This window comes from Castor canadensis, chromosome 4 (genome assembly GCF_047511655.1).
Source record: "Castor canadensis chromosome 4, mCasCan1.hap1v2, whole genome shotgun sequence".
Taxonomy (NCBI): domain Eukaryota; kingdom Metazoa; phylum Chordata; class Mammalia; order Rodentia; family Castoridae; genus Castor; species Castor canadensis.
In genome coordinates, this window is record NC_133389.1 from 45,494,841 (window position 1) to 45,566,929 (window position 72,089).

Genomic DNA, 72,089 nt, shown 5'->3' on the forward strand with positions numbered 1-72,089 from the left:
CCTCTTCAACAAAAACTGCCGGGAAAACAGGTTAGTAGTCTGCAAAAAACTGAAACTAGATCTATGTATATGACCCTAAACCAATATTAACTCAAAATGGATCAAGGATCTTAATATCAGACCACAAACTCAAAGTTGATACAGGAAAGAGTAGGAAATATTCTGGAGTTAGTAGGTATAGGTAACAACTTTCTCAATGGAACCCCAGCAGCACAGCAACTAAGAGATAGCATAGATAAATGGGAACTCATAAAACTAAAAAGCTTCTGTTCATCAAAAGAAATGGTCTCTAAACTGAAGAGAATACCCACAGAGTGGGAGAAAATATTTGCCAGCTACACATCAGACAAAGGACTGATAACCAGAGTATATATAGGGAAAAACCTAAATTCTCCCAAAACTAATGAACCAATAAATAAATGGACAAGTGAACTAAACAGAACTTTCTCAAAAGAAGAAATTCAAATGGCCAAAAAACACATGAAAAAATGCTCACCATCTCTAACAATAAATGAAATGCAAATTAAAACCACACTAAGATCCACCTCACCCCTGTTAGAATAGCCATCATTAGCAACACCAACAACAACAGGTGTTGGCGAGGATGCGGGGAAAAAGGAACCCTCTTACACTACTGGTGGGAATGTAAACTAGTACAACCACTGTGAAAAAAACTTTGGAGACTACTTAAAAAGCTAGACATTGATCTACCATTTGATCCAGCAATACCACTCTTGGGGATATACCCAAAAGACTGTGACACAGGTTACTCCAGAGACACCTGCACACCCATGTTTATTGTAGCACTATTCACAATAGCCAAGTTATGGAAACAGCCAAGATGCCCCACTACTGATGAATGGATCAAGAAAATGTGGTATCTATACACAATGGAATTTTATGCAGCCATGAAGAAGAACGAAATGTTATCATTTGCTGGTAAATGGATGGAATTGGAGAACATCATTCTGAGTGAGGTGAGCCTGGCCCAAAGACCAAAAATCATATGTTCTCCCTCATATGTAGACATTAGATCAAGGGCAAACACAGCAAGGGGATCTTGTGATCTTTGATCACAAGATAAAAACAAGTGCACACAAGGGAGATATGAAGATAGGTAAGACACCTAAAAAATTAGCTAGCATTTTTTTCCTTCAATGCAGAGAAACTAAAGCAGATACCTTAAAAGCAACTGAGGCAAATAGGAGAAGGGGACCAGGAATTAGAGAAAAGGTTAGATCAAAAAGAATTAACCTAGAAGGTAACACACATGCATAGGAAACTAATGTGAGTCAACTCCCTGTATAGCTATCCTTATCTCAACCAGCAAAAACCCTTGTTCTTCCTATTATTGCTTATACTCTCTCTTCAACAAAATTAGAGATAAGGGCAAAATAGTTTCTGCCGGGTATCGAGAGGGTAGGGGGGAGAGGGAGGGGGCGGAGTGGGTGGTAAGGGAGGGGGTGGGGGCAGGGGGGAGAAATGACCCAAGCATTGTATGCACATGCAAATAATAAAAAAAAAATTAAATAAATAAATAAATAAACAAAACCCCAGTAATTTCACCTCTTACAACTTCTATCTCTGTCTCTAAAGTTAAAATTTGTCTAGTTTTCACAAACATCCTATTTCAATAATTGCGTCCATTGCCCTCCTAAGTACTAATGTGCTCTAAAGAAATGGCTCTAAGTTGTTTAATTTCAAACCTTAAATATTATCTGGTAGCTGGGCATGGTGATGCATTCTATAATCCCAGCAGGAGGATTGTGAGTTTGACACCAGTTCATGCAAAAGTAGAGGTGACACCCTGTATCAAAACCCAAAGACAAACAGAAAGGCTGGAGTGTAACTCGAGTGTTAGAGCACTAGTCTAGCATGCATAAAACTCTGTATTCAACATTCAGAAAAGTGAAAAAAACAAGCAAAATAAGTCTCTTATGGCTATGCAAATGCAAACTTTTCCCTACATTTGGGAAACTGCTAAGAACTCTCTGTTTCTAATTAGCTGCTCTGTATTCTGATGCATGGTTTCTTGACCATTGTCTAAGAAACTCTACCATAAGCATCTATCTCAATAGGCCACTATTTTCAAGTTTCTTCCACTTGCAACTTTTTTTGGTCTCACATCTCTCTCTCCAAAGTTTGCCCATCCTTCAAAGATTTTTCTCAACTCCAAACTATCTACCTAAAAGCAGAGAGATAATTGTCAAATACTTAATAGCTAGTGAATCCTCTGTCAACCAGAAGAGAGACTACCTGAGACAAAATAGATGCTAGCAGCAAACAAGAGTGCAGTTGTGCCTGTGCATAATAGCAAGGAGCAGCCTTTAAGCTGCACCTGAGCAGTATTGATTCTGTAAATACCACATTATATCGTGACCTAATTCAAAAATAATAAACTTTACCCATTCATAATATCTAATTTCACACATTCCCTGCCCTTTGAAGGTTTTACTAATTTGTGAATGTGTATTGTTTTTACTAAAATATGATTTTAATTTCTTTAAAAAGGGTGTCTTCTTATTGTATATTTTGCACAGTTACATCCCTATATCCCTCCATCAAATAGATATTCAGTAAACAAGTTTTATAGATGGAAATGATATGGATTGATCAATATTCCCAATCTACTTGACTGCATAGATATGTTTCAATAACTGCAATGTTCAGGGGTCTGAAAACATGGAAAAGGAACAACTACAATGGTCTTTTAAAAAACTACTTTGATTAACAACCTTGTAGATGCAGTTGTATAAAGGTTTGAATGAACTTGGAAGCAAGAATATTACCATTCCCATAAAAAAAAACAAAAATTCAAAATAAACCATTTAAAATATATGCATATATTACATGTAGTATATAAAAAGTTTATAAAATATTTTTTGCCAACTGAGAATTCAACTAAGGAAGCCATATACTCTTCTAGTCTGTGTCTAAAATACACAAACTCATTTTAGACATTTTTATATTTCACAAATATTCTGTAAATGTCATTATTCTAACATAAACATTCTCAAGAATGACATTTTGTTATAATGCCCACACAATATTCAAAAATATATGTACCACAATGAGCAGCACTGAGAGCAAAGATAGTATACTTTGTAGTTTTACACGTTATTTTCTTTGTACCACCAATTCTCTAGGGAATTATGAGATTGAACTATTAGGTGTACATGTTTCTAAATCTAGGACACAAGCCTAATCTCCTTAAGTCTGTGTTTCCCAGTCCTTCTAGTTATAACTCTGCTGTCAAGTATACTTTATTCCACTGGGACTGAAATTCTTTACACAATCTGTGTTAAAAATATTCACAAATCATCTAAAACACAGCTGCCTGTATTTTCAGTCAGGCATGGCAAAAAATACTCCAGACATGACTTATATTTTTGTCTCTCCCATGTTAAAAGAAAATAGGGTTAATCAAAGCCGTGAGTAACGTTTGTCTTCTGTGTTACCAGATCCTCATGTCTCTTAATATTTCCTTCTGTCAGTATTTATAACTCTCTATCATTCAAGTCTTCAATTTTATTCATCCTTTATCATATCCCATTTATAATACCTGGTAGGGATATAATATCAATTATTTAGGTGATATAGAAAATTAGTTTCAAATGAAGATCATTATTTCCCTTTTGGTTATGTGGACTTTGCTGAATTCATACCTGGCAAGTACAACCTGAAGACAGATGTTTTAATCCTGTTAGAGCTATGTACAGCAGTAGTGTAGGAATTTCCATCAAAGGCAAAATTCAGGAGGATGAACTTTAGAGTTGTTGGAATTTGGCTTATTATTGAATGCTGCCAAGAGATAGAAAAGAGCCCTATGTCATTTTTCATACTTTTTTCAAGCTTGGAAACATGTCACTTTGTAATTTAACAAATATTGTGTCAAGCACTGTACCTCCATTAAGAATGCAGCAGTGACTATGACAGACAAGTTCTCTACTGTCATTTGGTTTTCAAGGGTGTAAAGGAAATACATCTTACACAAGCAAATGAATGCAGACAGTAATTTCACATATGGATGTGGAGTATTTTGACACCACTCTCCTGGTTTCTACCACCAGATTAATGTAGCAAACCACCTTTCAAAAGACCTAGGGAAGAAGCATGGCCATTTTACAGGGAGTGGTCAAGAAAGTTTTTTCTACAGTGACTCTGACAATAAGTTTGCATAATGAGAGAGAGCCAAGTAGTCCAAGAGAAGGAAACCTTCCTTCCTAAAGTTCTGTCTCAAGGAATAGTTAAACTGACTTTTCAGAGGAATAAACTGAATACATTTGTGAAATTTTGAACTAGGATGATAAGTGGTGAGGGAGAAAAACAAGTGAGAAGATCTTGCAGGATCACATAAATTAAGATTAGAAATTTGGATTTTTATTATCCTTATAGGATAACAAACCATTGAAAAGTATTTTGTTTACATTTTAAAATGTTCAGATTACTTTATGTAATATATATACATATATATTGCATTATTGTATATATACATATATATATATATATATATATATATATATATATATAGTTTACAGTAAAATGAGCCCAATAGCTTTGGAATCAAACTTGTCTAGCTGGAATCATTCTCTGTATCTGACAAGGTGAGGGACTCTGATCAAGTTGCTCAATTTTATGACATTCTATTTACCAAAATGCTCATTCCTACATAGCACCAACATATGGTACATTGTAAATATCATGATAATTTCTTTTCATTCTTACTTTAGTGTTCTTATAGGTCTTTGTACAAAGAGGTAGAGCCGGTTTCTTCACTTTTTGCATCTCGATTGGGCCCATAAAATATTATTAGTATTATAATAAAATAGTCTTACATGTTATTGTGCAATTATGTTTCCTGCTACTTAAGTTCATGGGGTTCCTGCTACTACAACCATGTGACAAAACCATAGCTAGCCTGCGGTTTAATGGAGACATGTGGCCTGATCTCCTCTGCTATTACAGCATACAAAACCCAGTAGCAAAAATTCCAACTGACTTATGGATAACCATAAGCACATGAATGTGCTTAGTTGAGAGCAAAAGAACCGTTCAGCTGAGTCTAGCCAACATTGCTAACCTATAGAATCATGGGCAACATATATGGTTATTTCAAGCTACCAGGTTAGGGTGGCTTATATTAAAGTAATAGATAACTCATACATAGTCAGAATTAAGTTAGGAGATAATTTCAACACTAATTAGAATTTGCAAATAGAAACAATGGAAGTGTAAAATTCACTATGGCAATTTATAGTCTTTGTTAGATGACAATAAAACATTATATTGATTGACAGTCAAAGAAAATAGCTAATCTAGACCAAGACAGTATCAAACACCATTCCTTTTTAAAATCACAAAGAAATCTATCTGACATGCTAAGCATCTTGAAATATATAGGTTGGGGTCCAGTGATTGATAAAGATTTAGTCACGTCAACTAGAGTTTCTTCAAACACAATTACAAACTCTATTTCACAGTAACTTTGAAATGTTGGGGTACTGAGAAATATGGGCACAGTCTACAGAATGTGAATTGAAAAAAAATCAACCTACTTTTAAATGTATAATAAAGCACTTCAGATTTCAAATTTTTCTTCTTAAAGTTACATGAGTCAAATTTTTCACTACTCTTTTTAACTACAAAAGGAAAAATGGGTTTTGAACATTTTTATGAACAGCTGTCCAGAGATGGGAAATTTCTAATTTCCCAGAAATTCTGTTTTTGGGAAAATAGAATTAAGTCCCAGAAAACTAGCTCACAAAATATCTTTTCAATAGAAACATTATAGTAATTTTATATGGACATATGGGTAATGCCAAGACATTGAAAATATATATGAGGGGCAGAAAGAATACCTTTCTGGACTCAGATCTAGGTATTACCTATTGTTTTTGTTTGGGTATATCACTTATCAATTTATGATTTTCTTTCCACATTTATACAATGAAAACATTGAATTATATGGTACATTTGTTTGAGAAAGAGTCTCAACATGTAGCCCAGGCTACCCTTAAACTCTCAATTGTCCAGCCTTCATGTCCTAAGGGCTAGGATTATAGGTATGCACCACCATGCTGACTTCTGAGGTAACTTTTATGATAAGGATTCTATGATTTATGACATGGGCATCTATTTTCAATTTCATATCATCCAGCATAGGCTAACAATTTAACTTAGCTATTCCACTCCAGTCACATGGATTTTTTTTGTTTACTTATGTAACTATTTGCATGTAAGGAAACTAATTCATTAAGTTCCAGTCTTCTTTGTGGCTATAAGCAGTGAATGACCCAAACATCAGCTTATCCCATTTATGCAATATAAGCTGCTTCCCATTCAATATTATGTGGTTACTTGTCAGAAAAGTGCAACCAAGACAGATCACCACAAGGGCACCTTCGACCTTGATATTGATTTTCCATCTTTGATTTATAAAATATATCATGATTTCCAATTAATAGTATTCAGCTGTGCTTGATTGCTTCAGTGTTTGAAGAGTTCCATTATTGACTTGTTTTAATGGCAATCCCATTAAGCACCCAATCTATTTTCTACAATTTTTATAACTTATGAATATTTTTTGCATTGGCTTTTTTTTAAAGTAAAACTACTTTCATGATGGAAGAAAATCTATAAAACTTCAAAAAAGTCAAAACTTTTTGACTCTTGTGTTGCTTACTGAAAAAATGTAGAGCTTAAATTATATTGGAGGGAGGAGAAATGTAGTAGTGGGTAATTAAGGTAGAATTATTAAATAATATGTTTACTAAAAGTGATAATATATTTACTGTGGACCAAAACAGACCAACAAAACAATTGCTGAGTCAGTTAAGAAGGACTCCAAAACATGAATCAAGGCAAAGGACGAAATTAACATTCTAGTTCACATTCTGGAATTCTCTTTATTAAGGTAATCTTTTTTAATTCATTTATTCATATGTGCATACACTGTTTGGGCCATTTCTGCCCCCTGCCCCCTGCCCCTTGCCTCTCCTCCACACTTACCCCTCACTTCCAGGAAGAACCTGCTCTGCCCTTTTCTCTAGTTTTTTTGAGAAGTCATAAGCAATAATAAGAAAGACAAAGAGTTTTTGCTAGTTGAGATAAGGATAGGTATACAGAGAGATTCCTAGCATTGCTTCCATGTACAAGTGTGTCACAACCTAAATTGATTCATCTCTACCTGACCTTTTCAATAGTTCCAGATCACCTTCCCATATTGACCTCTGTCACTTTAAGGTTTCTGTATTAGCTACTCTGCAGTGAGGACATCAAACACTTTCACATTTTGGGTTTCCTACCTATCCACATACCTCCCATGTGTGTTCTCCCCTTATCATGTGACCCAAGTCCAACAACATTGCTGCATTTGTCCTAGATCTAAAGTCCGCATATGAGGGAGAAGATATGATTTTTGGTCTTCTGAGCCTGGGCTAACATCACTGAGAATGATATTCTCTAGTTCTATCCATTTATTAGAGAATGATAGGATTTCATTCTTCTTCATGGCTGAGTAAAACTCCATTGTGTCTAAATACCATGTTTCTTTTTTTTTTTAATCTCTTTTATTCAAATGTGCATACAATGTTTGGATCATTTCTTCCCCCTTCCCCTAGCCCCCCTCCCTTTCTCCTCTCTGTACCCACCTGCTCCTCACTTCCGATCAAGAACTGCTTTTGCCCTTATCTCTAATTTTGTTGAAGAGAGAGTATAAACATTAATAAGGAGGACAAAGGGATTTTGCTAATTGAGATAAGGATAGCTATACAGGGAGATTCCTCACATTGCTTTCCTGTGCATATGTGTTCCATTCTAAATTGATTTTTCTCGAACTAACCTTTACTTTAGTTCCTGGTCCCCTTCTCCTATTGGCCTCTGTTGTTTTAAAGTTTCTGCATTAGTTCCTTTGCATTGAGGACATCAGATGCTATCTAGTTTTTGAGTTTCTTACCTATCTTCATACCTCCCTTGTGTGCTCTCTCCTTGTCATGTGATCAAAGTCCAATCCCCTTGTAGTGTTTACCCTTGAGCTGAAGTCTGCATATGAGAGAGAACATATGATTTTTGGTCTTCTGGGCCTGGCTAACCTCGATAAGGATGATGTTCTCCAGTTCCATCCATTTACTTGCAAATGATAGGATTTCATTCTTCTTCATGGCTGCGTAAAATTCCATTGTGTATAAATACCACATTTTCTTAATCCATTCGTCAGTAGAAGGGCATCTTGGCTGTTTCCATAACTTGGCTATTATGAATAGTGCTGCAATAAACATGGGTGTGCAGGTGCCTCTGGAGTAACCTGTGTCACACTCTTTTGGCTATATCCCCAAGAGTGGTATTGCTGGATCATATGACAGATATATGTTTAGATTTTTAAGAAGCCTCCAAATTTTTTTCCACAGAGGTTGCACTAGCTTGCATTCCTACCAGCAGTGTATGAGGGTTCCTTTTTCCCCACATCCTGATCAACACCTATTAGTGGTGGTGTTTTTGATTATAGCTAATCTAACAGGGGTGAGGTGGAATCTTAGTGTGGTTTTGATTTGCATTTCCTTTATGGCCAGAGATGGTGAGCATTTTTTCATGTGTGGTTTGGCCATTTGAATTTCTTCTTTTGAGAAAGTTCTGTTTAGTTCAGTTGCCTTTTTCTTTATTGGTTCATTGATTTTGGGAGAGTTTAGTTTTTTAAGTTCCCTGTATATTCTGGTTATCAGTCCTTTGTCTGACGTATAGCTGGCAAGTATTTTCTCCCACTCTGTGGGTGTTCTCTTCAGTTTAAAGACCATTTCTTTTGTTGTGCAGAAACTTTTTACTTTTATGAAGTCCCATTTGTCCATTCTTTCTCTTAGTTGCTGAACTGCTGGGGTTCTTTTGAGGAACTCCTTGTGTATACTTGTTACTGTCAGAGTATTCCTTGCTCTTTCCTGTACTAACTTCAGACTTTGGGGACTGCTATTAAGGTCCTTGATCCATTTTGAGTTGATACTAGTACAGGGTGATAAACATGGATCTAGTTTCAGTTTTTTGCAGATGGATAACCACTTTTCCCAGCAATATTTGTTGATGAGGCTGTCTTTTGTACATCTTATGTCTTTGGAACCTTGTTAAAAATAAGGTGTGCATAGCTGTGTGGATTCATGTCCATGTCCTCTATTCTGTTGCACTAGTCTTTATGTGTATTTTTATGCCAGTACCATGCTGTTTTTATTGCTATTGCTTTGTAATATAGTTTGTGGTAATTCCAGCATTACCCTTTTTGCTGAGTATTGCCTTGGCTATTCGTGTTCTCTTGTGTTTCCAAAATGAGCTTTAGGGTAGATTTTTCAATCTCTGTGATGAATGCCATTGGGATTTTGATGAGAATTGCATTAAACATGTAGATTGCTTTTGGTAGTATAGCCATTTTTACTATGTTGATTCTACCAATCCATAGGCATGGGAGATCTTTCCACCTTCTGTAGTCTTCCTTGATCTCTTTCTTCAGGGGTTTGTAATTCTCCTCATAGAGGTCATTCACATCCTTTATTAAGTTTACTCCTAGGTATTTGATTTCTTTGAGGCAATTATAAATGGAATTGTTTCCATATATTCTTTCTCAATTTGTTCATTGTTGGTGTACAGAAATGCTAATGATTTTTATAAGTTGATTTTTGTATCCTGCCACCTTGCTTTAGCTGTTTATGGTGTCTAAGAGGGTTTGGGTAGAGTTTTTTGGGTCATTAAGATATAAGATCATGTCTGCTGCAAATAGGGATATTTTAGCAGTTTCTTTACCTATTTATATTCCTTTTATTTCTTCTTCTTTTCTAATTTCTCTGGATAGGAATTCCAGGACTATGTTGAATAGGAGTAGGGATAGTGGGCACCCTTGTCTTGTTCCTGATTTTAGAGAAAATGGTTTCAGTTATTATCCATTACATATGATGTTAGCTGTAGGTTTGTCATATATAGCCTTTACAATGTTGAGGTACTTTCTTTCTATTCCTAGTTTTCTTAGAGCTTTTATTATGAAGCGGTGTTGGATCTTGTCGAAGGCTTTTTCTGCATCTATAAAGATGATCAAGTGGTTTTTGTCTTTGTTTCTATTAATGTGCTGTATTACATTTATAGATTTGTGTATGTTGAACCACCCCTGCATCCCTGGGATGAAGCCAAATTTGTCGTGGTGAATGATCTTTCAGATATGTTGTTGGATTCAATTTGCCATTATTTTATTGAAGATTTTTGCATCAATGTTCGTTAAGGAGATTATCCTATAGCTCTCTTTTTTGGAGGTGTTTTTATCTGGTTTGGGAATGAGTGTAATACTGGCTTCATAAAATGAGTTAGTCAGTATTCCTTCACTTTCTATTTTGTGGAACAGTTTAAGGAGAGTTAGTATTAGTTCTTCTTTAAACATCTGATAGAATTCAGCAGAGAATCCATCAGGTCTTGGACTTTCTTTTTTGGGCGACTCTATTGTTGCTTCAATTTCATTTTATTTTATAAATCTATTCAGGTGATTAATACCCTCTTGGTTCAATTTTGGATGGTCATAAATATCTAGAAATTTGTCCATTTCTTCAAGATTTTCAAATTTACTAGAATATAGCTTCTCAAAGTAGTCTCTGATGATTTCCTGGATTTCTGTGGTATTTATTGCTATCTCCCCTTTTATATTTCTGGTTTTACTGATTTGGGTTTTTTCTCTCCTCATTTTAGTCCGGTTTGCCAGGGATCTGTCAATCTTGCTTATTTTTTCAAAGAACTAGCTTTTTGTTACATTGATTCTTCGTTTTTTTTTGTTGTTGTTGTTGTTACTATTTCATTGATTTCAGCCCTTATTTTAATTATTTCTCTCCTTCTGGTTGTTTTGGGGTTTGCTTGTTCTTGTTTTTCTAGGAGTTTGCGATGTAGCAGTAAGTCATTTATTTGAGATCTTTCTGTCCTTTTAATATATGCACTCATAGCTATATACTTTCCTCTATATACTTGCCTTTGCTGTGTCCCATAGTTTCTTGTAGGTCATGTTTTCATTTTCATTAACTTACAGGAACTTTTCAATTTCCTCTTTTATTTCATCAATGACCCATTGATCATTGAGCAATGTTTTGTTCAGCTTCCAACTGTTTGCATGTTTTCTACTGTTGTTTTGTTGTTGAGTTCTAGTTTTAATGCATTGTGATCAGATAGAATGCATGGGATTCTTTCTGTTTTCTTATATTTGCTGAGTCTTGCTTTGTGCCCTAAGATATGATAAATTTCTCATGGGCTGCTGAGAAAAATATATATTGTGCAGAAGTTGGATGAAGAATTCTGTAGACATCAGCTAGGTGCATTTGATTTTGATTTGTAGTTCTAAAATGTCTTTATTGATTTTTGGTTTGGATGACCTATCTATTGGTGGTGGGGGGGTATTAAAGTCTCCCACTACCACTGTGTTGGAGTCTGTATTTGTTTTTAGGTCCTTCAGAGTATATTTGATGAAATTGGGTGCATATAGGTTGATCATTGTTATTTCCTTTTGGTGTATTTCCCCTTTTATTAGTATGGTGTGTCCTTTATCTCATTTGATCAATGTAAGTTTGAAGGCTACTTTGTCTGAGATAAGCATTGCTACTCCTGCCTTTTTTCAGGGGCCATTGGCTTGGTAAATCTTCTTCCAGCTTTTCACCCTAAACCAGTGTTTGTTTCTGTTGATGAGATGGGTCTCCTGTAAACAACAGATTGTTGGATCTTCCTTTTTAATCCAGTTTGCCAAATGGTATCTTTTGATGGGGTAGTTAAGTCCTTTAACATTCAGTGTTAGTATTGATTGGTATGTGGTGATTCCTGTCATTTAGTAGTTTTTAAGGGTTTGATTGTGTGCAGCTGAATTAATGTTTCTCCCTGATTCCTTTTCTTTTCTTTTCCTGTGTTTCATGCTGCCTATACTTTCATGGTTTTGTTTGCTTTCATTTTCTATGTGTAGAAGTCCTTGAATAATCTTTTGTAGTGGTGGCTTGGTGGTCATATTTTGTTTTAGTTTCTGCTTATCATGGAAGACCTTATTTGCTCCACCTATTTTTGAATGATGGTTTTTTTTGGGTAGAGTATCCTAGGCTTGAGGTGATTTTCATTCAGTGCCCAGAATACTTCACTCCATGCTCTTCTTGCTTTTAAGGTTTCCATTGAGAAATCTGCTGTGATTGTAATTGGTTTACCTTTGTATGTTATTTATTTTTTTCTCTCTGACAGCCTTCAATATTCTTTCTCTATTCTCTATTCTCTGTGCTTGTTGTTTTAATGATAATATGTTGTGGGGTAGTTCTATTTTGGTCAAGTCTGTTTGGTATCCTGTATGCTTCCTGTACCTGAGTGGGCATAGCTTTCTCTAGATTTGGGAAATTTTCTGTTATTATTTTGTTGAATATATTACAAATTCCTTTTGCTCACACCTCTTCTTCTTCAATGACCATGATTCTCAGGTTTGGTCTTTTGATGGAGTCAGTGAGTTCTTGCATATTTCTTTCACAAGTCCTGAGTTGTTTGACTAATAGCTCTTCAGATTTTCCTTAATTTCCATTTCATCTTCAAGTTCTGAGATTCTGTCTTCTGCTTGTTCTAGTATGCTGGAGTGGCCTTCCATTGTGTTTTGTGCTTCTGTTTCATTCTTTTTTCTGAGGTTTTCCATATCATGGATCACTTTCTCTTTAATATTGTCAATTTTCATCTTTAATTCATTTATCTCTTTATTTATAGTGTTCTCTGTTTCACTTTGGTGATTATTTAGGGCTCCTATGAATTCACTGAATTGTTTCTGTGTCTTCTCATATTCCTTATTTTTGATGTATTGGAATTTCTTGATTGCCTCTTGTACATTTTGGTTGACCATGTCTAGTAACATCTCCATGAAATTCTCAGTGATTACTGCAGGATTTGTTCTTTCAGAGTGTTCTTGTGGGCTTCATTGGATTCCTTTCTGTTGGTTATATTTGTTTTGTTAGAGTCTGGAACTGGGTATATGTTTTCTTCATTTTGTCTAAATCCTGTATTAAATTACTTTTGGAGGGAGAATGTTTTCCATCCCTTTTTTTGTCTTCCCATTGCTCCACTTGGAACTGTGTGACTATGTTCCTGATAGGCTATTGGTGGTTTCAGTCACCTGTTTTCTTTTCCTTGGTGTTAATTTTATTTTGTGGGTTTTCTGGGTTTTTAAGTTAGTGTATGTATGCTATTTCTGTCCCTGGTCTGTGTGTAATTTAGTATTAGCTAACTCACAATAGTAAAACTAACTAACTAACTAACTAAATAAATAAGTAAACCAAAAAATCCAAAGAAATCGACAGGGAGAGGTGAACAAACACACACAAACAAACAAACAGGAAACAAACAAACAAACAAACACACAAAAAAATCCAGGTTCAGGAACAATAGAATTTCAGTCTTAGTAGTTCTGATGTTACTCCTTCAGCATCCAGTCCTGGTGTTGGTATTTAAGCAGAAGCTCTGTCTTAGTCTCACCAGGTGACTGGGGAGTCTTGCATGTTTTTTTTTTTTTTTTTTTCCTGTCTTTCAGTGGCAGCTGCTTAGTTAGCTCCTCCCTCAGTGAGGTGTGGCAGTTTGAGTTTGTATATTGTCCTCTGGTTCTGGAGAACAGCTCTGTAGCCCACCAGTCATCCTGCTTTGGAGTTGGGTTTTTACTGGGTTGGTTTATTGGGGGCTTGTTTCTTTGCCTTGCCCCCTTTCTCTGGGGCAAGGTCAAAAATCTGTCAGCTGCCTCCCTGCCATAAGCATGTTATGATGGTTTGATGATTGTTTTTCAAGTTTGCAGCATTGTTTGACTTTGTATCTTGCTCACTGTCTCAGGAGATGAGCTTTGTGGACCACTACCTGCCCTATTTCAGGTAGCAGCTTATCACCTGCCTGCTGTCAGCCTTTCTGCCTTTCCAGTTTTTGTTTACTGAAAGTTCACATGGAGATCAGCTTCTTGCTCCTCCCACCTTCTCCAGTGAGCTCAGTGCAACTCGTCCCCTCTGCTGCATATTCCTTTTCAGTTCCTTGTTTATTATTCAGGTTTTTTTTGTTTTGTTTTGTGGGGTGAGGGGGTCAGTCTGTCCAGGGGCTATGCTGGTTTATCCCAAGCATGGCTGTTGGAATACTAGGTGATGCTTGTTGCTCACCTGTTGGTCTGCCGAATGTCTCCCAAGCAGGTTTGGAGCCGGTGTGTGGCAGCCTGGTAGCCCTCCTTTCTTCTCAGTGTCACCTGGCATGGAGAAGCTTTGTAGGGGTCGTAGTTCATGGTGTCAAAGTTTTGATTCTTCTTGGTGATTTTTTTCTGCCAGGTGTAGCTCCAGCCTCTCAACAAGATCTTTGATTTATGGCACTCATGCTGTCTGCTTCTGCACTCTAGTCACCATCTTGGATCCTCCTAATGTATTCTTTTGTAAAGTGTTTGCTCACAAAACAAAATTACAATACATTCACCAAACCCATGAGATATTAACTAAAGTATCATATTAACTAATTCACCTATTCCTTTAAAAAACATTTTTAGATTAGAGTTTTCAGCTAGAAATTCAGTTTAATTTAATGGTTACCAATATGGCATAAGTAAGCTATGAATTAATGGCAATGAGCAAGTTTAGATATTAGAAATAGGAACTTGGATGGATAGGATTAGGCCTATTAAGAAGTCAGAGTTGGGGCTAGGATTCAGTTTAGTGGTAGAACACTTGCCAAGAATATGTAAGGCCCTGGGTTCAAAGTCTACTACCATAGTCTATAAAATAGAAATTTCAATCAATTTTATACCATTTTCTTAACTACCTCAAAGTAGTATGCAGTGTTTCTTTATGAATTTCTCAAGTTCATAAGGAAATTACCCATAGGTCTAGAGCCTGGAAGTATATAGAATAAGACAATAGCAGGTTCAGTGTCTGGTGAGGGCTACTCTCTGCTTCTAAGATGATCTTTTTTGTTGCACCTGCTGGATGGAGGTGAGAAACACTGTGTCCTCACTGGTGAAAGGAGAAATGCTGTATGAAGCCTCTTTTGTATGTCCCTTAATCCCATTCATAAAGGAGTTGCTGTCAAGGCCTACTCACCTCTTTTTCCTTTACTCTTTATTAGTGTAGTTTAATGATACAAAATTTCACTATAGAATTTTATACAAATATATAAGGCACTTTGATCATATTACCCTATTACCCATATAGATCCCTTAGAAATGTCCAGTGGTCTCCTTTCTCTTCCCCAAAATAGCCCACTTTCTACTCTCATGCCTTTTTTTTTTTTTTTTTTCCACATATGAGACAATCATATGATACTTGTCTTTCAGAGTCTGGCTTATTTCATTTGATAAGATGATCTCTAGTTATATCCATTTTCCTTCATGACATGATTTTGTACTTCTTAATGTCTGAATAATACCCATTGTGTGTTTGTGTGTGTGTGTGTATATATATATATATATATATATACATATATATATATATATGTGTGTGTGTGTGTGTGTGTATATATATCACTCTTTCTTTATACACTTATCTATTGATGGGCATTGAGGCTAATTCCATGACTTCAGTATTGTAAATTGTGCTTCAATATACATGAGTATGCAGATATCTTTATTGGAGCTGCTTTTTATCCTACCCAGAATTGGTATATCTGGGTCACATGGTAGTTCCATTTTCAGTTTTTTGAGGAATGTCTATAGTGATTTCCAAATCGGTGCACTAACTCACTTTCCCATCAACAGTGTATGAAGGGATTCCTTTTCCCCTATATCCTTTCAACATTTGTTATTTTTAATTTATTTTCTTGATGGTAACCATTTGGACTAGAGTGAGATGGAATCTCAGTGTAGCTTTTATTTGCATTTGGCCTAAAGGCTAAAAACATCAAACAATTTTTTCATGGATTTATTGACCATTTGTATTTCTTCTTTCCTTAAGCATCTGTTAATTTGTCCATTTATTGATTGAATTCTTTGTTCTTTCATTTAATTTTTTGAATACTTTATACATTCTAGATATTAATTCCCTGTTGGATAAATCTTGAGCAAAGATTTTCTCCCATTTTTGTAGACAGTCTTTTCACTCTATTAATTGTTTTCTCTGCTGTGAAAACCTTTTTAGCATGATGCATTCTTGTCAATTCTTATTATTATTTCCTAAGCTTGTAAAGCATTATTCAGAAAATGCTTTCAGAATTCCTTTAAAGGAATTTCAGAAATTCCTTTATCTTGAAGAATTTCCCATTTCCCTGTAGTAGTTTAAAGTTTCATGTCTTCCATTAAGGTCATTGATCTGGTTTTAGTTGATTTTTGTACAGGATGAGAGGTAGGAATCTAGATTTAGTCTTCTACACACTGATATCCAGTTTTCCCAGAACCACTTATTAAAGACACTATCATTCTCCCAATGGTTTTGGCATGTTTGGCAGAAATCAAATGACTTTAGTGGAGTAGACTTACTTCTGGATGCTCTATTCTGTTTCATTGATCTACATGTATGTTTTTGTGCTAGTGCAAAGCTGCTGTTTGTTATTATTACTCTATAGTATAATTCAAGGTGTTGTGGCACCTCCAGCATTGTTTTCTTTTCTTTTTTTTTTTTTGGTCAAGAATTGCTTTGGTTATTCAGAGTATTTTGTGCTTCCATATGAATTTTAGGATTTTTTTCTATTTTTATGAAGAATATTATTGGAATTTTGATTAGATTGCATTGGCTCTGTAAAGAGTTTTCAGTATTATGGTCAGTTTCACAATAAATTGTGCCAAGTCATGAGTGTGGGATGTCTTTACACCTCCTGATATATTCTTCCATGTCTTTTTAGTGTTTTAGAATTTTCATTACAGAGGTCTTTCACTTCTTTGGTTGGGTATTTATTTTATTAAGAGGAGATGCTATTATGAATGAGATTGTTTTCCTTGTTTCTTCAATTGATTTTCTCTTGGAATACAGAAAAGCTTGTATACCAAGTTGATTTTGTATCCTGTGACATTGCTAAAAGTGTTTATCAGTGCTAAAAGTCTTCTGGTGGAGTCTGTAGGGCCTTTTAAGTGTAGCATAGTGCCTGCACTTAGGGATGATTTAACTTCTTCACTTCTTATTTCTATGTTTTTATTTCTTTCCCTGCTTTATTTGTCTGACTGAAATTTCAAGGATGATGTTGCATAAAAGTGGTAATAATAGACACTCTTGTCTTATTCCTTATTTTAGAGGAAATGTTTTCATTTTCTCACTGTTTAGCATAAAGTTGTATACAGGTCTATTGTATGAAACTTTTAGTATGCAGAGGTTTGATCCTTATGTTCCTTTTTTTTTTTTTAGGGACTTTTATTCTGTACCTGCTGAGATGGTTATTTTTTTTTCCTAATTGGTTCTAAGTGTTGTATTACATTTATTGACTTGTATATGTTATGTCATCGTTTTGTTTCTAGGATGAATCCAACCAGATCATGCTGTATGATATTTTTGATGAGCTGTTGTGTTTGGTTTGCAAGGAAGTGTTTTATTGAAAATTGTTTTACATAGTGTATTTCATGAAAATTTGAATATTTGTGCTTTTCTATTTGTGTTTTTGCTATTTAAAATAACTCTGAAATACACTCCTGAACTGCTGTTTAGTGTTCATTAGTACAAGAACACTGCGATATGCTTTACATAGAAATTTGTTTATATTTATATATGTATAGTGAATAAATCTGTTTGGGTATGACATACTTATTTTGCTTGTAAGCTCAATGTTAATGAATCAACAGTGTATGTTAAATAAGATGTCTTTAAACAGAAACACACATAAGTTTATGTATTGATTGGTTAATCAAAATGTTGTAACCAGTGACTCACAGGAACCTAATTTTATACTCCTCCTAGGAGCAATGGTTTAATGTTCACTAATTCAGCATTTACAATGACTTTATAGAACATAAACAAGAATCAACCATATTTTTAGAATATTATTCTTTAAAGTGGTCAGAAAGAAGACAAAAAGTAGACTGTGACCCAAATGAAGCAGGTAAAACTTGATTGTATAACTCTCCTCCTAACAAATACTCCAACTCTCCCCAAGCAGGTTGCTTAAGTATGAGGCCCAGAGTTTTAGGATAGTCTGGTATCAGATAGCTTACCTTCCCTTCCTCTGTGATATGGACAAAAGTAACAAGATGGTTTTATATTCTGGGCAAATATGAAGGAAAAGTAATGGTAAAAAATAAAAACTTAAAATTCAACTCTTGAAAATTAAACCTAGTATTTTCAAAGCGTGTCTGAACTCCAAGTTCTCCAGAAAAGAAATGGCAGTGGCAAGATCATTCCATGAATGAAAATCATGACTGGATTAGATATGTAGCAATGTAACAATTTATCCCAGAATGCAATGTCTTACAACAACAGACATTTATTATCCAAGTGTCTGAGAGTCAGGCATTCCAGAACAAACAGTATAATTGGACACTTTTAGCTCAGGGTTTCTCAGAAACAGTCAAGTTGTAAGCCAAGGCTGCTGTTATTTCAGCACAGGTTTCTGCTGGGACCTGAGGCTAAGGAAGTAATTTCCAAGTTCATGGAAATTGTTGTTGACAGAACTCTGGTTCTTGCCAACTGTTAGCCATGTACTTGCAGCATGGTAACTCACTTCCCTCAGAGTGAGTAACCACCTACAGAGAGAGCAGAGAGGGAGAGAGATGGGCAGATGGAGAGATCAAGGCAGGGTCTGTAGTCTTTTAGAACAAAAGAAGCTCAGTTACATACTCTTCTATCAGTTCTTCTATATTCTATTGATCATACAAATTCTGTGGGGAAAAAAAATTTCAAAAAGACACAACCAGAAAATGGAGATCAAGAGTAAAGTGTAAGTCTGGCTATTAAAATTCTGTTTTCTGAACATTTTAATTAGTTGAGACTTAAACCTGAAGGTGGAAACCATCAGTAGAAAATTGTAAAGATGGAAAATATAAATGAAGTAAGAAGAAGTGAACCATGTCAGAAATGTAGTCCAGAAATAGGACTGAGAGAATTTCCATTGACAAATTGTTTAGTCAGTGACTATTTGAATCTTGGGATAGTAGTTATGTTCAAGTAGCAGTGAAATGGGAAGACGCAGACATAAAAAGTGAAAAGGAATATATTGAGGCATAAGTTAGGACCTCAAACCAACACACATGTATGTGTCTGCATTATAAATTTATGTCTAAACTTCAAACATACATATGCAATTTTATCTTTATAGCCATTTGGAATTTTCCAAATGATTGAATGACTTTTATATTTTTAACTGTTTAGTGTTAGATGGAGAAAGTTTGAACAGTCATGTGCCTGTGTATAGACCTATTCCAGCTTTGACAATTAGCCCTAGGAACAGCCTTAGAAACACATTTATAGCCTGAAAGAGAATAGCCAAGTAAATAGAAAATTTAATTGGAAATATTCTTCTTGTCCCTCCTAGACTGACAAGGAGGACCTGAATATTCTTAAGATAACATATGTAAGCAACAATAGTAACTTATAAACATGCAATATTTTTTATTACTCCATATGAAACATTCTTACTTGTTACTATATTAAAAACTAATAGTGCTACAAAGAAAAGAAAAAAGGAATAGATAATGTTGGTACTTTATAAGAGAAAATTAAATCAGTGGAGAATTTTGTCTTGCCAAGCCCATATTTAAATTTAAAAACAAGTAAGAAATTTTAAAAATTTTAAAAAGAATTTTAAAAAGTTATTCTGTAAATGACATAAAATTCTAAGAAAGAAGCTAGGTGCTCGTGAGTCACACTTGTAATCCTTGCTACTTGGGAGGAGGAGATAGAGAGGATCATGGTTTCAGGCTAGCTCAGGCAAGTAGTTCTAGAGACCCCATCTCCAAAATAACCAGGGCAAAGTGGATGGGAGGTATAGCTCAAATAACAGAGCAGCTTCTTAGCAAGCGAGAAGCCCTGAGTTCAAACCCTACTCTCCAAACAACATAAATACATAAATAAATAAAATTCCCAGAAACAAAAAGCAATGGGAGAATTTTTTTTTACTCTAATTCTTCTATTTTTACTCTAATTCTTCTATTTTTACTTAAGAAAACAGATTATTACCATACTTACCTAAACTTGTCACCCAGCACTTAAATGAAGAGGTTTCTCATTTAATTTCTGGACCCTCCCAATGTCTAAGAAAACATTTAGCACTGTTTATTGTGATCAGAAATCAAAGCTACAGGATGGTTTTACCCTGAATTATCTTTCTCTCTTTTTCATGATAAAGATGTTATTCAGTTGTATTTCCCATTTCATTTGGGTATAAGAAGTGTACTTCCTGAATTCTCTTATAGAATTATTTTTTTAAAAAATAGCCAGCACAAGATAATTCATGAGAAAATAGAAAGTATTAAGACCTACAACAGGAAGGTTAGGTATAGTGACTCATGTCTGCAATCCATTTGGAGGCTAAGGTCCTAGGTCTGTCACACTAAAATTAGCAGATCTTATGTGGAAGAAAAAAAAAAAAAACAACTTAAAACAAAAGGACTGGTGGCATGGCTCAGGTGTTAGAATGGTTGCATAGCATGTGAGACCAGGGGTTCATCCCTATACCATAAAATGAGCAAATAAACAACAAGACAAAATCCTCTAAGACCTAGAACAGAGAATGATTAGTTCTCTTGACTTTAAGTCATAATTTGAGCAACTTTCCTGAAGTAATAACCTTTCTCTAACATGGTCTCCTACTTTATTTTTAAAATTCATGTTCCAAAGGAAGCATTCCAACTTGCAAATGGCAGAGGAGCACCCACTCTTATTCTTTTTGTCCATTGTTAAGGGAGATTTTACTAGATGTTCTTCATTATGCTAAGTGATAGGTACATATTTACATGCATGACAAACCTACCTGATTGTTATAATGCATACAATTTTCCCAGGACTTGTACACAAGAGTCTTGGTTGTGTGCTCACTGTATAGGAACAAATATAGTAATCTTAAACTGGTAGAGGCCACTATGGGAAAGGGATAAGGAAATAGTAAAGAGGTCTGGTACAGATGTACTAATTAGAGTTGTAATACATATGCATGGAAACAGCACAAGGAATCTCCCTATATAGCTATCTTTATCTCAGACTAGCAAAAACACCATGTTTTCCTTATTATCTTTTATGTTTTTTCTTCTAAAAAATTGGAGAACAAGCGGGCGAAACAAGTTCTGCCCGGAGGTGAGCGGGGGAGGGAAGTGGTGGCCCAAATAATGTATATATATGTAAGCAAATGCAAATACAATAAAATAATAAAAACACACTTTGAAACTTCTCAGTAACATTGTTTGAGGCATGGTGATAGTTTTCTAGGCACTCACTCATTATCTGTATGTTTTAAAAGTCCTGTGTCTCATTATTTGGAGGTCAGAGTCATTAATTTATCTTTCACTTTCACACACACTAGTATGTAGTTGGTGATTCACAAAAATTAAGTATTGCCTCTCTCACCTGTCAAAATACTCATGGCATCCAGTGGTGTTCTAGTCAAGTCAATTTGATTCAACAAGCGTGTATTGACAAATCATTTTGCTGGCATGAGACCAGGTAAATTTGAGCTTTCTGCCTCAAGGCAAATTCTAAAATATTTTCCCAAATTGAAAGTAAAATAGCATTAGATGTCTTTTCTGCTAATGCAAAATTGGAATTAGCAGAAACACTGAGAACAGCCCTGCACATCAAGAATCATTTCTCTCTCTGAGCTGAGGTCTCCACTTCTGGCAAGTTTTCACTTCGCTATTGTCCAGGCAGACATACTAAGCCAAGGCATGAGGTTGGCTAGAACTTCAGCTGCTGGCCAGAGTCTTCAGAAAAGTCCCCATCACCTATAAATGGATGTCCTTTATAGGGTGATATCTCTGATAATTTAATTTTTTACCAGATTTCCGTATATAATTCGCATGATTTTTAGGATTTAATGACTCTGAAATCTTGTCATTGATTATTCTGATGATGCTGTTAGGCCTCAACTTGACATCACCCTGCCATCTTAAATGCTGCTTGACTCCAGAGGTGTTTGGCTGCAGTAGAGATGCCCCTCCCTGAGGGAAAGACCTTGTTTCCCAGCACCTGTGCCAGAACACAAGACCTAGTTCCTTGATTACCCCTAACAATGGACAATGAAAAAAAACCAATGTAAAAATTTGCCCTCTCTTTGCCAGGTCCTTCCTCTCCTATAAATCCCTTAGTCTGTAAGCAGCAGTTGACTCTAGCATCAGCTGGAGATCCCCTCTATAGGTTTCTTCTCCTGAATAAACCTATACTGAAGTTGAGACTTCTCCTCATCTATCTCTCTGTGTTTTTTCAGCTAACACTAACTTTTTTTTTTTTTTTGAGGTTCTAGGGTTGGAACTCAGGACTTTACACTTGCAAGACAGGTGCTCTACAGCTTGAGCCATGCTCACAGACTCCCAGTCCTCAGCCCTGATGCTACCTTATGAAGGTTCTTCTGAAGCTACTTGTAGGAACAGTTTATGAGGTACACAAAGTAGGTAAAACAAACACATTCTCTGTTATCAAACATGTAAGAAAATCAGTTTCCTTGCTCTACCATCACTTTAATTTATTTTCCTTAATGAACATTGCCATACTTGATTTTCAAACTTATTTGACCACATTGGTTGAGAAATATATTTGGCTATTTAAAAAACAACAATAACAAGAGGGGTAAAACTCTTTTCAAGAGAAGTAGCCTTGGGACATATAACTGTATGGATTCGTTATATGGACATCTGTTTACAACTTCACCCTTATAAACATAGCTCATGCCACTATCACAGACACCAGTGGTTAGAATTTATTCAAATTTATACAAATGAGAGAGTCAATAATAGAATTAAGAGAAAAATAAAGAAAATTAAATTTTAGTTTAGCACAAGCCAGTAAACAGAGAAAGTCATAAACTGATAAATCTTAGAATTGGTATGATGAACCCATTAAAGCTGTGACTGACTAAAGTCTCATAAAAAAAAACCTGTCTTCTTGAGATTAGAAGTAGAAATAAAAGTAATCTCTGAGACTCAAGAAAAGATTCTGCTCTCTGAGCAACAGATTAAACATACATGAAAACAGAGCCAGTCAGTACAAAAATATGAAAGTGCCTAGTGAATTGGATCACTCTTGACAATGGAGACTAATAAGAGTCATCCCAGAGTGGATAGAAGAAATTACCTGAAGGCACTAGAGCAAATACTTTGGCCCTGTTCTCTTCTTCTGTGTATGTAAGCAGTATGACCACACCACCCCATTTATATCACTGCTTGAAGCTGATAGTCCCTTTCCACACCCAGCATTAAGACCTGTCACACCCAAACTGGATGACTATAATTTCTTCTCCCCTAGAACTCCTAGCATGAACAGATGCTGTGATATGGCAAATTGTTGTTTGCTACAATCAGTAAAAAAAAAAAAAAAAATACAGTTTATGAAACATGCTTTGGTAAGGAAGGATAATTCTAAATTCTTTTCTTCACAGAGCAAAGTCACTATAGGAAAGCTGCCACCATTAGTAAGTCTAACTTGACAAGTCCTCCTCCGGTAACAAGAAACCCATATCTAAAGACCTGGTGAACTATTTTAATTGTAGAAGGAATAAGATAAGCATAATCTGCAAATAACTTTCATGGATGCTGAATCAAGTAGAGAGTGAAAAGAAGTCATGTTCAACAAATATCAGTGAGATTCTGCCATTTGTGCAGAGAAACTTCAAGATGAATGAAATACCATTCCTGCTTAAGAAAACTCACTTTAACTGAAAAAGATTTTTTTAAAGATCAAAAAAACACATGGTTCCAGCTAATAGCTAAGAAAAATTCCTCAGAAAGTATCTAGTGGAAAAATGGAAGAATTAGATAATTTGGCTCTCAGAGAAAAGTTTCAAAATAAGACATTAGAAATCAAAATATGGTGAAATGTGAATCTATTTTTGAAAAAGTATTTCTCATTGATCTTGTGTATGTTTTGCAATAGAAGGAAATAGTGTTGGGCTCTCTATAATTTTAGGCTAAGACATTAGGAGACCAAAAAATAAATGGAAAATAGTGTAGAGAAATAAATGAATTTTAAAAATCTTGTTTAAGTTTTAAACAGGTGCACCATGGTCAAATAATTTAAAGAATATTCCTCTATCCTTTTGGAAATTTAATGTGAAATTCCCAATAAATTTGAAGAAACAAAATAGATGGAACTAATTTCTGCAGACCACACATCTTAGACAGGATTCTCCTGTGGTTGTTAGAAGGGAAGACTCCCCATCAATCAGCACAACATTCAAATGCCAGGCTTGCCACTTATGAGCAGTTTAATCTGGGAAAGTTCCAAAGTCTTGAGCCATTGTTCCTTTGTTTTCAAAGGCAAAAAGTAGAAACTCTCTTAGAGTTGTTATGAGAATGAAATGAAGGAAATGGAAGAGTTGCTAAGCTCAGTTCCTGTCACCATGAGCACTGGTTATTACAATACTGTTATAATTTCACAATATTAAATGTAGCATAGCAGCACATAAAGCACTTACATATGTTAATGAAAGCATATACAGAAGTCTTGTAGGGGATAAAGTAGAATGGTGGAGGGGGTGAATTCAAGTGTGATATATTTGATTTATTGCAAGAAATTTTGTAAATGTCACAGTGTACCCCTACCCAGCACAAAAACAACAACAAAAGAACCTGCAGGGTCCAGATTCTCTCCAGTGAGAGACAAGATGGTCAAACTTGTACTGCATCATGCTCAGAAATCTGAAGTAGTTATAAGAGCCATACTTTGAAATTAGGAAATTTGGAGTCATTGTTATCCATTTGAAGAACATTAGTGCAACACAAGGGTGTCACTGCATAAAATAATTGCAAATCTTGTTATTTACCAAGGAGGGTAATAAAGGCAATGAGGAAAATTGCTCAACAAGGTAAAATTGCTTCAGCAGGTACACAAAATTTATAAAGTGCTGTATGTATTTAAGAGAATTAGGTGATAAAATAATCTTTTTAAAAAGTCTTGTAGACTCCTGACCCTAAGGAAATCACTCTTATCTTTCACACTCTCATCTAACAATAGTGAAGAATCTTAACAATAGGATGGGATACAATGAGAAAGAAGATTCTTGGCTAGAGTTGCTTTCCATCAGTCTCATAGAAGTCCTTGCCACTCCCAAATTCTCATTTTCACACTTCCTCTCCTATTTTTATAATTATAATTATAATTATTGTTGTTATTAGTGGTGCCAGGGTTTGAACTCAGATTTGCATTTGCTAGGCAGACGCTCTACTGCTTGAGCCACACCACCAGCCCCATACTATTTTATAACATACTCTAAGTTCTTTTGTTAGTTTCTTCATCCTCTCCTCTCCTCAACAACTCAAACACTTTTTGCATAATCAGATTACAATCATGCACCTGCTACTGTATCCATAATACTGCAGACAAAAGCAATGAAGAATTGCACTATTTCAAATTCTCCTGATTTAGTGACGCCTAACTTCACTGATAGAGAGAACCCTACCACTAGAACCAGATTTACTGACATTGAAGACAACCTCTCCAATTATCACACTTGAATCCCAGGAAGCTATTTTGTGTTTAGAAGCCACAGACTCCTCTTACAGAGTATAGAATATAAAAGTTCCTGTTACAGAGTATAAAGTAATCCACATACATCTTTCAAATAGTATTGGAAAATGCCAGTGCACCTCTGTTTCTTTTCCAAGGAAAATGGTTTGATTTAGCTATTAAAAAAAAACAAAACAAAACTCTTCCTTGATTATTAAACAGAGATTCCACATCTATAAATTCTATATTTAAAATATATAAACTTAATTTTAGTCACATTTTTTAAATGATGAAAGTGCAAATTGTAGATGCCAAGGACTCTTTGTGAGTCTTTGAACTTATGAAAAGCAGAATAATGATTGTTTTTCTGTGAAGTTCACATAGCGCCATACATTACTGGAAGTATTTAATAAAGGAATGGGAAAATTAGCAAAACAGAGACCGTCAAAAGGGTTTTCAAAATTCAAAAATTTTTTTCACAGTACTTTTATCTATTCTTCCTGCCATGAAGCTCCCATCTCATAGAAAAGATGGAAGGAGCTCCCAGTCTGCTGGCATCACACTGCAGTTATTCAACATGCACAAGCCCTAGGAATTATCAGAATTTATGCTTAAAAATAGAGCCAAGTAGAAAAACAGTGCAATTCTAAATTCCTCTTCATTGTTCCATATCATAAAATGAAGATGCATCTTATCAAAACTATCACAAAGTAATTCTTGCTAAGAAGAGCACTTAACATTTAATTATAACCACATAATATTAACTCAAAGAAAGAAGACATTTAAAGAACCAAACAAAATTTCTTATTTCATAGAGAAGCACAAAGAGGCTGACCACCTCCCCCAAGAGCTAATGGGCTCAGAACTGGAATGCCATTCTTGGCTTCTCTATGCTATGATTTACTTCACCCTTTCATTTATAGTCCTTTGCATTTAAACATTCTATGTGTAGCTATCTCTCTCCAACTGCTGAAATAATATTTCAGGTCATACATTTCCCCCACGTTTTAGGTTTCCACTCATATAGCTATTAAAGGCAATGTATTTCTCATTTAGCATTCCCCATTGATAGAACACATAATAGTTCCCATTTAAATACAAACTCTGTAATAGCCAAAATATTTATTACAGAAAAGCCACTTTCTACTGCACTCTAATATTATATTCAGACATTGAATTTTTTTCTCCTCAGGCAAAAAGAGTTAACAATTCTGATAGAGAAAATTCAAGCACCATTTCAAGTGATTTAACATTTTTTTAATATCAGTTTTAATATGAAAAGGGAAAAACTCATTCCATAAAACCAGTATTTTAATTAGGTAAATTGAGAAATTTGTACCCTCTATTAAGAGGAAAGTTCTTGTAAATCGGCAATAATGTTTAAAATTTTTCTGTTTGCAAAATGAAAAATGTTAGTATAGAAAATGAGAAGGCTGAAATAGAAAATGAACTAAATTCAGTAAATATTTTCTTTCTCTCTGCCTTTCTCTCTCTCTCTTCTCTCCCTCTCTCTCTTCTCTCTTTCTAGGATATGATCATGTACACAAGATGTGCATGAAATGATGTCCTTTGGTTTTTAGCGAAATGAATTCCTTCAGTGGCTTTCAGCAGTGTGTCACAGACTGGCTGCTTGACATCAGGAAAAACTGACACTTGGCTCCAATGAGCCCCCTGAATACAGCCATTGTGAGATAGCATTAGTAGCTAAAGAAAATGGAAATGAGAAGCCCTAGCTACTTTACATAAATTGAGTGGCACAGCTAGTTTGCTTTTAATGTAGAAGAGAAAAAAGCCAGGAGATGATGGCCTTTCAAAAGCTTCCATTCAAAGTTTTTGTTGTTGCTTGTTTGTTTTCTCAAAGACAATTAAGAATTCAAGAAAAAAATGAAACTATTCACATTTCATTGAGTTGCCTACGAGAAGAGATTGAGTAGTTCATCAATGACAGTACATCTAAACTGATCTGTATAGACACAGTACACTAGCTCTTATATTATATCAAGAACTCTGGGTGGTTTATTTTTTTATTTCTACTATGAAAAGCCAATGATAGGACTATAAATATGATTAATTGGTTAACTGGCTTTATAGACTTTTTTATTATACTTGAAGCAAGTGAAATTTTTAATGAGCTGTTTTCCTCAAAGGTGAAAAATTTACATGTTAAAAATATTTTCTAAATAATGATTTTCTTATATTTGGAATATGTGATAGAAGTATTACTTCCTTAAATCAAAAAATGATGCTCTTATTAAAAGTTCAGAAAAGTACTTCACTATAAACATTGTATCAATGGAAACATAATGTAAACATCAGCATTTTGCTTAACTTCATTAAAATTTTTCTTATTTCTTAGATTTTACTGTCATTCTCCCATGAATAACCATTGTTTATAACATTAAAATTAATCAATCCACCAATTCCTTTCTGATTTAATTAAATGCTCACTACAAATTATGCAGTCACTATCTGAGATATGAAATGCTATATTATACCAAAATATGGAGTCTAGACTTTACATTCAATGTTAAAAGCATGCTGTCATTTTATAACACTTTAAAATTTACAAGTCATTAATGATACCTATTCTTATTTAGCATTTGTGATATTCTAAATGCTTAAAATTGATTAAGCTAATTTCTCCTATAAGCCTATGAAATTGTTAATGATTTTATACTTAATTTGTAAAAGAAAATAATGTAAAGAAGGGATGTTATTCTCCTAAATTGCTTACAAAATAGGCAGAATCACAAATCCAAGCCAGACATTTTGACTTCCAAGTCTTAGTTCTTCTAATAGCTCTACTTTGCTGCTTTGATGCATTCATTTTACATGCAATATTTCACTTGAGGTTCATAACATGATTGCTTGTATAAGTCACATTTTCTGGCTAAGGAAAGGAACAAAAATGATAATTGTTTTCCCAGTTACCTTGTAACAACCAGTAAGTAGGTAGAGCCTGGAGGCTCAAAACCAACCTTTGGACTCCAGGTTCCCCAGCCTTCCATTTTCCTGGGAGGATAAAAACAGGAGAGAGTTGTGTTGTGCTTTAGAAAAACCACTCTGGCAGAGGCAGAAGTTCACTAAGAATGTGATCAACAGTATTTGTTAACAGGTTGTATATTTCATGAGGAAAAGATTTCAAGATTACATAACTGCTAAATTGAGAAAGAAGCATAGAAGAAATGGAAAATGATCAAAAGAATAACCAGATTTGGAAAACTTAATGGGATAGATTAAAAGAAGCTACATAGTTACCATGAATTAAATGTGGATGAGTCAAGCCTGGATGTATATGCATCTAATCCTCCTACTCAGGAGGTGTAGATAGGAGGGATGTGGACTAAACCCAGCCTGGCCAAAAAGGTCAAAACCTATCTGAAAAGTAATTCAAGCAAAAAGACCGGAGGCATGGCCCAAGTAGTAGAGCAAGCACAAACCTGGAGCTTAAAACCTGGTGCCTAAAAAACTTTTTAAGAATGTTGATGATATTCCTATAAGGATAACAATTAATACTGCATTTTGCAAAGAAATAAACAACTTTGGATCACATTTCAGTTCTATGGCTAACTAATTTTGTGATATTTATCAATTTACTTTGGCCTTTATTTCCTATCTGTCTAATATGTGGGAATTTAGATATCAAATTTGTTGGTGTTTTTTAACTTGGTAACATTGGAAATTGTTTTCATCTTTGTTTTGTTCTGTCTTATAATATTTAAAAATTAAAATACATGTCATCTTTTAAAGAATCTGAAACTGTGTTTCTGTATATCTATATGAAATAGGTACCACCCTCAAGCTATGAATGTAAGAGTATAAAGAATGCTATGCCCCCAAATATAATCTCAATTATTGGCCACTGTAAGAAATGCCCACACTTGAGTCATTCACTTTGGTAGAGACAGTGTTTAAGAAAGAGTCTCTTAAGTTAAGAGCAAATTGATCTCTAACTAAATAGAGGTAAAGTAAAAAACAGGACACAGAAATGAGTTGTTCTAGCAACTAACAATAGTGTAAGTTATAAAAAGGGGATATTGCAGAATACATGTGAAAAAATTGAAAGAGTGACTATAATAAAAACACATTGCCAGTGTTACAAAATATTTGCCCAAATATAGCCCTGAATATGTTTAAGACCTGCAGCAATGGAACTCACTATGTACGAAGTCAGTATCCACCATGTACAGTAGCCTTGCTCTCTTCAGCATCTACATGGTCTTTGGCTCTTTTCCCATTCTCTGCATTTATCATCTCAAGTTTGTACTAATGGTATTTGTAAAGTGTATGAGTAGGTTTTAACACACACTATGGACTGAAAGTTCAGACATTGAAACCTGAATTGCCAAGGTGATGTTTCTTTGAATGTGGACCTTTTGGAGAAAATTGAATGGACCCCATGATGGAATTAGTGCCATGTGAGAATACAGGGAGAAGGCAGTCAACACCAGGATGAAGGCTCTCATCAAAAATCCAACCATGCTGGCACCAGGATTCCAGCCTCCAGGATGACACAAAATACATGTGTTTAAGCTACTGAGTCTCTGGCATTCTGCTATTGCAGCCCAAAATGACTATGTTAAGACCAAAAACTCACTTTGACAGTATTTCAATACTTAAATTTTAGGTCAGCTATTTTAATGGTTCCCCTACTTTTTGTAAAAATGAAAATCACTGCATGTTTTAAGAGGTTTAGAGCTTCTCAATGGTGTCTTATAAGTAAGTGCTGCAATAGAAGAGGTTTTAAAATCACCTAGAATGACATTTCTTCCTGACTTCAGCAATTAATAACTGTGGAAACTGTAGTAAGCTGTTTAAGCCTTAGTTTTGTCATTGGAAATCTAAGGTCATTAATTTCTACATGGATTTCTAGTGAAGAATAAGCTGAGAAAAATAAAGTAATAAAAATTTTAAGCAATAGACCCTTTACTGTCTTTGTGCCAGAGTCAAGTTCTTCATATCAGCTCTTCACTCCACACATACACACAAGCACACCACACATGTGCACACATGCATGCACACCCACATCCCCACAAACATCCTACTTAAAATGACTTCATGGTAAGCACTGACTGTGCATAAAAACAAGACATTTATTTATCTCCAAAACACAAATAGTTGTTACACAAATAGTTGTAACAAATGAATCAATGGAAATTCTAAGAAAAACAAATAGTGTGATATATTTCACCATTCCCTAAAAGGGCTGTTTTTGTAAATTCAGATTTGAATTTTGCAATTTCATTGTGACTGCCATAGCACCTTCTTATAAGCAACTGATGAAACAAGCCCAAAATTATTTATATAAAATACATTTTGTTAAGAAATGTTTCTCTAAATATATAGATCTACAAAGATTTATACATTTAAACGTATATGTGATACACACACACACACACACAAACACACATATATTCAGGGGCCTCCAGGTAATTACAAATATCTAGATATTCAACACCCAAACAATGTATTTTCTACTGAAAGTTACTAATACTTCAAAATTCCAGAACAAACCTGTGAAAAGAAGACGTACTGCTCATACATATTCTTTGCTTTTTAAAAACTAGAATAAGGGGGATTCAAAGATGGCAGCTAGAGGGAGGAAGCAGAAAGTGTGCCTCCTACAGTGAAATCTTGGAGAGATGCTGGAGACACACCTTGCAGGCAAAACCACCAAGAAGAGGCAAAACTTTGACCCCTCCACACCTCCAGCTGGCACAGAGCATCTCCACTTCACATTAAACAGAGAAATCAGGAGGGCCCCTGGGCCGCCAGTCACCCGCACCCAGACGGCTTGGGAAGACATGGACAAGGTGAGCTTAGCGGTACCACGGTACTCCCACAGACAAGCCCAGGCCAGAGCAGCATAGCCCCCTGGACAGACTGACTGCCACCCAAGGAAAAAAAGAGAAACTGAGTAATAAGCAATAAGAACAATAAAGACACACAGGAAAGAGGGTGGGGCTGAGCACCAAAGATTGGGGGAAGGGAATCCTGCCTGAGACTGTAACTAAACAAGCCGGGTGGGCTGGAGAGGCTCTGGTGAGAGCGGGGGCGTGTGCCCAGCAACCAGGAGCAGGAAAACTTGTGAGAGTGGTGGAGGGAGGAAAACTCCACAGGAGAGGAGGGAAGACCCACTTCCCACATGAACTCTAAACAAACATGGCAGCTGGCAGGAGCAGCAGCACCACCCAGTAATCATGAGCGGGAAAGCTTGTAAAAGTGGTGGCGGGAGGAAAACTCCACAGGAGAGGGGGGAAGACCCATCTCCCACATGAACTGTAAATAAACATGCAGGCCTGACAATGCGGGTGCAGTGTCACCTTTCCCAGTGTGCTTGGAAAGGGGAAAGCCTGTAGCAGAGGCTCACGCACAGGAGAACTCTGAGTAAACAAACCCTTCAGGACCAGGTGAGTGTTAAGCTCACCCCAGAGATCTGCATAAATAATGCCTCCAGCAACAGCAGGCTGACAGCAGCAGGCAGGCAAGCCACAGCTGCAGATACCATTCTCAGTACTGTCTCAAGACTATTTTTTTTCTCTATCCCTACCTTTGATGCGAGAACAACCGAATTACACCTGCATGCTGAAAAACTTACTGAAACTGTATTGCATTTGAACTTGGGACACTTGGTGGGGTTTTTTGTTTTTTGGTTTTTTTTCTTTTGTATGCGTGTGTGTGTGTGTGTGTGTGTGTGTAGTTTTGTTCTATTTTATGCATCCCCTTTGATGAGACAACTACAGAACAACATCTGAGGCACCATCTCCAGGATTGGAGACTGAATGGACACCAAAATTATTAAGACTGAAACTTCATTGCATTTGAACAACCGAGGTTTTTTTTTTTCATTTTGTTTTATTTTACTTTTATATACATATATTATTTTCATTTACTTATTTTTTATTTTTATTCTTATCTTTATTCTTTTTATTTTTTATTTTCAATCCTTTCTCTGTCTCTCTAAGGCCTGTTCAGCTTACTGTCGATTAGTACACTAATGTTCCCTTTTTATACCTTTGAAACGTTCTTGTTTGATTCCTTGTTTTGTTCAACCAAATAATAATGGAAAATTTCCCAAATCTAGAGAAAGATATTCCCATACAGATGCAAGAGGCCTCCAGGACACCAAACAGACCAGATCAAATTGAACTACCCCACGACATATCATCATTAAAACAACAAGTTCAGAAACAAGGGAAAGAATATTGAAGGCTGTAAAAGAGAAAAAACAAGTAACATACAAAGGTAAACCCATCAAAATCACAGTAGATTTCTCAACAGAAACGTTAAAAGCAAGAAGAGCATGGGGTGAGATCTTCTGGGCACTGAATGAAAATAACTTCAACCCTAGGATACTCTACCCAGCAAAACTATCATTCAAAATAGATGGAGCAATAAAAGTCTTCCATGGTAAGCAGAAATTAAAACAATATTTGACCACAAAGCCAACACTACAAAAGATTCTGCAAGGGATTCTGTACATGGAATGTGAAACCCAACTTAACCATGAAAAGACAGGCAGCACCAAACCTCAGGAAAAGAACAAGCAAGAAAGTAGAGAGTAACCTCAATGTAGGTACACACAATCAAATCTTCAAACAACTAAGACAACTAAATGTCAGGAATCACCACATACCTATCAGTACTAACACTTAATGTTAATGGACTTAATTCAACCATCCAAAGGCACCACTTGATGAAATGAATTAAAAAGGAAGATCCAACAATTTGTTGCTTACAGGAGACCCATCTCACTGACAGAAATAAGCATAGGCTTAGGATGAAAGGCAGGAAGAAGATTTACCAAGCCAATGGCCCCTGAAAACAGGCAGGAGTAGCAATACTTATCTCTGACAAAGTAGACTTCAAACCTACATTGATCAAATGAAATAAAGAAGGACATTCCATACTAACAAAAGGGGAAATAGACCAAAAGGAAATAATAATCATCAATCTGTATGCACCCAATGTCAATGCACCCAATTTCATCAAACATACCTTGAAAGACCTAAAAGCATATATTAACGCCAACACAGTGGTTGTGGAAGACTTTAACACCCCACTATCATCAATAGATAGGTCATCCTAACAAAAAATCAATAAAGAAATCCAAGATCTAAAATATACAATAGATCAAATGGACCAACTTAATGTCTACAGAACATTTCATTCAACTTCTACACAATACACATTCTTCTCAACAGCCCATGCAACCTTCTCCAAAATAGATCATATCCTAGGGCACAAAGCAAGCCTCAGCAAATATAAGAAAATAGAAATTATACCACGCATACTATCTGATCACAATGCAGTAAAAGTAGAATTCAACAACAAAAGTAAAGATAAAAAACATGCAAACTGCTGGAAACTGAATAACTCATTGCTTAATGAACAATGGATCATTGATGAAATAAAAGAGGAAATTAAAAAGTTCCTGGAAGTCAATGAAAATGAAAACACAACTTACCGGAACCTATGGGACACAGCAAAGGCAGTCCTGAGAGGAAAGTTTATAGACATGAGTGCATATATTAAAAAGACTGAAAGATCCCAAATCAATGACCTAATGATACATCTCAAACTCCTAGAAAAACAAGAACAAGCAAATCCCAAAACAAATAGAAGTAGAGAAATAATAAAAATAAGAGCTGATATCAATAACATAGAAACCAAAAAAAACATATAAAGAATAAATGAAACAAAAAGTTGGTTCTTTGAAAAAATAAACAAGATCGATAGACCCCTGGCAAACCTGACTAAATGAGGAGAGAAAAAACCCAAATTAGTAGAATCAGGAATGGAAAAGAGGAGATAGCAACAAACACCAAGGAAGTCCCAGAAATCATCAGAGACTACTTCAAGAACCTATATTCAAATAAATTTGAAAATCTTAAAGAAATGGCCAAATTTCTAGATACATATGATCATCCAAAACTGAACCAAGAGGAAATTAATCACCTGAATAGATCTATAACACAAAATGAAATTGAAGCAGCAATCAAGATTCTCCCTTAACAGAAAAGTCCAGGACCTGATGGATTCTCTGCTGAATACTATCAGACCGTTAAAGAAGAACTGATACCAATCCTCCTTAAACTGTTCCACAAAATAGAAATGGAAGGAAAACTACCAAACATCTTTTATGAAGCCAGTATTACACTTATCCCAAAACCAGGCAAAGACACCTCCAAAAAGGAGAACTATAGGCCAATCTCCTTAATGAACATTGATGCAAAAATCCTCAACAAAATAATGGCAAACCAATTCAACAACACATCAAAAAGATTATTCACTGCAACCAAGTTGGCTTCATCCCAGGGAGGCAGGGGAGGTTCAACATATGAAAATCGATAAACATGATAAACCACATTAACAGAAGCAAAGACAAAAACCACTTGATCATCTCAATAGATGCAGAAAAAGCCTTTGATAAGATCCAACACCATTTCATGATAAAAGCTCTAAGAAAACTAGGAATAGAAGGAAAGTACCTCAACATTATAAAAGCTATATATGACAAACCTAGAGCCAGCATTATACTTAATGGAGAAAAACTGAAACCATTCCCTCTAAAATCAGGAACCAAACAAGGATGCCCACTAGCTCCACTCCTATTCAACATAGTACTGGAATTCCTAGCCAGAGCAATTAGGCAAGAAGAAGGAATAAAAGGAATACAAATAGGTAAAGAAATTGTCAAAATATCCCTATTTGCAGATGACATGATCCTATACCTTAAAGACCCAAAAAACTCTATTCAGAAGCTTCTAGACATCATCAATAGCTATAGCAAGGTAGCAGGGTATAAAACTAACATAGAAAAATCATTAGCATTTCTATACACTAACAATGAGCAAACTGAAAAAGAATGAATGAAAACAATTCCATTCACAATAGCCTAAAAAAAATCAAATACCTAGGTGTAAACCTAACAAAAGATGTGAAAGACCTCTACAAGGAAAACTATACACTTCTGAAGAAAGAGATTGAGGAAGACTATAGAAAGTGGAGATATCTCCCATGCTCATGGATTGGTAGAATCGACATAGTAAAAATGTCAATACTCCCAAAAGTATCTACATGTTCATTGCAATTCCCATCAAAATTCCAATGACATTCATTAAAGAGATTGAAAAATCTACCGTGAAATTTATATGGAAACACAAGAGGCCACGAATAGCCAAGGCAATACTCAGTCAAAAGAACAATGCTGGAGGTATCACAATACCTGACTTCAAGCTATATTACAAAGCAATAATAATAAAAACAGCATGGTACTGGCACAAAAACAGACATGAAGACCAGTGGAACAGAATAGAGGACCCAGATATGAAGCCACACAACTATAACCAACTTGTCTTTGACAAAGAAGCTAAAAATACACGATGGAGAAAAAGCAGCCTCTTCAACAAAAACTGCTGAGAAAACTGGTTAGCAGTCTGCAAAAAACTGAAACTAGATCCATGCATGTATATCACCCTATACCAAGATTAACTCAAAATGGATCAAGGATCTTAATATCAGACCCCAAACTCTTAAGTTGATACAAGAAAGAGTAGGAAATACTCTGGAGTTAGTAGGTATAGGTAAGAACTTTCTCAACAAAACCCCAGCAGCACAGCAACTAAGAGATAGCATAGATAAATGGGATCTCATAAAACTAAAAAGCTTCTGTTCTTCAAAAGAAATGGTCTCTAAACTGAAAAGAACACCCACAGAATGGGAGAAAATATTTGCCAGCTACACATCAGACAAAGGACTGATAACCAGAATATATAGGGAACTTAAAAAACTAAATTCTCCCAAAACTAATGAACCAATAAAGAAATGGGCAAGTGAACTAAACAGAACTTTCTCAAAAGAAGAAATTCAAATGGCCAAAAAACACATGAAAAAATGCTCACCATCTCTAACAATAAATGAAATGCAAATTAAAACCACACTAAGATTCCACCTCACCCCTGTTAGAATAGCCATCATTAGCAACACCAACAACAACAGGTGTTGGCGAGGATGTGGGGAAAAAGGAACCCTCTTACACTGTTAGTGGGAATGTAAACTAGTACAACCACTCTGGAAAAAAATTTGGAGGCTACTTAAAAAGCTAGACATTGATCTACCATTTGATCCAGCAATACCACTCTTGGGGATATACCCAAAAGACTGTGACACAGGTTACTCCAGAGGCACCTGCACACCCATGTTTACTGCAGCACTATTCACAATAGCCAAGTTATGGAAACATCCAAGATGCCCCACCACTGACAAATGGATTAAGAAAATGTGGTATCTATACATGATGGAATTTTATGCAGCCATGAAGAAGAACGAAATGTTATCATTCACTGGTAAATGGATGGAATTGGAGAACATCATTCTGAGTGAGGTTAGCCTGGCCCAAAAGACCAAAAATCGTATGTTCTCCCACATATGTGGATATTAGATCAAGGGCAAACACAACAAAGGGATTGGACTTTGAGAACATGATAAAAGCAAGAACACGCAAAGGAGGGTTGAGGATAGGTAAGACACCTACAAAACTAGCTAGCGTTTGTTGCCCTTAACACAGAGAAACTAAAGCAGATACCTTAAAAGCAACTGAGGCCAATAGGAAAATTGGACCAGGAACTAGAGAAAAGGTTAGATCAAAAGAATTAACCTAGAAGGTAGCACACACGCACAGGAAATTAATGTGAGTCAACTCCCTGTTTGGTTATCCTTATCTCAACCAGCAAAAACCCTTGTTCCTTCCTATTATCGCTTATACTCTCTCTTCAACAAAATTAGAGATAAGGGCAAAATAGTGTCTGCTGGGTGTTGAGAGGGTGGGGGGTAGAGGGAGGGGGCTGAGTGGGTGGTAAGGGATGGGGTGGGGGCAGGGGGGAGAAATGACCCAAGTCTTGTATGCACATGTGAATAATAAAACAATAATAAATAAATAAATAAATAAATAAAAACTAGAATGGGTACAAAGAATGTTTCATTTCTCTGAAAAATTTGCAAAACATCCTAGTGTCTTTGTTTTTAATACATTTTAATTTATTTTGAAATTAATATACATATATAAATATGTATATGTATATATGCATATATACATGCATAATAAATGAGATGAATATCTACAAAACATGTATGCGTATATACACATGCATATATATGTATTTATACATACATGCGTATGAAATGAATTGTCTTTAGAAAAACTTTTCTTATCCTTCTACTTCTTGTATGCCACTTTTATGAGTGAAGAAGGAAAGATTAATTTAAGATCCATAAATACTTATCTAAAATACCCAAATCTCCAAAAAATAGCATGCTCCAAGATGATGTGGGTTTTTTAAATTATTATTGTTGTACTGGCTTGGGGTACATTGTAGCATTTACAAAGGTTCTTACAATGTATCAAATATATCATACTGGAATTTCCCCCTCCACTTCTCTTCCCCATTCCCCCTTCCCTATCTCCTGGAACAGTTTAAACAGGTCTCATTTTACATTTAGATACATGTGTATACACTGCTTGTACCATGTTCATCCTCCTACCCCTTTCCCTGCAACTTTCCCCCAGATACCGATGGTAATAGCACTCCCCCTCATCAGAATCTGTTTTGCCCTCCTGTTTCTTGAAGAAAAAACATAAAAGGTAAAGATAAGATGAGAAACATGACGTTTTGCTAGTTTGAGGTAAAGATAGCTGCACAGGGAGTTTCCTTGTGTTGTTCCAATGCATATGTGTTTTACAGCTGCAGTTCATTCAACTTTTCTAGTCCTCTTCACTCCTCCCCACTTTGCATCCAATGGTGGCCCCAGCCAAGTTAAAATTTCTATATTCATTCCTGTACAGTGAGCACATCAACCTCATCCATGTTTTTGTTTCCTTGCTTTGTCTTACCCCTCCCTCACACAGCCTCCCCATAGTGTGACCTGTGTCCCATAATATTCCTGCATCTTGTTTTAGGTCTACAATCTGCATATGAGGGAGAATATACATCTTCTGGCCTTCTGAGCCTGGCTAAATTCACTTAAGATGATGCTTTCCAATTCCATCTGTTTACCTGCAAATGAGAAAATTTCATTCTCCTTTGTAGCTGAGTAAAATTCCATTGTGCATAAATAGTATAATTTCTTCATTCATTTGTCAGTAGTGGGGCATCTTGGCTGTTTTCATAGCTTGTCTATTGTGAATAGTGCTACAATAAACATGGGCATGTAGATGCCTTTGTTGTAATCTAACTCACATTCTTTTGGGTATATCCCTAGGAGTGGTGTTGCTGGATCATACGGCAGATTTATTTCTAGTTTTTTAAGGAGCCTCCATACTGTTTTCCACAGTGATTGTAATAACTTCCATTCCTACCAGCAGTGTATGAAGGTTCCTTTCCCCTGCCCCCATCCTTGCCAACATTTGTTGTTGGTGGTGTTCTTGATGGTAACCATTGTAACAGGAGTGAGGTAGAGTCTTAGTGTGATTTTGATTTGCATTTCCTTTATGGCCAGGGATAATGAGCATTTTTTCATATGTTTTTTAGCTATTTGGACGTCTTCCTTTAAAAAAGTTCAGTTTGGTTGCCCATTTCTTTATTGGGTCATTGATTTAGGGAGAGTTTAGTTTTTTGAGTTCCGGTTATCAATCCCTTGCCCCTGTGGGTGGCCTCTTCAATTTAGAGACCATTTCTTTTGTTGTGTAGAAGCTGTTTAATTTCATGTTGTCCCATTTGTCCATCCTTTTTCTTAGTTTCTGAGCCACTAGAGTTCTACTGAGGAAGTCCTTGCCTATGCCTATTGCTTCCAGTGTGTCCCCTGCTTTTTCCTGTACTAGCTTTAAGGTTTCAAGTTTGATATTAAGGTCCTTAATCCACACAAATGAGCAGTGAAGGGAAGGAGCAGAGTAAAATAACCCAAATTATTAAGATATCCCTCATTTAATGTAAACAATAAAAAGAGAAGTAAGTTCTATCTTTTCTACTTGAGGTATTCACTATGGAGTCTTATTCCTTTAAAACAGATTTTTAGCTTCCATCTATTTCAACTCAGCAAATATATTTTAAAAAATACAGTGTGCTAGAAGCTAAATATGAATACCAATGCTAATTGAAAAAAAGGTCTGCCATCGAGAAGTTCCCAGTATGGTAATGTACAAATGATATGTCTTGGTGATATTGAAAATTGAAAACAGTTTAAAAGCAATAAAACTTAAAGACAACGACTATTAAATGAACTGCCTGCAAGGATCAGTGGATTTAAACATCATGCCTTGGCTAAACCTCCTAAATTCTCAAAGGAATGCTAAAAGATGTAGAACCCAGGTAGACTCTATTTTTCACAAGTCCTGAGCTTTCTTATTGAACATGAATATAGAAAGCTTTCTTCATAAAAGTTGAATATGCTTTGTAAGTTAAATGGCAGACAATCCATAAAAGTATGATTTTGGAAGCCTGGGTTCTTTCTGTAAGCACATCATTTATTAATTTCTTACTAAAGTAAAGAGAGTCTGTCTTCCTTATTGCAGGATGACCCAAGGCCAAATACTGTCTTCCTTGCTGACAAATTAATAGGCATTTAGTCTGGAATGGGGTCACAGAATGAACACAGTACTTTCATTTCTAGACAGTTTAATAGGAAAGAAAATCCTGATTTCTCTGTAATTTTTTTGTCAACCATTTACTAGTAGTATTTGAAACTTGATTAAATTTTGGAGGTGGAGATATGCCTGCTTTAAGGCCTGGACTTACAATTAACCTATAACTTACCAAAATGTGCTTTTTTTTTTTTTTTTTTTTTGCTAAAGGAAGCAGAGGATTAGTTAAAACAAGTAAAAAAAACAAAAAGAAGTAAAAAAAGTCTAGATTATGAGAAGTGTCTGGCTCTAATAACCTGTTCTTAAGTAAATCTCTGGTTCTAGGTTGAGATTACATTAATTAATATTTTGTTAGGATCAAGGAGAAAGAGTGAGGAATGGTTAATATCATCAGAACAGATACCAGTCAAAAGGAAAATTCCTCATAAATGAAGAGTATGTGAGCCAAAAAGGAGCCATGGTAACACTACTTAGCTGTCTTTATATTACCTTCTTAAGACTCTGAAGAAAAAGGCAAAAACACAATGTTGTACTTAACAAAAAGTATATTAATTTCTATTCTCATCACTTTATTCCTTCAGGCAATACCCCAAATATTAATTAGGAGATTCACATCATGTGGATATGAATGTAATGAGCTGGACTGGGGGAGGTTGTGATAGAAAATGAGTGGAAGTAGCTGTTGCATTATAATACAAGGGAGATAACAGGCATATGGGACCCTGAAAGACCTCATAATTTGTGAAATCCTCAACTGCACTCTTTCACACTTGCCAGAAGATGTGGTGATATGACATCCCCAATAAACCTTAAAATACATCTCTGAATAACTAGGGTGGTCATAACTCTCAGTCAAGAAGATCCTGATCCTAACAACTTAACCTACATGGCTCAAATAATATAAGCCACTTAACATTTACAACACAAACATATTAAGCAATCAGAAAGCATCACAGTAGTGCTCAATAGAATTCAACTCATTGCAATATCATGAAATCCTGAATCTTTCCTTTCTATTTAAGACCAGAGGTATAACAGAGAAGAAAAGGCCTCTAGTGTTCCAAAGAACTACTTCTAAAGAACTAAATCTGTAATGTCTGCCTTATAAAGCCTTTTTATAGTAGCGATAATGGCTAGAGGGAAAAGAGCTATGTTTTGTTCATCTTTTTTTTTTTTTTCAAAAATGCCTTCACAGTCTCAGGAGCTCTAATTTTGATATCATCCTTCACTTAACCGCAGCATCCATGGGCATGCATGGTTCCATTTCAGCTGCAAGCTTATGTCTTCCTGATTCAATATGTGACAGGTCTGAACTTCTCCATAATCTCAAGTAGTCAACAGCAGGACCTGTCATCCAAGCAGTTGTGTATTGAGCAACTATCACAGAGACCCATTATTTACCTAGTGACAGAGACTTGTGATGAATGCTTCTGCAATGACATTTGAGATGACAAAGAATGAAAATCCCCAAGTCAGAGGTTTTAGTTCTTGGGGTCTCCAGAGCAGCGTCTTTGTCAGTTATACTGGATATGTGGAAAGCCGTAGAGCAGGGACAGCCCACAAATCAATTTATTATCACAGGCCATGAAACACACTGTGGCAAAATCAATACAGAATTTTAGCCTCCCTGATAAAAAACTCAGAGAATTTTATTTACTCTTTTACTTTGCAAATGTTACCTGTAAATCCAGGGAGGGAAGGTATGTGTCTGACATTTCTGTACAACAAAAATGAAGCTGAAATAACACTTAAGAGATAATGTAGGATGTTTGCAATGCCTAGGAGCACAATATTTCAACTGCACGCTATAACAGAGAAATAAAGATAGATTTTAATGATAAATAAAATAATCCTGATAGACTAAACTCATATGGTTCCAAAATGGAAGACAGAAAAGTAGCATTTACATAAAGTGAAAATATAGGTCTACAGTCTCATGCTCATGCAGTTCAATGTCTTATCCACTAAAAATAAGTACAATGTAAAGTCCAAGAAACATGTAGTGGAGGAAGTACTGATTTCTGAGAGGAGCTGGTCAATATAATAATTTGATTAAATAATAAGAAAAACTAATTAAAAACTACCTGACAAAGGTTTATTTAGCAAGATGCTGTTTTAAAGAATGCTTGTATATGGTTATATATTACAACTAAAGAAGTAAAAAGTTTTATTATCTTTCTTTCACAAAAAGAAAGTAACTGAAATTTGCCTAATTAAATAAAGGCACCAGGATGCAAAATAAATGAGCAACTGAACTAAAATAAGAACTCAGGCAACCTAACTCTAGAGCAAGTGATCCTAAACCCTATGGAACACTCATGAAATTTGGAAAGAAATAATTTTTCTTTCCCAGTCAGCTATATGACTTTTGTGTTTGAGCTCATATATTTTGGTTATATTGTCTGTAAAATGGCTAGGTGCTCTTCTTAATGGCATCCAACATCACTTCCAAAAGTGCTACTATAGCCATAATCACACTATGTTAGCTTTGTGGTCTTGAAATTACTCAAACCAGGTTACTAACCAGAATGTTACAAAAACAAAATGTTTGTGCCTATGACAAATATTATCATCAACTTAGCTAATTCCAGACATATACTAAACCTTAGTAGGTTGTATTCCTTAAAATTAATTTCAGTGGCTGTTAGCTAAAATAAATAAAATAATAATTTGCTTCATTTTTAACAACCTTGAGAATCACACACACACACACACAAAATAAATGAATTCTAGAGTTAATCTGGCAATGCTGCACAACCTCCATTCCTCAAATTAATCTTATATTGAGTTGTTACTTTATTAATGCCCTTTTCACCTTAAAGAATATGATATAATTGCACTTGTTTACTAAATTGTAAGAAGTTTTCATAGAGTCCATGTTTAGAAAACAAATGATTTTTATATTATATAAAAAGCACTTTCAGTTTATTCTGGTATTCTTTACAGAATGAGTGAAGGGCCCAGCAAAAAATGCATACAATTTTATGTTAAAACAAATTCACTCCATCCTATGTATCATTATCTGAGATTTTGTCATCAGAAAATTGTCACAGTGGAAATCATCCTTGCCATCCTGTTCAGTATATTGTTGCATCAATTTCCTTACTGAATATATCACTATATTTATAGGTCTTATTTTTTGCTTGATATGACTGCTCTTAATTCATAGAAATTTAAGCATTGGACATTGATGTATTATTTAAGAAGTAATGTTTAATACAGCTTGTTATTAACATATGGAGATGAAAGAACCCTACTAAGCTGAAATTAAATTTGTATCTCTTGTTTATTAACATGATGTTAGAGCTGAATAGAATTTAATATCTTAAAGTCAAGAATATATTTCTTTTTATAAGTTCAATGAATAAAAAAATATATAAACTTGCTGCTGTTTATGTTCCTAGTAACTTAAGGTATGATTCAACCACAGGAGTAAGTTCACTATGGTAAGGACATAACATGGCTCTTAAAAATATAAAGAAAAGTATCTCTCTTTATGAAAGAATGCAATGTGTTATTGAAAACTTAGATCAAACATACAAAGAGCGAGGAGAGAAAATATGAAATATTCAATTTACAGCCATGCTTTTATATCTTAATATATATTGTATAATAATGGAGTAGAAGAAAAAATGCAATTACCACCTCCACTATGAACTGTACACAGAGCTATATTGATGTTTGCCTTCTTTCCTCCTAGAACCTCAGGTCAAGAGCTCTTGACAGCTCACCACAGATACCCACTGGTAAGGCAGCATGAAGGCTGTTTCCTTTATTTCATTTCAGAATTTCTTCCTGCAGCAACATGTCAGTACCAGCTGGGGATCATGTATGTATTATCTGCCTCCTTCACATCTGCCTACCTAGGATGGCTTTAATTCTCTTCAGGCAGAATTTACTTTAGTTTTTTCCCAGTGAGGGGCTTACTTCTCTTACCCATATTCACAGATTAGCCTTAAAATTTTAATTTAATAAAATAAATTATTAAATATTTTGTCAGATTCTCCTCTTTTATGATCAAACTAAAGTTCATTGGCAGAATCTGGGCATAGGATCATACAAAAGTCAAGGAAAGCAACAAGGGAGACTTTATGGTTTAAAAATAAATTCTCCATGAGAATCTATAGAACATCAAATTCTAATCACCGGAGTAGTCATTTTAGTCAAATTGCTTACACAAGAATTAACTCCAGAAAGCTGTATGTAATATATTCCTACACATGCAGGGGATGGCCACAATAGTTCAGATTAATTTCTTTAACATATTTTTGTGTATATAAGATAAGGCAAACAATTGAGTGTATGAAATTAGATTGGAATTTCGGGTCATTGCAAGCATAATTAAATTCAGCAGAATTATGATATGACAACCAAAACCCAATGAAAGAAATTAAGCTATTATTCATTCATTTATTCAATATGTGCATCTGTTTCATAAGACAAATACTAATTAAGGCTGAAGACATAGTTCAAGTGGCAGAGCACTTGCCTAGCAAGTACAAGATCCAGCTTCAAACCGCAGTACAGCCTAAAGCAACCAAAACAAAACAAATAGCAATTGCATATTTACTATGTATTTAAAGTTTGTTTGACATTGGATACTTGGTAATAAACATGATACAGAGATCCCTTCTTTCTGTACTCACTTTTAGAGTTCATAGTTTAGCAAGGAAGACAATGGAAAGGTTATTGCAATGATACATGGTACATTTTAAGGTAAGTGCACATGGGTTATGAAAACTTCATGCTAGAGGAACTTGCATAATGCTAGCTATTGAAATGCAAAAGAATTTTCTTAGAAAGAGAAGGGGACAAGAATTATCTATGAAGGAGAAACAGCCATTTAAAGCTCCAGGGCATGAAAGCTTCCCAATCAAGAAACTAAAAGCTAAACGTGGATGAATTATAGAGTGTGAAGGTAGGGGATAACAGAGAGATGTCAGTAGGAAGAAGGGATAAGTAGTAGAAAGACCTGAAGGAATTCATAAGCCAAGGTGAAGATTCTTAGTTTTATTTGAGGAATAACAGGAAGCTTCTTAAAATTGTTTCAAAGCCATGGCTCACACCTGTAAACCCAGCTACTTGGGAGGCTGAGATCTAGGTGGATCACGGTTGAAGGCCAGCCCAGGCAAAAAGTTATTAACATCCCATTTCCACCAATAAAAAGACTAAGTGTGTGGGTACATGCTTGACACACCAGCTACAAGAGAAGTATAAACAGGAAAATCTTGGCTCAGGTTTGTCTAGGCATAAATGGGAGACCATATATTAAAAATAACCAAAGAAAAAGGCTGAAGGAATGGCTCTCATAGTAGGGCACCTACCTACACAGGTTTGAAAGTGTTTAGTAACATGATCACAATGTTTTATAAAAATCATTTCAGATGTGGATATAGGATTTAAGAATCTGAGATTAAGGTTGTCATGCTCAATTGAGAAAGAGATATGCTTATGCAAACTTTCACTTGAGCATGGTAGATAAACTTAAGACTGAAATTCAAGAAAGACATCCCATCCCCAAATTAAGGTGCAGAAAGGAAGTTTAAAAAAGAAAGGGAAAAAATCCTTATGCTTGCACTGAAAACAGGGATGGGGTCCAAATTTAAACAATATCAGGGATACTGATATGCTAAAATGAATATTTATTTTCAAAAAGGTTTCACAATAGTGAAAACCTTGAATTATCCATAAGAAAAAAAGAAATAAACAATTCACTCTATAATTTAAAAAAATCTAATAACAGAAAATTAGTTTAAAATAAAAAGTTTAAACCAAAAAACGAAAATATCCCAATGTTTAAGAAATTGCATATATAATAATCTGTAGGTTTAGATTCCTAGCAATTTCATATAAGAATAATTTTAACAACAAAATGTGTGTACTTAAAGTGATTGAAGAGATGAAAAAAAAATTAGAAACCCCAAAGAATTTTAAAGGGATAAAAAAGGCAAGGTGACAGGAGACTCAAAATGGACTTTTAGAAATGGAAAATATCATTGCACTTAAGCACTCAAGGTGCAAAAGACAAATGAGAGAAATTAGTCATAATGCAGCACAAGAATCAAAGATTAAAAATTTGAAAAATCAGTTAAGTCATGTAAATTGGAATAAGTTTATCCACATGGATAAAATATGTGGTGTGACCTAGGGAAAGAAAAAGAAAGAAGGAAAATTGTTCAAAAAGAAAATTGTGCTGGGTGCCAGTGACTCACAAATGTAGTCCTAGCTACTCAAGAGGCAGAGATCAGGAGGATCTTGGTTTGAAGCCATTCCAAGCAAATAATTCAAGAGAACTACGTCAAAAACCACTTCACAATAAAGAACTGGTGCAATGGTTCAAGGTGTAGGCCCTGAGTTCAAACTCTAGTACCGTCAAAAAAAAAAAAAAAAGAAAGAAAATTACTAAGAATATTCCAGAAATGTTGAAATCATAGGTATTAGAAAATGATGATTTCTAAGAAAGTAAATAAAGACCTAAACATGTTATGATGAAGTATATAAAATGAAGAAATCTAAAAATCAGCATAATAAATGAACAAATTATCTCTAAAGAAGCAACAATTGAATTGAGAGGAAACTTTCCAAACAAATGATAAATGAAGGCAAGAGAATGCTATTTTCAATATATTTCAATCCCCTATAAATTATCTGAAAAACTGAAGGCAAAAAAGCAAAGTCTACTCACTTACCATTCGTAGAAATTTAGCTATACAACAGAATGCATATTTCTACAAAAAGAAAATTGAATTTAGAATGACAAGGTATCACATAAGAAATTTGAATTATTAAAAATCCAATTATCCAATTATTAAAAATGTGGATTAATGAAATTTACAAATAACTGGGGCGTTAAAAACATGGATCTAAAGTAGCAGATGCAAATATCATGGAACATGCGAAGTGTATAATCAGAGTTAAAAATGCTCTGAAGGCCACTGATCTTTACAAGATGGATAGAATATTAGTGAACTTTAAATTTAATTCAGTTATGGAGGTTAGAAAATTATACTCACTACAGCATAGAAATAGATGGTATAACCTTCCAATTAGAAATGGAAAAAGGAAATAAATAGAAGCTGATAAATTAGATAGAGGAAGGAAAGGCTAAGAACCAGCAAAGAAAAGTCATCATAAATAGAAGATAGAAAATAACATGGAAGAATTAATCCTAAATGTATCAATTACTATGAAAAACTTAAGTGAATGAAGTTTGTCTTTAAAGGTCAGATTTTCCAGATTGTATTTTTTATCTCTTATCTACATATATTTTATTTTATTTTATTGTAATTGTTGTGCTGGTAGGGGTACATTGTGGCTTTTACAGAGGTTCTTACAATATATCAAATATATCATACTTGAATTCACCCCTTCCACCACTCTCCTTTTTTGCTCCCATCCTCCCCATTCCTGGAAGTGTTTCAACAGGTATTTTTCCTTTTACATGCATGTGTACACAGTCTTAGTTATTTTTAAAGATCTATCACATGCAATCATAATGACCACAAAACTTGAAAACAATGACAGAAAATATAACAGACATATACTACTCCCACCAACAAAACAAAACAAAAACTAGAACAGGAACAGTATGAAAGCAATACAGATTTTTATTAAAAACAAATGCAAGAACAAAATAAAAACACATTTGATGTAGCCAAAGAAAACAAACACTAAGCATTTCTAAACCAGGAAAGTTGAGCAGTGTAGTCCACCAAAACAAAATTGCAAAAAAAAAAAAAAGTGCAACAAAACAGGAAAAGTATGTCTGGAGCTTTTACTTTTACTGAGTCCATTTATTGCAGAAATTATTGCACAGATGCAGAAGGAGACGTGCACAAAGTTGTTCAGGTTAACAATATTTGTGCAGGACTGAAAACAGCCTACATGTCCACAAATATAGAAATGGGTGAGTCAGGGATGGTATATGTATAAAATCGAAACTAAATTTTTAGTAAGAACAGTAAATAAATATACTTGATCTAATTTTTAATATGAGTAAATCTTAACAATGTTGCAGAAAAGTATATTCTTTGTATCAGGACAACTGTGAAATATGTATCATACTGTAAACTACTATTCATGGATACCAGATATAGCTTCAGAATGGGGTTAGTTCTACAGAGAGTAAATTTTATTGAGGAACACTGGCAAACCACAGGGTTTTTGCTGCATCTTTCATTAAGTCTCGCATTTGGACAGATAACACCAAAGTGTTTCATAAGCTCTGTATTCAGAAAATCTTACCATATCAGAAGACTGAAGTTAAAAAAAATTCCTTTAATCTTTATTTTTCTTGAGACTAATTCCAAAATAGCCAATGAAGGAAACTGTATCAGTAGTCAATGAAATTCCTCCAGATTTGCATTATCACATCAGCTTTCTTAGGATATCCTACTGATAACAAATTTACTCAGTCAGTGACAATCCCACTTGCTTTGAGAGCATATTAACATTGAAGTTCTTAGAAGAGTGTTGATCACAAATCTGATCTAAAAAAGTTCATTTAAAGCACATTTAAAGAATAGTAGACAGGTTTTCATTTAGACGTTGACTTTAACATCCTGGCAACAGATGAGAAAAGAAAGAATGGTTTGGTTTCTAGATCTCAGGCAACTGGTTTCCTCTAGCTTGATGTTAAATTATTCTCAGCTCAGCATCATTCCTAGATTCTTATCAACTTATGCCTTGACAAATGAAGAGGATTGTGGCCTGATTTACTCTTAGAAGTATAAAGCTGTTTGCACTGCATCTTTAAATAAAGTCTTTAGGTTTTGTTGAAATTAACAGGATACTTTCAAAATTTTAGAGTTCCAAAATTTATCCCAATTACCACCACCAACAACAAAAAAATTAATGTGGCAGTGCAGATCTAGACACCTTTGATCTGCAAAAGCTTCAACTGTCCAGGAAATCCATTAGGCTAGGGATCACTTATTTAATTAGCATTAATATGGAGCTTTAAGAAAAATATTCACAATAGATGGGTTTTTCTGTCATTCTAACTTTGAATATTTTGTTGTTTTTTTTACATGAAGTCTTTTAAAACAACTATAAATCTTTCATATTTTGCCCCAGCATGGAAGAAGAACATCTTCAGCTTTTCCATTTCCACCTTTGTCTAACACCTAGAGATGAGGAGCTAAGGAGGAGGAGAAGGGAGGCACCACCAGTGTTCTGCTGCAAAGGAGATTTGATTATGAAGGCATTTGAGCAAAGGTGTAGTCAATAAACATAAACAAGTTGACAGACAATATCATCAAAGTTGATGTTTACAGAAGCTTCCCCTGCTGTGAATGTGGCTGAGCAGCACAGCTCTTGTTTAGCATGTTTGAGGTCCTGGGATGATGCCCAGCACACTCCTCCCTGTTAACCCCACACACAAGTAAAAGTTAATCTTTCTACAGATATATTATTGTCAACATCCTTTATCATCTGACTATCATATTCTCCTTTCAAGAATTATTGTTTTATATATAATCAGATAGATGATAGATATATAGGTAAATGTTAAATAAATAGGTAGGTACAGAACAAAATTGTATTAGTGAGTCCATCTGAGGGGACTATGGGAGATGGAAGAGATAAAGAAAATGTTACAGAATGAAAAGTATTGAAACAACCCATCTATACATGAATATAATATAATGCATTGCTCAGTAAGCTATTGAATATCAGGTAGCATGGTGATAAAGAAAGAGTAGCGACAGGAGAAGGTTAATTTGATTAAAGCACAATATATAGATATATACAGACAGAAGTACCAAGGTGAAACCCCCTTGGGCTATCAATATACACTTAATTAAAACAATAAAGGGCAGGAGGGTAAAAAAAACCTTTTCTGGGGGTGGATATCAGTGGAGGAGGAGGGCATAAGGAAAGGAGGAGTGAACATATATATGGTGGATGTATTTTGTAACCATATATGAAAATAGAATATTGGAACTTGTTGAAATTGTTCTAAGGAAAGGGGAGAGGTGGAAAGAGGGAAAATGAAAGAGAGGATAAATCTAAAATATATTGTAAGTACTTATATAAATATCACAATGTACCCCCTGCACAACTATTACATGCTAATTAAATCATTAAAAGGATTTATTGTTTGGTCTATTTGGTTGTGACCCCCCTGCAACATGAGGCATTTATTATGTTTGGCTTGTTTATTGTTGTATCCCCTGGCACTCAGTATTTGTGTAGTTAATGGAGATGAAATGGAAGGAATGGTTAGTGAAAGAGAGGAATTGGGAAGGAACGAGTTGGAATGAAGATGCTTGAAGGAATGCAGGGAAATGTGAAAAATGTTTAGTAGGGAGTTTGCTGAGTATTTTGAAGCTAAGGAGACAATACACCTACTCATAAAATTGAGCACCATTAAAGCAGAGATAGATGTGAAAGTATGGGAGTGAAATGGTCATCCAGGAAACCCATATATGAGAAGAGGCCTAGGAATTGAAAGCCTATAAAATACCAAAACTTACTAGATATTTACAGGAAGAGAAAAATGAAGGAAGTGATTTCAAATACTAGTCATTGTTTCTTGAGAAGATTAGGGAAAAAGAATGCCATAAATATTGTCATCTTGCAAAGCAAATGCTTATGAAAATTTTGTGTCACAGGGCAAGAAACTACTGTTGGTAGTGGTATGGTAGATAAAATGAAAGGGTAGAATTACTATGCCTTAACAAGAGGCAGAGGATTGGGGGCCACCGGGAAGTAATGAATAGAAACTATTATAGAGCATGACACAATGTGTGGAGAATGTGGAAGTCTTTGCTGGAACCACGTGATGTAGGCAGATCTAAAGATTACTTTGTCTTTGATGGTTTTATCCACTTCTTAAAGATTTTATCATTTAAAATGTCATTCTACCATGAGGGAAACATTTCTACCTTTATTCTGAAGAGCAAAGGAAACTTTCGTATGAGAATATCTCACATAAAATTGATTCATCACAAAAATAATTCAGGCAAATGTACTCAAAATGGATTTACTTCCAATTTTTCATAGAACTATAACTATACTTATACTTAATATGCTAAACATATATTATTTACATATGGATTAGTTGTAAAAGATGAATATATTTAATTACCTCTCACTGCTGGTACATAAAATATTTATGTAAAATTTGACACTCAAAAGGTGTATGTATTTTCAATATTTTATTTGCATAAATTAATTGTATAAAGTGTTTCCATTTTGTGATATTTACAACATGAATATAACATACTTTGATTAAATTCACCCCATGTGTATTACTCTTTCTTAACTACCCTCCATCCTCCTCCTTCCTTTTAATAGTTAATGGGTGTCCTTATTTTCGAGAAAATAAAGACAACTGCAAACTTTGCGTTAGTCAAATCTTTAATTTTAATAACTATGCTTACCAGAAGTAAACCACCTACCTTAGCTTATTCAGACTACTATTCTTACACTGGGTAACTTATAAACAACAGAAAATTATTTCTCATAATTCTGGAGGCTGGGAGGTTCAAGATCACCAAGTCTGAAGTTTCCATGACTAGTGAGGGCCTATTTTTATGTTCATAGATGACATCTTTTCACAGTAGGAGGAACTAGCCAGCTCCCTAGAGTTTCTGAAGGCTCTCCCCTCATGACCTAATCACTTCCCAAAAACTTCAGTGTATGAATTGGGAGTCACACAATCATTCAGACCATATTCATTTCAACTATATTTATTTTTATATCACTAAATATAATTTTTCCTAATTATCATTTTGAAAGTCAATTTCGTGCTACATAAAAGTTTTAAATAATATAGTGTAATAATTGTACTCTTCTTCCTTTTTAATTGCAATTATTAAGGCATTATAATGTTCCCCTAATCAACACAGTAGCATGAGGGATGTTCTGTTGTTTTTTGCTAGAATAGGCACAGGGCTTGATGCTTTGCATTTCCTATCCTTTCTGTGAGCCTATTTCATCATCTTCTGATTCTCACTACACAATACTGCTCCATGGTATACTCACCCACTGGTAGAGTACTGAGTGACCACTCCTTCTATTCCTGCTACTGTGTTGGCTCTCTAGTTGCAGGCTTCTCCTCTCTGCTGACTTTAAATCATCTGTGCTGTTAACTGAGCCAGAGTCCATGCTTCTATTCCATCTGTAGTGTTTTGTTCAAGTCAGCTTACTCCTTTTCCACTCTTGCCTATATTTAGCAAACTTTACAATTAAATAACACCCTCACCCTTGATGAGTAGTGATCTTTCTCTTCTTTGAGTTGCTCCACCACTGATTGTGTTTCTCTTAAAAAGAGAAATAAAAGAAAGAAGGAAATGGAAGGAAGGAAGGGAAGGAGGGAAGAAGGACCACCCACATTCACACAATATGTAATGTCATATACCAGTTGTCCTCTTGTGTTAAAAGCTGAAGAATAGAGGCTATTTCTTATGCATCTATTTAACCCAAGAAGACACAGGACTGATTTGACACCATAGATGTTTCCAGTAAGTATTTATCACATTTCTAAACATTGGAAAATTGATAGGAAGTTTTTTGTACTTTTTTGTCATGACACATTTATTTTGTTTATAAATGAATTTATTTATTAAACACGTATTGAGTATCTACTCCTTGCCAGTAATGCTTTGCATCCAAAACATAAAAAGAAGTATGTGAAGTGAATTATGATAGAAGTATTGCAGTTTTAGACCAATGATGGAAGGCAATATTAAACTAAGGATTTGGGTGACTTTCCAACCAAGCTACACGAAAAGAATAGTATATGCTCAAAAGAGATTCTACATATTATCTCCCAGGTGAAATAATGCTATTTGTTGCTTTACTATATATCTAATAACTATGTAATTTATTTAGTTTAACTAAAACAACCCTAATTTTATATTTCTACTCCCAAGATTAATCTCACTTTTTTTTCTTCAAACTAAGAGAAAGACTTCCATGCATATAAAAACCATACATACTATGATCCGGGTTGATTAATGTTTGCAGTTTTTGAAACATGCTTTTACTTTGCACAGACACTATTTCTAAAGAATACTTAGACATGCTAAGAATACCTGAATTATATGTCCCTTAAAGGCTATTCACACTATAGCAACTAAAATTTTAAATTTTAAGTAACATTTTAAATAGCAAATACAAAATTAATGTACATTAATCTGCCAAATTCTAATGCTTTATTTGTCTTAAAATCAGAGCACTAGGATGTGTACATATTCATAAAATTTGCATTTATATTTTTTCCAATATACTGCAACATTTCTTAACAAAGAAATATGAAGTTTACAGTTTATTCTAAAAGAGTTTTTAACAAGGTCCCAAAAATGGTGATGATAAAGAATATCTACTGGAATTCAACATGAGAAAAATGTTAAGCCATCAATACATCACTTAGTTCCTACATTCCCAAATTACTCTAATATCAAAAACTAAGACTTCATGTATATAAATGCTCAAGAGTTGTCAAGGCAAAGACCATCTGTCAATATCTTTAGTAACGGATGTGAAACTTAGTCTCAGAAAGGTTCATTGATCCCTGCAAGTTCATGAAGCTAATAATCATGGAGCTGATACAGAAACTGTCTTTAACAATGTATAAAATAAACTTTTAAGATCCTTGGAACCCTGTCTTAGCCCAAAATTCTTTTCAAAATCCTATACTGTTTATAAAGAAAGATCAGGTCCTTTGAGCTCTCATTACTTGTGGAAGGTAGAAGGGTGAATGGAGGGGATAAAGAAGGGTGACTATAGTGTATGTTTATATTTATACACATATAAGTGCATACTTTATACACTTATATGAAAGAGAACAATTAAATCTGTTGTAATTGTTTTATGTGGGAGAGGGGTATATGGAAGAGAGATGGTGGGAATGAATCTAATTAAAGCATATTGTAAGCTTATATGAAAATGTCACAATAAATCTCCAGTATAATGAAAATATGTTGATAAAAATGTCCTTAAAAATATACAGTTAAAAAAACAAAGATAACAAATTTCTTGTTAAGTAAAATAAGCCAGGCTCAAAAAGTCAAAGATTCCATGTTTTCCCTCATATGTAGAAACTATAAGGTAAATGTACACATAAATACATATAATATGTGTGCATATGTGTATATAAATATATGTATATATTTATAGAGAGAGAGAGAAAGAATATGATTACATTAGTTAGTTTCTCTGAGGGAACTGTGGGGAGACAGGAGCAGGAAAGAGAATGTTTTTGAGAGTGAAAAATAAAGAAATACATTACATCTATGTATGAAGATAATCTAACACAATGCACTGTACTCGTTGAATAATAGGGAAGCAAGGCAATAGTGAAAGAGTAAGTAATGGGGGTGGGAGTTAATCTGTTAAAGTATGATATAGACATGGTCTGAAATAACAAGGTAACCCTACCTTGAACTACTAATATACACTCAAAATATGAAGAACAGAAGGTAAAACAGGTCCTGTTTGGGGTCTGGGTACCAGTGGGAGTTGGGGAAGGGCATAAGGAGCAAATGAAGGAGGACAAATATGATGCATGTATTTTTATTTTCAAGTTTGAAAACAGAACAATGAAATCAGTTAAAATTGTTCTAAGAAGGGGGAAGGGAGATTGAAGGACAATGGTAGGAGTAAATCTAACTAATATATACTGTAAACACATATGTAAATATCACAATGTATCCCCCTGTACAACTGTTATATTCTAATTAAAAATAAAAAATAAACAAATAAACTTTTTCTAAATATAGAAAGAAATGTATTACTCATTATTCAGTGTCCATTAAATTCAAGGATCTATAGCAGGGTTACTTTGTTTTGCCCATTTCTTCTGAGGGTCTCAGTGCACTATGACTCACAGATTAAAGTTCAGACTGTGTTGGAGGTAGATAAAAAAAAAAAAGAAAAAGAAAAAAACTGCCATAGATCATTCAGGATGATGTCTTGAGATATCTTGTGAAAGTAAAATACAGCATTTAGGACAGAACTTTAATAAACCATAATGTTAATGTAGTTAGTACTCAGGGTAGCCATAAGGTTGAGATAGGAGTGAATTTTTCTTCTGAAATAATCCGTTCTTAGTAAACAGAACGTATTTACTTTGAGCATATGTTTATATAAAATAGGTATGGGCTGGCTTATGGACATTATAGATGTAGTAAGTATAGCTTTATGTGAGATAACTAACTTATTACTTGTAAGACAGAAATGAATTGTCAGCCAGTTAGACAATTCTAATTCTAGAATTGTCTTTCAGCTTCTATAATGTAACCATGCTGCAGTCCAGCTGCAGCAAGGGCTCCCACTATGGTCTTGAGTACTCAAGCGGCAAATAATGACACAAATTCAGGGTTGTGCGGGCAGCAATGGCGTAGTTTATCTCCTGATGAGAGTATTTAAGCAGTGCAGACAAGCAGGAAGGAGTAAATGGCAGTCCCCAGGTTTCCCTTGACCTCTGTACTAGGATTGGCTGTCACGTTGCTATGGCTACGAGCCCAAGTGCTGAACATCATGTTCTCGGGGTTTTCCCAGGTCCCAGAACAGGGTTGTTCAGCAACAATCCTTTTGGACTGTTGCAATCTCTCTTAGGGCTATTGCACAAAAGCTACAGTGACTCCACTCCTTTCCAAGAGGCTTTGGGGTCCTGAGGGTTTCCCACATAACCACTGTTTTATTCTTTTAATAGGTATCTGCTGAGCATGACTCCATAAGAAGTTAAATTCAATATGTAAGAGAAACAAATTTGTGACATATTGACTCAGGATTAAATAAGGATTACTTTACATTGAAATAAAGACATAAGTATGAGCCCAAATCACCAAAAGTTGTGACCATAAAAATACACATGACTGATACAACGAGAAGTTTTTAAGAGTGTTTTGGGAGAAAAGAGCACAGGCTAGAGTGGCCATTTCTAACAATCAAAATATGAAATTTGTTCTGAATCTTTGAGGCTGATATGGAATGATAAGGCCAGGTCATAAGCAAAGAATAGAATTTGAAAATGCATAAACTATATGAATGAGGATGAGTAGCTGTACTGGAGGGGATTTTAGGGAATTTACTGAAAGGTGAGTGAAAATACATGTTGGAGCCATATTTGAAAGCCTTAAAAATATTTTAAGGCATTTGACCTTGACTTAGTAAGCATGGTTATTTGAGGAAGAAGTAAGCTATGATTACATTTATGCCTTAAGAAGAGTGGGGGCCTGTGCATGGTGGCACAGGGCTGGGCATGGTGGCACACATGTATCCCAGCACTTGGGTGGCTGAGTCAGGAGGACCATGAGTTTAGCCAACCTGGTCCAAACAGTAATGAGACTATATCTCAGAAGAAAAAAAAAAAAATCAAACAAACAAACACAAAAGAAAAGAAAAAGTGTTGTCTGCCAACAGAAATGAAAATTGTATTGGAACAGTAGCAGTACTAATTCAGAAGTAATATGTCATAGGTTTACTTCAAAATTCCTCAAAACTTCTGTCTGCTTAATCACTTGGACTTTCATCAAATTCTTCCTAGAAGCTTTTTCTAAAAATTTTGAATCTGAACTACCCCACTTAGTTTACAAAATCTATGTACTGAATATTCTCTGTGTTCAGGTCAGATTCCCTCAGTGTCTATGTGCTTTGCTCCTTTAAGCCTAGACCTTCCACTTGTTTTGAAGGAATGTCCTCGTATGACCAGAGCTGTTTTGCTTGCAAATACAATTAGCCTCTGGTGCCTAGGAAATAATGTCCTTCAAGGGCAGCTCGTAACCAATGACTGACTTGTGTGGAATTATATAAACCCAGCTTCCTCAACTAAATTTAGAACAAATTATGAGGCCGGCTCTACACTACTGAGCTTCCCTGTGGGACCAGACTGACTTTGCCTAGAGCCTCACCTTTGCCTGGCTCCCTCCTGTTTCACTTCCTTCTTCATTCCCATATGGGTTTTGCCTTGGAGTACATTCTTAATAAATGACATATAGTAATCCTTATCTTAGGATATATGTCCAAGGAACCCAGACTAAGGCAAGACATTAATCATATTTTGTTATGTCGTAGAGAGGATATAATATGAAGTTCAAATCAGGAGAATAAGATATTCTGCCTACCCAGCTCCAAATTGCTTTAACCAGATGCAAAATCCTCCCGTTATTTTTCCATATGACTTAACAGTAAAGATGGATTTGATGAAAATGCAACACATTTCCAGTTAAAGTTTTGCCTAGAAGCAGGAGGAGGGAGACTGGGGGAGGTGGCCCAAACAATGTATACACATGTAAGTAAATGTAAAAACGATACAAAAAAAATCTGGATATACCTCAATATTTTTGTTACTTTCAGTCAATCATCCATCTATCCCAGAAGAGTCACAATTAAGGACAGGAACACATTTAGAAAGGGAAGTGCTTCAGTGATGCTTATAATTTTTGTCTGCAAACTTACTTGTTTTTTCACCATTCAGCAAACTGAAAGGCTTCAGATTTGTCTTGTCAAAACGAGTTAGATCTGTTGGATCCAACTCCTGAAGGTAACACTTGATTTTACCATGAGAATATGTTAAAATATGCACATAAAGTCTTGTGTATGGTGTAAATGCATTTCTCAAGCAAGTTGTCTAATCAACCAATCATAAATTTTAAAATAAGATTTGAGAATTGCAAATCTTTTAAAACGTAAACTGTTTCAGTATATGCTTTAAACTTCACTGAAGTTTTCTCTCTTCCCACACGTCTTATTCTGGGTAAACTTGGAATTTATCCCTTCCTTTATAAAAAGTATCCTAAATCTTGTCCCTAGACCTGTTGCCCACCTATATTTGGAATCTACTCTACCATTTCTTTCTCATTCTTGTGCCTATCTTGGATGCTGACGTTCAAGAATTTAAATATTACCATGTGATTAACTTTGTTGCTAACACCTACTTGGACTTGTCACCATGGCTCAAATGTATATCCAGCTAAAGACTCCCCATAGTGTGGGATTACAGATTTATCTTCTCTAACCCAATAATCCTGGCTCTATTCTCCACAACTATAATCTCCAATCAGACACTCTTCCATTACTTAAGCTTAAGACTAGTGTTTTCTAAAGTGAGATCTGTAGAATGCTGGCCACTGAGAATGATGATAGGTATTATGTGAAAAGAAAAAATGCTGGATAAAAGATCTCAATGCAAAATACATTTGAGAAATGCTAGTTTAAACTAACTAAAGCAGGCTATTTCCTGCAGGATATTCCAAACATGTAATATAATAATGAACATTTTAAATTTTCAAAAAAGGGTTAGAATATGCCTTACTTATATATCATACTCAATAATCAAACCCTTTCCTTATAATTTTACAATTTCATTGAAGTGTAACTGACATACAATATGGTGACATATGTATATATCCAAAAATATTCTCTACATTCAATTTAATGAACACATCTGCCACCCACAAAAGTTTCTTTCTATTACTTTATAATTCTTTCCCAGCCCTCCAGCAGCCACACCCCTCGACAGCCATTGATCTCTCTTCTGATATTTTGTGTTAATTGGCATTTTCTAGAATATTGTATAGAAGAAGGATACTTTCGTATATAATCTTTTATGTCTAAGCTTGTGTATATCTGTATGTATATCATTAATTTTTGCCTTCTTTCTTACTATGTAATATTTTAACTGTGTGGCTATACCACACGTATTTATTCTACATATTGGTGACCATTTGGGCATTGTTCAATTTTAGATTATTTAAAAATAGTATTTTTGAAAGTTTGTATATATTTTATATGGAAGCATATATGTTTCTCAAGAATTAAGTAAATAGATGGGATTATGGTGGGTATATATTTAATATTTTAAGAAATTACCAAATTTTAAATGATATAATAGGGGTAACTACAGTGGTTTTAATTTTAATTTTTTTTATTTTTTCAATTGACAGTTACATTGTATAGACTTATCATGTACAACATAATGTTCAGTCCTGTAATGTGTTTTTCTTCATTGACTACTTTTAATATTTTTCTCCTTATCACTGGTTTTAAGCAATATGATAATGATATGTTTGGTGTCATTTTCTTCATATTTCTTGTGATACTGTTTCTTTTGTTTTGAGATCTATAGTTATGTACTTTTCATCAAATTTTAACATTTAGCAGCCATTATTAATTCAAATATTTTATAAAAACTATCACTCATTATTTATTACAAATATTTTTCTGAACCCCCACACTCTTCTTGGGAGACTCCAAATTCACATATAGTAGGCCAACAATTTTTTCCCACAGCTTAGTAAAGTTCTACTTAAGAATTTTTCTGTCATTTTTATTTCCTTTTGAATAGTATCTATAGCTGTTTTTGATCTTTGCTTCTACAGTATTTAATGTCTCATTAATCATATCCAGTATATTTTTCATCTTAGAAATCATAGTTTTCATCTATGACAGCTAAATTTAAGTCATTTTATATCTTTCATAAATATATTTAACATATTCAAAATTTCTTTGGCTTCTTAAATTTATGATATTCAGAAATAATTATCTTAATATTATTATTAATTCTCTCATCCATGTCAATTCTGGAACTGTTCTAATTATTAAATTTTTCTCCTGATTATGAATAATCTTTATTTGCTTTGTTCCATGTATGAAAATTTTTCATTGAATGAGACTTTGTGATTTTAGTTTGTCCTATGTGAGATTTTTAAAATTTATATACACACAAGTACACAGTATTTTGTTTTGCAAGAGACTTAAGGTTCTTAGCAATTAAATATTTTAGAGTTGCTTCTATGCTGTGTTGTGAAGAAGTGGAGCCACATGCAGTGTAGGCTTCATTATTACCAATACCAAGGCAAAGTCCTTGTGCGAACTCCACCATTGTCCATGAGTCATGACACATGTGGAATCTGGTTGATGAGAATATACAAAATTCTTGACTACCTGAGTGGTGGTCATTGTTAGCAATCATAGTTTGAGGTGGTCCTTTCCTGGCAGTGTCTACTTAGAAAACTGTACCCTGTCTGACGTTCTTCCCTGTGGACTCCAGCTGCTTCATCCTTGCCAGACTTCCAGCTCCATCTCAACTCAGTTCAGCCACAGAACCCAGCATAAATCCCTCATCCACATTTTCTTTTATAAGTTGTTTCAAGAAAGAAGGTAAATTTGGTCTCTATTACTCCACTTTGTTGAGAAGGAGAAACATTTTTGTCTAACAATCTTAACATTTCATATAGCATACCAAATACCCATTTCCATGGGATAAAATACTAGTTCCTAAATACTACTACAGGTCCATCATCCCAGAATACACAGGAGCTCAAAGAGCAAAACAGTATTTATGACTTCATTAAGCATCATGAAGCTGCTTTTGATGTTTAGTTTATGAATATATTTATTTAATAAATACTTTAGAGTAGCACAAACTATTAAATATTAAGGAATAAAGACCTATTTTTCAGTATTAATACTATAGAAAGATATTTTGTATCTATGTAGAAATATAGATAACACACAAAGCATTTTCCCCAACATTTAAAATAAATTTAAGTCACTTTATTGGTTTTTTAGTAGAATTAACAAAAATTACAGAACTATGATAGCATAAGGCACTGTCTCTTACTTATCTCTTTCAGTTATCAACATCCTACTTAAATGCCTGAAAACTGAGAATTAAACAACTTTAGTCAATTGCTCAAGGCCATATATTTAGTAATTATTTAAAAGTCTGATATTTTTCCACAAGGCATTGAGCTCCTTATTTGTTTTCTTTTTAATTCTGCAAATTTATCAAAATAAGTATTTTTATAAGACCCTGTTTTATTTTGGTTTTTTTAGAGAATCATTATCTATTTATTATTATATATTGGAGCTTTTTAAGAATTTTTAATTATTCATTTATTCATATGTGCATACATTGTTTGGGTCATTTTTCCACCCTGTCCCCTCTCCTATCTTCTTCCCTCCTCACCCTCTCATTTTGTATCCTTTCTATGTACTTAGGTCTAAGTTAGGTAAATAAACTGGTATATTTGTGTATTATGTTATTGTAAAACATATAAAAATAAATTTAAAGCAAATGTGGTACAGATTCTAAAACTTAAATTTCCAACATAACCACCTTCCTGTATGTTAGATTTTCTTGCATCCTCCATAAATTACATGTTCCCCATTGTTTTTTACCATTTCTGAGAACAAATAAGAGCCAAATCCTGTTTAATGTACACCTGGGTAGGGTTGTGCTACTTCATGCTTTATCTCATATCAACCTAGAGAAAATCTGTGGACTAGAATGTATGACATCTTATATATAATTGCTATATCTTAGATAGTAACTGACATAAAATAAACTGTAGATAAAACCCTGAAGCTTATATAAAGAATGCAGTTGTGTTTATAACATTGTATCAATAATTTCTCATTAATTGTGAGAAATGTACCATAAGGATGTAAAATATTAACAGTAGAGGTCACTAGAGGTGGATTATACAGGAACCTCCATACTATTTTCACACTTTATCTATAAATATAAAATCCTTATACAATAAATGAAGATTCTCAAAAAAAGCAATCATGACTGCTGCGTGGTTTAATTAATTACTCTATCAGAAGAGGTCTGAAAGGAAAGGGTGAATAAAAAGTGAAAAATAGAGTATGTCTCTTTTAAACTTCTGAAGACGTGGGATGAGGAAAACCTTTTCTAGAATGCAAAGTGTATGCAAAAGTACAAAATATGAAAATAAAGATGTTTTACAAAAACTATGATGAAAACAATAAAACACATGGATAACTGAGAATCCTAATGAAGTATGCAAGGGAAATGGACCATAAGAAGTGATAAAATTTCAGGAGAAAAATGTTTTCTGACTTATAAATGGATCTTGAAAGTACATAGCAAATACTTTATTATAAAGTATCACTCACAAAGAAGATAGGTCACAGTTGAAATACCAAATAAGGATTTTAGATTATTTTGAAACTTCAGAATTCTATAACCACTCAAGTTTTCCTTCAAAGGTAAAGTCAGAAAAAAATTACTGGTAAATATATCATTGTGGAAAAGAAAAGAGAATATTTTATAATGTAACAAAATATATTTGGAGAAAATAATGAGGTAGATTTCAAAAGCAATTTATAATAATTTTAATATGGAAAAATGTATAGATGTGGCAATTGTCTTAGAGACCTTGGTGGATTGGAGCTGGGACAAAACTGAGATCCATCTCTCCAGGTGGCTAGTTAGGGAAGGAGATCTCCCTGTCTGCCTTTAGGTTGCCAACCCGACATAAACAGGGAGTGCATCTAGCAGAGGACAAGTTTACTCCAAAACCGTTCCTCTCTTTCAAAAACCAAAGATTTTTCAGGAAATATCATATTAACATACAAAAGAAATTTTAGACTTGTGCGTGGAAATAAAAGTATTGATGAATGATAACAATATTGGATAAGGGCCCAACTCTGCTAATGGTGAGATATATGTAAGTCTCTCTCTGTCCCTCTGTCTCCCTGTCTCTCTGTTCCTCTCTCTGTCTTTCTCTTTCTCTCTCATAAATATATAGTGATGTGTCTTGTGTCTGCATGTGTATGATTTTGTGTATAAGGAAAAAATGAAAAAATAACATAAATATACAAACAGCATGGATAAGATTAGGACAAAGTAAGACCTGAGAACAGATGATATTCTGTAAAAATAGCCATTATAAATAGAGAAGAGATATTGTTTTAGAGAAAATTATATAGCTGTATTGCAACCAGGCAACACCTGTAATCCTATAATCCTAGTATTACAGAGGTGTAGGAAGGAAGATCATGAATTGAAGACCAGACTGGGCTACACAGCAAGGGAGACCATGCCTTAAATATCAGCAACAACAACAAAGCAACAACAAAAAGAAGCATCCCATATTGGTGAGTAACAAAATGAAGGAGTGGGTGAGAGTACAAATCACGATCATGATTTTTTTAAAACATCAAACAGATTGGATAGGTAGGAAAAGCACATCAATGAACTAAACAAAGGAGAATCACAAGAAATTCTCCAGACCCTAAGAACAGTAAAACAAAAAGATGGAAAGCAGGAAAAACAAAAGGGAAAGAAACAAAGAGTATTTTGGAAGGTTTTAGACACAATATCCATTTGGAGATTTAGGGATAAAGGATGAAATGAGCTAAAAATGTATTATTAAAACATTTCCAAGTACAAGACACTTAATTTTTTACATAAAAACCTCATTAAGTACCTGGCAAATGAATCATAGCCTTGTACCATTTCTAAATTTTAATAGTGAAAAACATTCTCATAAAAAATTAGGTTATCCATAAAGAGAAAATACTTGGAGATTAATTATCTAAAAAATTAAATCTTGAAAAAAACTGGGACAATTTCACACACATATTGATTTAAAAATTATGCCAATCTTATTTTCTTTATGAAAAAAGTACATATAAGAAAATAATCAATATTTCATTTTCCTGATAAATACTTCACTTCTGTGACCCAGGTTGGACCTTCCCCTTCATTTGGTCCCTGAATAAAACTCTTGGAACTATTATTATTAGATCTTTGCATGTATTGTATGTACAGTTATGGAAGTCTCTTACATATTCTGAAAGTGCTTCATTTGTACTATAAATGGGGCAAGTTTTAGACTATTTTATTGTATATTTTGATACCTAGAAATTCTTTATTTTAAGGAGGTTGCATTTAACAATTCTTTATAAGTTTTTGTTTATTTTTCTCAGTTAAGAGATACCATTCCTATGAGCAGACTGGAAAAGTGTCTCAAGAGTTAGAGCATTCGCCTAGCAAGAGCAAAGCCCTGAGCTCAAACCCCATATTGCCAGAGAAAATACCAAAATACAATCACTTTTTGGAGAGCTGTGAAATTGTTTTTTTGTTGCTTTCTTAAAATTATATTGGTTTTTCTTTCATATTTAGATTTATAAGTACTTGAAATTTATTTTTGTGTATGATATAAAGAAGAAATTTAATCCCCACTCATCCAGAATGTTAAAAAGTCTTTTTGACACTGACCCACTTATATGAAAGGCATTTGCGTGTGAGTGTATGAGTCTGTCTTTGGTGAGTCTATTCTGTTCTCTTTGTTTTAATCTGGGCCCTTATGCTGTACTCTCTCTACTACTACAGTTTTATCATAAATTTTGATACCTTGTAGGGCAAAGGCCTCGTAGTATTTTCTTCTTTAAAATTAGCTTAGACACTCTTGATTCAATTTCCCTTTAAAATTAAAATAAAGTAATTAATGTCAATAAATATACACACAATATAGAAAAACTCACACACTATTGGATTTTGTTAGAATTGTTTGATTCTATGGGTTAATTTTAAAACAATTCATACTGTTATTATTGAACATTCCAAAACTGAAAAAGGTGTGTCAAGAGGCAACTTATGTCTTGTTTCTAACTTAAAAGTGAACACTATCAGCATTTCACTATAAAACATTGTGTTTACTGTAGTTTTATGCAGATAGCCTTTATCAGATTAAAGAATAAAATAGTAAAATATTTCTTCAAATATGGATGTCAAAATATAAAAGTAACCAATAAATCATGAACAATCATGTTTCTGCCAGAGGAGAAAAGATAAAACTATAGTTGCTATTTCTTTCACTTTAAATAATAGATGGCTGGAAATTTTTCTCTCATTAATTGGTTTTCTGAGATGCAGTTGGCATGTCTCTAGGGAGAATATCTGTTAAGTACAGGTTGCAGTGTCTTGAACAGGATTTTCAAAAAGTGACTTATCAAAGCCTTGCCAAGACTTCCTTATACTAAAAGTCAGATCATTTAGTTTCTAGTATTTCAAGTCCTCATCCCTAGATAGGCAGGTAATACCACTGTATTAAAGGTTGGACAAGAACAAAGACACATCACCCAGATTCTGACATCCTCCCATGAAACTAATATTCTATACACTTACTAATTTAAAATATCATTTTCTTATATAAATGTTTACAAGATAGTGGGTACAGTCCAGAATATAAGACTTTGCAGAGGCTGTACACAGCCTATTAAAAAAATTCTTCAGGGAGGATGAGGCAGAAGGATTACAAGTTCAAGGCCAGCCAGTGTTAAATAGTGAAAAACTTGTCCACCACCAAATTAAATCTTTAAGGCAAAACTTGTTGTCCCAGGATAATAACTTAAGTCCTTGTGATTCATAAAGAAAAGGCATTATGGAAAGCTGAAATTCTATTTGTCATATAAGAAGAAGAATTGGGGTCTTCTACTGATAATTGTATAAGTGGTGGTCATATCATAATTTATATATTTTTTATTATTATTATTCATATGTGCATACAAGGCTTGGGTCATTTCTCCCCCCTGCCCCCACCCCCTTCCTTACCACCCACTCTGCCCCCTCCCTCTCCCCCCTACCCCCTCAATACCCAGCAGAAACTATTTTGCTCTTATTTATAATTTTGTTGTAGAGAGAGTATAAGCCATAATAGGAAGGAACAAGGGTTTTTGCTGGTTGAGGTAAGGATAGCTATACAGGGCATTGACTCACATTGATTTCCTGTGCGTGTGTGTGTTACCTTCTAGATTAATTCTTTTTGATCTCACCTTTACTCAGGTTCCTGGTCCCAATTTCCTATTGGCCTCAGTTGCTTTTAGTTATCTGCTTTAGTTTCTCTGCGTTAAGAGCAACAAATGCTAACTAATTTTTTAGGTGCCTTACCTATCCTCACCCCTCCCTTGTGTGCTCTCGCTTTAATCATGTGCTCAAAGTCCAATCCCCTTGTTGTGTTTGCCCTTGATCTAATGTCCACATATGAGGGAGAACATACGATTTTTGGTCTTTTGGGCCAGGCTAACCTCACTCAGAATGATGTTCTCCAATTCCATCCATTTACCAGCGAATGATAACATTTCGTTCTTCTTCATGGCTGCATAAAATTCCATTGTGTATAGATACCACATTTTCTTGATCCATTCATCAGTAGTGGGGCATCTTGGCTGTTTCCATAACTTGGCTACTGTGAATAGTGCCGCAATAAACATGGATGTGCAGGTGCCTCTGGAGTAACCTGTGTCACAGTCTTTTGGGTATATCCCCAAGAGTGGTATTGCTGGATCAAATGGTAGATCAATGTCTAGCTTTTTAAGTAGTCTCCAAAGTTTTTTTCAGAGTGGTTGTACTAGTCTACATTCCCACCAGTAGTGTAAGAGGGTTCCTTTTTCCCCGCATCCTCGCCAACACCTGTTGTTGTTGGTGTTGCTAATGATGGCTATTCTAACAGGGCTGAGGTGGAATCTTAGTGTGGTTTTAATTTGCATTTCCTTTATTGCTAGAGATGGTGAGCATTTTTTCATGTGTTTTTTAGCCATTTGAATTTCTTCTTTTGAGAAAGTTCTGTTCAGTTCACTTGCCCATTTTTATTGGTTCATTAGTTTTGGGAGAATTTAGTTTTTTAAGCTCCCTATATATTCTGGTTATCAGTCCTTTGTCTGATGTGTAGCTGGCAAATATTTTCTCCCACTCTGTGGGTGTTCTCTTCAGTTTAGAGACCATTTCTTTTGATGAACAGAAGCTTTTTAGTTTTATGAGGTCCCATTTATCTATGCTATCTTTGAGTTGCTATGCTGCTGGGGTTTTGTTGAGAAAGTTCTTACCTATACCTACTAACTCCAGAGTATTTCCTACTTTTTCCTGTATCAACTTTAGAGTTTGTGGTCTGATATTAAGATCCTTGATCCATTTATGAGTTAATCTTGGTATAGGGTGATATACATGGATCTAGTTTCAGTTTTTTGCAGACTGCTAATCAATTTTCCCAGCAGTTTTTGTTGAAGAGGCTGCTATTTCTCCAACGTATATTTTTACCTCCTTTGTCAAAGACAAGTTGGTTATAGTTGTGTGGCTTCGTATCTGGGTCCTCTATTCTGTTCCACTGGTCTTCATGTCTGTTTTTGTGCCAGTACCATGCTGTTTTTATTGTTATTGCTTTGTAATATAGTTTGAAGTCAGGTATTGTGATGCCTCCAGCATTGTTCTTTTCACTGAGTATTGCCTTGGATATTCATGGCCTCTTGTGTTTCATATAAATTTCACTGTAGATTTTTTGATCTCTTTAATGAATGTCATTGGAATTTTGATGGGAATTGCATTAAACATGTCAATTACTTTTGGGAGTATCGACATTTTTAGTATGTCGATTCTACCAATCCATGAGCATGGGAGATATCTCCACTTTCTATAGTCTTCCTCAATCTCTTTCTTCAGAAGTGTATAGTTTTCCTTGCAGAAGTCTTTCACATCTTTTGTTAGGTTTACACCTAGGTATTTGATTTTTTTTGAGGCTATTGTAAATGGAATTGTTTTCATATACTCTTTTTCAGTTTGCTCATTGTTAGTGTATAGAAATGCTAATGATTTTTCTATGTTGATTTTATATCCTGCTACCTTCCGATAGCTATTGATGATGTCTAGAAGCTTCTGAGTAGAGTTTTTTGGGTCTTTAAGGTATAGGATCATGTTGTCTGCAAATAGGGATATTTTGACAGTTTCTTTACCTATTTGTATTACTTTTATTCCTTCTTCTTGCCTAATTGCTCTGGCTAGGAATTCCAGTACTATGTTGAATAGGAGTGGAGATAGTGGGCATCCTTGTCTGGTTCCTGATTTTAGAGGGAATGGTTTCAGTTTTTCTGCATTAAGTATAATGCTGGTTGTAGGTTTGTTATATATAGCTTTTATAATGTTGAGGTACTTTCCTTCTATTCCTAGTTTTCTTAGAGCTTTTATCATGAAATGGTGTTTGATCTTATCAAAGGCTTTTTCTGCATCTATTGAGATGATCGAGTGGTTTTTTTCTTTGCTTCTGTTAATGTGGTTTATCACGTTTATTGATTTTCGTATGTTGAACCACCCCTGCATCCCTGGGATGAAGCCTATTTGGTCATGGTGAATAATCTTTTTGATGTGTTGTTGAATTCGGTTTGCCATTATTTTGTTGAGGACTTTTGCATCAATGTTCATTAAGGAGATTGGCCTATAGTTCTCCTTTTTGGAGGTTTCTTTGCCTGGTTTTGGGATAAGTATAATACTGGCTTCATAAATGTGTTTGGCAGGTTTCCTTCCCTTTCTATTTCGTGGAACAGTTTAAGGATGGTTGGTATCAGTTCTTTTTTAAAGGTCTGATAGAATTCAGCAAAGAATCCATCAGGTCCTGGACTTTTCTGTTAGGGGAGACTCTTGATTGCTGCTTCAATTTCATTTTGTGTTATAGACCTATTCAGTTTTTTAGATCCTCTTGGTTTAGTTTTGGATGATCATATGTATCTAGAAATCTGTCCATTTCTTTAAGATTTTCAAATTTATTTGAATATAGGTTCTCAAAGTAGTCTCTGATGATTTCCTGGACTTCCATGGTATTTGTTGTTATCTCCCCTTTTGCATTCCTTATTCTACTAATTTGGGTTTTTTCTTTCCTCATTTTAGTCAGGTTTGCCAGGGGTCTATTGATCTTGTTTATTTTTTCAAAGAACCAACTTTTTATTTCATTAATTCTTTGTATGGTTTTTTTGGTTTCTATTTCGTTGACTTCAGCTCTTATTTTTATTATTTCTCTCCTATTTGTTTTGGGATTTGCTTGTTCTTCTTTTTCTAGGAGTTTGAGATGTATCATTAGGTCATTGATTTGGGATCTTTCAGTCTTTTTAATATATGCACTCCTGGCTATAAACTTTCCTCTCAGGACTGCCTTTGCTGTGTCCCATAGGTTCCGATAGGTTGTGTTTTCATTTTCATTGACTTCCAGGAACTTTTTAATTTCCTCTTTTATTTCATCGATGATCCATTGTTCATTAAGTAATGAGTTATTTAGTTTCTAGCTCTTTGCATGTTTTTTATCTTTACTTTTGTTGTTGAGTTCTACAGTTACTGCATTGTGATCAGATAGTATGCACGGTATAATTTCTATTTTCTTATATTTCCTGAGACTTGCTTTGTGCCCTAGGATATGATCTATTTTGGAGAAGGTTCCATGGGTTGCTGAGAAGAATGTATATTGAGTAGAAGTTTGATGAAGTGTTCTGTAGACATCAAGTAGGTCCATTTGATCTATTTTAGATCTTGGATTTCTTTATTGAGTTTTTGTTAGGATGACCCATCTATTGATGATAATGGGGTGTTAAAGTCTTCCACAACCACTGTGTTGGTGTTAATATATGCTTTTAGGTCTTTCAAGGTATGTTTGATGAAATTGGGTGCGTTGACATTGGGTGCATACAGATTGATGATTATTATTTCCTTTTGGTCTATTTCCCCTTTTATTAGTATGGAATGTCCTTCTTTATTTCATTTGATCAATGTAGGTTTGAAGTCTACTTTGTCAGAGATAAGTATTGCTACTCCTGCCTGTTTTCAGGGGCCATTGGCTTGGTAAATCTTCTTCCTGCCTTTCATCCTAATCCTATGCTTATTTCTGTCGGTGACATGGGTCTCCTGTAAGCAACAAATTGTTGGATCTTCCTTTTTAATTCATTTCATCAAGTGGTGCCTTTGGATGGTTGAATTAAGTCCATTAACATTAAGTGTTAGTACTGACAGTTATGTGGTGATTCCTGACCTTTAGTTGTCTTAGTTGTTTGAAAGTTTGATTGTGTGTACCTAAGTTGAGGTTACTCTCTACTTTCTTGCTTGTTCTTTTCCTGTGGTTTGGTGCTGCCTGTCTTTTCATGGTTAAGTTGGGTTTCACATTCCGTGTACAGAATCCCTTGCAGAATCTTTTGTAGTGTTGGCTTTGTGGTCACATATTGTTTTAATTTCTGCTTACCATGGAAGACTTTTATTGCTCCATTGCACCTCTTCTCCTTCTTTGATGCCCATGATTCTCAAGTTTGGTCTTTTGATGGAGTTGGTGAGTTCTTGCATTTTCTTTTCACAGATCTTGAGTTGTTTAATTAATAGTTCTTCGGTTTTTCATTTAATTATCATTTCATCTTCAAGTTCTGAGATTCTGTCTTCTGTTTGTTCTATTGTGCTGGATTGGCCTTCCGTTTTGTTTTGCAGTTCTGTTTCATTCTTTTTTCTGAGGTTTTCCATATCCTGGGTGGTTTCCTCTTTAATGTTGTCTATTTTTGTCCTGAGTTCATTTATCTGTTTATTCATCATGTTCTCTCTTTCACTTTGGTGTTTATACAGTGCTTCTATGGTTTCCTTTATTTCTTCTTTTGCTTTTTCAAATTCTCTATTTTTGTTGTCTTGGAATTTCTTGAGTGTCTCCTGTACATTTTTGTTGACACTATCCAGTACCATCTCTATAAAATTCTCATTGAGTACCTGTAGTATGTCTTCTTTTAAATTATTCTTGTGGGCTTCATTGGGTCCTTTGGCATAGTTTATCTTCATTTTGTTGGAGTCTGGATCTGAGTACCTGTTTTCTTCATTCCCCTCTTTTTCCTGTACTAATTTTTTGCTCTGGGTAAACTGGTTTCCCTGTTTTTTCTGTCTTCCCGTCATTGTCTTTGGTGTTGTACTGTCCCTGTACTGTGTGCAATTAAGTATTTTCTAGCTTGTAATAATAACAATGGTAATATTTAGAATGGAAGGGTGAACTGAGATGGAAAGCAAGAAGTTAAAGAAATGGGAAAAACAAATACACAGACTGGAAGGAGAAAACAGGACAAGGTATCAGACAAGGTTTCAAAGGTATGAACAGCAAGCTTTAGTGTACTAATCAACAGTAAGCTGAACAGACATTAGAGAGACAGAGGATTGAAAATCAAAAATAAAAAAAAATAAAGATAAGAATAAAAATAAAAAATAAGTAAATGAAAGAAAAATCTATACATAAAAATGTATCAAAATAAAATGAAAAAATAGAAGATTTTAAAAAACCCAAAAAACAAAAAAACCCAATAAATCTCCAAGTTCAAATGCAATGAAGTTTCAGTCTTAATAATTTGGGTGTCCGTCTCAGTCTCCAATCCTGGAGATGGTGCCTCAGATGTTGTTCTGTAGTTGTCTCATCAATGGGACACATAAAGTAGAACAAAACTACACACACACGCACAAAAAAAACCCCACCAAGTGTCTCAAGTTCAAATGCAATACAGTTTCAGTAAGTTTTTCAGCTTGCAGGTGTAATTTGGTTGTTCTCTCATCAAAGGTAGGGAGACAAAGGAAAAAAAAGAGTCTGGAGACAATTCTGAGAATGGTATCTGCAGCTGTGGCTTGCCTGCCTGCTGCTGTCAGCCTGTTGTTGCTGGAGGCATTATTTATGCAGATCTCAGGGGTGAGCTTAGCACTCACCTGGCCCGCAGGCTTTGTTTGCTCAGATTTCTCCTGTGCGTGAGCCTCTGCTACAAGCTTTCCCCTTTCCAAGCACATTGGGAAAAGTGACACTGCACCGGCGTTGTCAGGCCTGCGTGTTTATTTACAGTTCATGTGGGAGTTGGGTCATCCCCCCTCTCCTGTGCAGTTTTCCTCCCACCGCCACTTTCACAAGTTTTCCTGCTCCTGATTACTGGGCGGTGCTGCTGCTTCTGCCAGCAGCCATATTTGTTTACAGTTCATGTGGGAAGTGGGTCTTCCCTCCTCTCCTGTGGAGTTTTCCTCCCTCCACCACTCTCACAAGCTTTCCCGCTCCTGGTTGCTGGGCACGTGCCCCTGCTCCCCCTAGAGGCTCTCTGGCCAGTCCGGCTTGTTTATTTACAGTCCCGGGAAGGGTTCTCTTCCCCCAATCTTCAGTGCTCAGTGCACCCCACCCTCTTTCCCGCATGTCTTTATTGCTGTTATTGCTTATTACTCAGTTTCTCTTTTTTTCCCTGGGTGGAGGTTGGTCTGTCCAGGGGGCTATGCTGCTCTGGCCCAGGCTTGTCTGTGGGAGTACCACGTACCGTGAAGCACACCTGATCCATGTCTTCCCAAGCCATCTGGATGCCGGTGACTGGGGGCCCGGGGGCCCTCCTGGTTTCTCCGTTCAACGTGAAGTGGAGATTCTCTGCGCCAGCTGGTGGTGTGGAGGGGCCACAGTTATGCCTCTTGTCAGTGATTATGCCTG